The sequence below is a fragment of the Simochromis diagramma genome, unplaced genomic scaffold (genome assembly GCF_900408965.1).
Source record: "Simochromis diagramma unplaced genomic scaffold, fSimDia1.1 OVJJ01000776.1, whole genome shotgun sequence".
Taxonomy (NCBI): Eukaryota; Metazoa; Chordata; class Actinopteri; order Cichliformes; family Cichlidae; genus Simochromis; species Simochromis diagramma.
Window position 1 is genome coordinate 644,499 of NW_024387296.1, and position 72,089 is coordinate 716,587.

The 72,089-nt window shown below is 40.3% G+C and overlaps 5 long non-coding RNA genes across 8 annotated transcripts; 4 read left to right on the forward strand and 1 right to left on the reverse strand.

Annotated features, from left to right (window-relative positions):
- Positions 1-15,540: 15,540 nt before the first annotated feature.
- Positions 15,541-17,525, forward strand: LOC120716506. The gene is made up of 2 exons (XR_005691956.1): positions 15,541-16,624; positions 17,072-17,525. It is a non-coding gene; the product is annotated as an uncharacterized LOC120716506 (long non-coding RNA).
- Positions 17,526-19,393: 1,868 nt separating this feature from the next.
- LOC120716485 lies at positions 19,394-24,049 on the forward strand. 3 transcript variants are annotated; one of them, XR_005691934.1, is made up of 6 exons: positions 19,394-20,216; positions 22,527-22,765; positions 22,863-22,974; positions 23,290-23,378; positions 23,494-23,666; positions 23,821-24,049. It is a non-coding gene; the product is annotated as an uncharacterized LOC120716485 (long non-coding RNA). The 3 variants fall into 3 exon arrangements; XR_005691935.1 differs by lacking the exon at positions 19,394-20,216 and adding an exon at positions 21,079-21,712; XR_005691933.1 differs by lacking the exon at positions 19,394-20,216 and having other exon boundaries at positions 21,824-22,765; positions 23,821-24,040.
- Positions 24,050-27,210: 3,161 nt separating this feature from the next.
- Positions 27,211-32,335, forward strand: LOC120716487. The gene is made up of 3 exons (XR_005691937.1): positions 27,211-27,483; positions 31,791-31,882; positions 32,285-32,335. It is a non-coding gene; the product is annotated as an uncharacterized LOC120716487 (long non-coding RNA).
- Positions 32,336-55,058: 22,723 nt separating this feature from the next.
- Positions 55,059-56,924, reverse strand: LOC120716495. 2 transcript variants are annotated; one of them, XR_005691946.1, is made up of 5 exons: positions 56,657-56,924; positions 56,158-56,326; positions 55,589-55,821; positions 55,340-55,448; positions 55,059-55,220 (listed from the first exon to the last, which is right to left on the reverse strand). It is a non-coding gene; the product is annotated as an uncharacterized LOC120716495 (long non-coding RNA). The 2 variants fall into 2 exon arrangements; XR_005691945.1 differs by having other exon boundaries at positions 55,577-55,821; positions 56,657-56,923.
- Positions 56,925-57,027: 103 nt separating this feature from the next.
- On the forward strand, positions 57,028-60,327 carry LOC120716491. Its single transcript, XR_005691941.1, has 3 exons — positions 57,028-57,286; positions 59,787-59,878; positions 60,277-60,327. It is a non-coding gene; the product is annotated as an uncharacterized LOC120716491 (long non-coding RNA).
- Positions 60,328-72,089: the final 11,762 nt, after the last annotated feature.

Consider the following 72,089-nt stretch of genomic DNA (forward strand, 5'->3'; position numbering starts at 1 on the left):
AAAACAAAAGTGAAAAAATATCGGCCCACCGGGCAAATACCCGGTATGCCTGAAGGCCAGTCCAACTATGACAATGTCATATACACACTCACAAAAACACATGCACTCATTCAACCATTTTGGTGAGGACATTCAATGGAATAATGCTATCCCTAGCCCCTTACCCTAACAGTCAAAAATGAATGACTAACCCTGACCTTACCCTAAACCTAACCATAATCTAATTGTAACCCTGACACTAAAACCACATTTTGAGCCCCAAAAATGCCTTTAAATGTATTCAGAATTGTGAGGACCAGTGTGTGTGTGTCCTAACAAGTGACTGTTGGTCCTCGCAAGTATAGTAGAATGCAAATTTTGGCCCTTACAAAGATGTCTAAACAGGAACACACACACACACCTTCATGCATCAACCTCTTGCACAATGCTCGGTCTTTTTGCACAACCAACAGTCATTGTTGCACTGACTACTTGTAAATGAGTTTTTGCCTTAATTTGCTGAATGTTTGGTTTGCCGGCAACAGAATGTTTACACAAACAAACCCGGGATAGTCAATGCAGCAATGTTACTTTGACAAAGCAAGAAAATCATAGCAAATAAATAAACATGCAGAATAATGTGCAAAAAAATGTCAACACATCTGGGACAAGTGGAGAGTATCTCAACTGCTCATCCACTTTGTCACAGTCATATGTAACACCATAGTCTTGGAGGAACATTGTCACACTTCACTGCACATGGTTGAAATGACAATAAAGCCACTTGACTTCACTTGAATTATCTGTGTGACAGTAATAAAGGACAACCCGGCAGGCGGTGTAGTGGGTTGACTAAAAACTTTATCATAGCTCTTTATCACAAAACAAAAACGACATGTAAAATAATTAACACAATTACTATATCAAAATAAATTCAGTTTCTGCAGGTTCCACAGAACAAAAACATGTCCTGATAATAAGTGAGCATAACCTGTGAGAGAAAGCAGCCCTGTCATTATGAGACACTGTGAGTCTCTGCATGCTGCCTTTATGTAGCTACAGCTGTTTATATACACTGAATTCACTAGCTGGGCCGATGTCCTCATTTTAGGTTTGACAGCATTTTAGTAGGGAAAGGTGGATGGCTTGGACATGAATTGAGCTGCGGTTTGGGGAAGGCCTTAAAGGCGACTGGCGACAGCACCCGGGCCTGGCAGATCCCCATGCACTATAAAGAAGTGAAGAAGTTAAATAATTGAAAACAAGGAGGGTGGACCACGTAAACGAGAATGAACAGCTTGCAGAACTGGGGGAACCTATATAGATGACACCCGGAAGGAGCGCGTTTGGAGGCGTGGTCTCGCTCCTGATATTCCAATACATAATCTCCAACAAAAATCTTTGTAGCTGTATACTGAGTCCTGAAACTACAACACATCACACTGACACACACATTACACTTCTTTGTCTCTGTGGTGAAAACTGCACTGCTGACCAAGCGGGTAAATCCACACAGACACCACAAGATCTTGTGATGCCCTCACCCACACAGGCAAACTGAAACTAATTGTTTGGGAAGTAACATATAAACACTGTTTGGTTTATAAACCTCACCTGCAGAGACAAACACGAAGACACTGAGAAAGAGAAACGTGGAGCACTGCGACGCAGTTACAGCAGACATTTCCTTGTTCTCTGTTTCTGCTGATCTGACTCTGATTTTGTTCTAAAATGCTGAATCTGTTAGTAAGTTAATAACAGAACCTGAGTTAAAACTTGACTACATGAGGTTAAATTTGAGGTTTAAATAAAGCTGAAACATTAGTTTTTCAGCCACTCATTCAAAGCCACATGTCTCTTAAGGAGTCGCATTAGGGTGACGTTTGGTAGGTTGGACTTTAGGGTGACTGTAAACAAGTGCGTCATAACTACAGAAGTGAAATCTAATCTAAATCTAAAGCAGGTCTGGGTGTTTAACAGGTTCTTGAATGATCTTCACAGAACAACACAAACATAACCTCTCTCATCATCAGTATCAGCTACATACTAAAGACCATCATCAGCCAAAGGACTTCAAATGATAAAACGCATTGAATTCATTTATTATGATAAATCAGATGCTTTACTTTTTAAGCAGTTAATGGTTTTCTGAGTGAGCGTCTTTGAAACCGTCAAACACTGACCATTAGGATGTAAAATATATCCACAAAATATATGAGAGTGAGTGAGGCTTGTTTACTTCCATCTGCTTTTTCTGTTGGTCAAAATACATTTTATTCCAGGTTTTAGAATTCATAAAGGAAAAAGGAAAAGAATCAAAAAGTCACAAGATAAAAAATTACAAGTTAAAAATTTGTGTATAAAGTAAAGCTGTGTCAAATGGTCTGAAGACAAAACTAACTTCTATATCTGTCTGTCATCCTGTTTTATGCAACACACCCTTCATCTGACATAAGTTCCCATTGCAACACCTTTGCAACCACATACCTCTCTTCTCGGCCTCTTAGTACACATGATTCTGTTTTCGTCTGCATCTGACATTTTTTTCCCACAAGGAGATCCACATGAAATATTCAAAGCTTAAAAAAAATCTTGACCACAATATCACAGCTTCTTTGAGCAACAAAAACACGTGTTGGTTGCAAAAGTGCATTCTGAGTAAACTTTGAAGGCTCATATGAATAAACATGACATGTGGCTGCACAAAAAGCTACAACATGCAAACGTTTCATTATTGCCAGTACTTCCTGTTACTATTCTCTCTCAAATGTCTGGAGAAATGTTTAAAGTCAGCATTGTGGTTGTGGTAAGTGAGTCTCATAAAGAAGCCACATTATGCTTTCTAAAGTACTCGCCTTAGAATGGCCTAAAAATGAAGGAAGCCTCACTTTTTCTTTCCTTCTTTGATGTTATTTTGTTTTCATGAAATGTCAGATTATGAAGTGATTTCATATTAAAGCTTCTTAGTAGAGCTAATATAGACAACCAAATAGTTTAGAACATCCTAATATGGAAAAGTGTTACTGTGGTGGAGGTGTGGTCTCTGGCTCAGCTGCAGGGGAGGAGTGGTGCACTGAGCTCGAGGGGGTGGTACCGGGAGGCAGGTGAGCCACAGGTGGTGGCGATTGACTGATGTGAGTGTCTCTTTCCGTTTCCATTTATAGTGACGGCAGAGTCGAGCGGGAGGAGAGAGAGAGCTGGCTGTTTCCCTTGTCCAATAAAATACAAATACTCGTGAGCACAATCACCATGTGTGCCACATACACTGTGATTGTAGTTACATAGTTACATACCTCCAGCTTCTTCAAATGTGACCGTTTGACAGTTTTCCTTTTCAGTATTGTGCTACTGAGGCAATAACAGAGACGGAAATAAGACAGAAGTGGTGAAACAGCAGAAGACTAGAGAGGTGGAAAAAATGTGGCAAAGAGTAACCTTTTAACTTCCTTTGTCTGTGTTGGCAGTGAGTAAACACAATATTGATTTATTCTATTTTTTACCAGTGGCCATCAGTGAGTACACAACAAAATAGGGACAGTGCTGGATTCAGGGGATTTTAACAGGCTTGTATTCAAGACTATTGGAAGTAGAGACATAGAGGGAGCTGCAGCCCCTTTCTGGTGAATAGTAGAGGTAAAATATATAATGTTACAGAAAAGATTTGTTCAAGTATGGCTCAGGGTTTCCATGTACTAATCCATCCATTCATTTCTACTTATCGTCTTGATGCATGCTCAATCATCCAGGAAAGTAAATCTCCAAAAGTTGATTCTGTTCATCTGGACGTAGCGTTTTGTGGGAGAAACGTTTCGTCACTCATCCAAGTGACTTCTTCAGTCTCAGCTGACTGCAGGTTTCCCCAATCTTATAAACAATACATTTGCATAATGACTGAAACCAGCCCACTGAAGGAACAATGGGCTGGGAGGTCAGTTCCTTCATCATAATTATGCAAATTCTCATGACCATTGATCAACAACCACTGACCAAAACCCACTGATCAATGGCCATGAGTACCACTCACAGAGAGTTGGGGAATGGCTGCAATCACAGCATTGTAAGATGGTGACAGATGTACCCTTTGGCCCCCTCCTCGATTCAGAGATGGTCTTTCCCTTTTCACGTAAATGGCCTCCTTGACTCCGCGCTCAAACCAGCGTTCCTCCCTGTCCAAGATGTGAACATCCTCATCATTGATAGAGTGTCCACTGGCCTGTAGGTGTAAATCTTATGTACCTGTAGGGTACATCTTTCGCCAAACTAAACTAAACATCAGCCTGTTAACATTCTAATGTTAGCATTTAGCTTTTTTCGGTGTTTTATTTGTTCCGGAGTAAATCAGTTTGGCTGAGATCAAAGTTATTAGATTATTAGGTTAAATAAAACTTTATTAATCCATCGGGTGGGTTCCTCCAGGATTTTTACACAGCTGAATAAACGTTAAACAGAAAACTGATTAAACAGAAGTGTGAGGCGGTCGAGAATTTACGCCAGTGTCCTGTTATATTTTAGATAGCAAGGAGCAGACGGACGAGTTTATTAAACTCCACCAACACAGCGGTGACGCAAATCTGAAGGCTAGACCGTCCCATTTCACAGCCTCGCACTTCCGGCCTTCTCGGTCTTTGAAGGACCCGGCCCACGTAGACCGCAAAGGCCGGGTCCTCCGAAGGATGCAGCTGACGTTTTGGAACACAGCTTCAGTCTCTGTGTGTAGAACTGAAACATGATGGAGACAAAGATCTGATGTACCTTTTGTCTTTAACTTGTTTTTCTTCTGTTTGATGATGATTTGACCATAACTCACATCTTCAGCTCTCATTACTATGTTGTTTGCAGCTGGACAACTTACTGCGCAATAAAAGCACACAAAGAGGAATCATTGCAGGTAGTATCTATGACATCTGAAAATTAAACCTTTAAATATTTTTGTCGCATAAATATGAAAAAGTAAATTAGTTAAAAAGGAAAACGTCAAATAATGCTGGAGTGAATTAAGTTAATGCTAATTTGAATCTTATTTAAAAGCCTCTACATGTTACTTTCAGTTTTTAAAACAAATGCCCCTGTGTTACAGCATCTGCAGCTAAAGTGTGTTCTTTTTATCAGAAACAGGAAGCTGGACGACTGCAGAGGAGTTAACCACAGGTCATACTTAGTTCAACATTCAAAGAGCAATGCTCAGAAGGCACAATACACGACTTTAAAGACATTTGATTAAGATGCTCAATGTGTTACATTTAGGACAAGGAAAGGTAAGTCAAATAAAAAAGCACACTGTTAAAAGTACAATAACAAAAATTTGTGATTTATAGGTAAAATGTTGTCAATTAATAATTACATTTTTTTTACAACACGTTTAATGTCTGACCTTTCCTCACATGCTCAATAACGACTTCATTGTACTTAGAGTTTGAATGATTTCTAAAACTAGTATACTAAAAATAACTCCAAGTGGTCGTAGAGACAACTTCCTCCATAACTAGACTTGTGTATCTAAGGCCTCTGGACAATTATAATGAAGCTCCTGCCTAAATGAATTGAGAAGAGTGACATGAATTTAGATTCAATTGGAAATGAAAACTGCAGCTATAAAGTCAGTATCAAAAAAAAAGTTTCAAAGTTTTATTTGGTTGGCTGTTGTAGGACGAAAAGGGAGTCGGAAACAGGAGGTACAGGTCTAATAAACTGTGTGGAAGCAAGCAAAATCGGGCTGGTGAGAGACACTGGAGTAATTGATTGGTAGAAACTGTTCATGCACCGCTGACAAATGCTTTTCCCTCCTTGTCTTTTTTTATGTCGACTAAATATCAAATTATCCATGGACTATGTGAGCTGCTCAGTCCTCCAGAATGAACACTGGGAGGCTGTAAGCTGAGCACAGTGAGGTGAAGGCTTATTCCACACTTCTTTGCTTAACTGCTTGCCAATATCTCTGCAAGTGGTATGTGTGGTGCCACACTGGTTGCCCTTTGATAAGTGTCATGAGAATAGCTTAGTGATATTAGCAGAGTAGTTTGATGACCGGGATGATCTGTGAAGTTATAGTTTCTTCTTGTTCAGCTGAAATTTAACAAAAGTGTTCTATGTTTGAAAATTTTGCTATTTGAAACGGCAAAAAATGTTAATAAATGTCTAGATTATTTACCAAAAAAGCATTTAAAATTCTGATCTGTAAGTCTCACCTTCAGGTTTCCTGTGAACACATTGTCTAACCACCAGTAAAACCAGTAGAACCACAACACATACTGATCCAAAAGAGGACAACACAGAGAGAATGACAAGAGAGAGTGATATAGAGGTGGATGTAGGTGGAGGTGTGGATGTAGGTGGAGGTGTGGTGGTGTGTTCCCCTAAAATAAAGCAAACACAGTCATTAAGTTGTCGTCACATTGTGAATGTTGAAAGCTGCAGAAACACAGACAGGTGAGTGTGTCACCTGTGACAGTGATCCAGCTGGATGGAGACTCTCCATGACCGCTGATGTCACACTTGTAGAGGCCTTCATCAGACCTGGAAACATGCTGGATGGTCATGTGACCTGTAGGCTGCTTCCTGATGAGGGAGCCATCTTTATAGAAAGCAGCTGGGAGGTTGGAGGGAGTGGTCTTTGTTTTACAGAGCAGAGTGACGTCATCTCCCTCCATCACAGGGAGGACAGGACTCTGCAGGATCACTGATCCACCTCAACACAGAGACAAACTACAGCATTTCATCCATTTACACACAGCTTCATCAACACTAACTCCACACACTCAGCTTACCAGTGACTGTCAGGTTAACCATGTTACTGATGGGACCCTCTCTGGACTCACACCAGTAAACTCCACTGTTATGAGGTGCTGTTATACTGATCTTACAGGAAGAGTTAGCTGATCTTCCCCACTCAACTCCACACTGAGTCCTCTGTCCTTTGCTTTCTTGCTGCTGGGACTCACAGTCAGACGAGCTGTGAGGGTTAAAATGAAAAACTGATGATCTGTTAGACTTTAGATTCTGAAACATGAACCCAATCAGGTCATATCAGTGAGCATTTCTCAGGTTTAAACTGTGACAGAAGAAGGTTACTGACCTTAGTTTGTTGTGCAGCTCAGCAGTGAGATCAGAACTAAAGAGAAATGACACTCAGGTTGATTTGAGGTGAACATAAAGAACAACTCCACACAAACAGCTGACAAACACACAAACTCATCTCTCTTTGATATATCTGCTCACTTTCTGTTTGATGCCAGTACCATGCTTTAGTAAAGTTTGAGCAACATACAACTGGAGTGTGTATAAAGTTTAAAAACAACAAACAAGCAAAAACAATCTTTTGGGAGATCTCACAAGTATTGATAGAATTTAGATTCTTCGTGTTTGAACTCTGTCAGTACAGGGTTTTGGACCATGATCATCACTTTCTATCTTAAAACCAGCCCTGAGGGACGCTGGTTTAACTCAATGCATTAGCAGATGACAATGTGCCACATGGTTTGAAAGCAGCACTCATGTCTTCCCCTCTGTCCCCCCCTGATTTCCTGTCCATCTCTACTTACTATCCAATGAAGGCAAAAAGCCAAAAAAAACCAAAAAAAAAGCAGTGGGCGCTGACCTATATTAACTAAATATATGTAAAATATCCTCTACTTTTGAATAACACAGTAAAGTCATGTGTCCACTGTGCAGCTGTGTTGATATAATGAGTGAATGATTTGATCTTTTCACTGCCTGCTGTGTTTCCTCGACTCCTGAGCAAAGATAAAGAGTCAGTTCAGACCTGCAGTTGGTCCTCGTGGTGTTTGAACTTGAATTCAGCCTGATTTGTTTTTCATGTCTTCTCCTCCATCATCAGTTATCAGGAGAGCAGACAGTCAAAGTACAAGAATTCAAACAAACACAGAGATTCTACTTACAGAGCAGACACAGCACAGATGTTTCCTTCATCGTCCTTCTCACTCATTTGAGCTTTTTTTCATTTCTGTCACTGACACCAAGTAAAGCCCGCCCTCTTCCTCTGAAGAGGAAGAGGGCGGGCTTTATGTTCACCTCAAATCAACCTGAGTGTAATTTCTCTTTAGTTCTGTGCTCACTCTTAGTGCAAAGACAGTGGTGAACAAATACATTCTAAAAACTAATGCAAGTGATAAAACTATTTGTCCTCGAAAGAGGACAAAGGTCACTCTTTTGAGGATGCCAACATTCACATTTTGGACAGAGAGGACAGATGGTTTGAAAGAGGAGTGAAAGAAGCCATTTACGTCCACTGTGAGCGACCATCAGAGGCGGGGGTTTACGACACCAACTCTCTGCCATCTATAATCCAGTTTTGAGATCCCTTCCCAGACGCCTTAACGCCCACTCACATCCTGGGCCATCTGACCTCAGGAAATCACATGATAGGGTGGGGCCAGGTTTCACAATGAGCTCACCCGAAACCCTGGCTGATTGGGACCCGCACCCAGTTTCACACCTTGGCTCATGTGATTAGGTGGAGGATCATCAGGGGGTCCTTTGTCCCTCTTTGGGGGAAACTCCCACTGGGTTTGAATCTGGGACTCTCCACCATTTGACCTTAGAACTGAAGAAGCTTCTCGCATGTGAGGTGAAACGTCTTCAAGCAACTTAAAGAAGTCCAGACGCTTTTCTTTCCAAGCTGCTTTGACTACAATGACCTGGATGACTGAGAACCTTCACAGACAAAACTATTTAAACATATAATTTATAAACCAGTGAGGTGTCTGTGACGTTTCTAGGTTTATACAAAAAACAAAAACAAACTTGAATAATAAAATGTCTTCTGTTCTCAGTGATCTGTTGTTTGGTTGATGAACAAATCCATGTCCATGTAGTTACGTCCCCTCAGTGAGAGAGGCAGATATGAGCTGAAACACAGGAATCAAACCAGGGACGCTGCTGTTATGGAGCTGAACTGGAACCATTCAGACACTGAGGCCCTCTGAACACATTTTAATTACAGCTGTGCAGAGACACACTGATGACTGACTGGAACACTATGATTCACATTTGACATTAACGCCATCCTCACACATGGTTTATATATGACCACTAGAGGGAGATGTTGGACTTTAAGCAGATCATCAACAATACTGCACTCAGTCAAACCATTTTATGTCATTTTATGTTTTTCTGCCTGTATTTGATTGTTTACCTGTTTGAATTAAAACCAAGACTGATCTTTTTTTTTCTTCTTTCTTTTGTGGGCAGACGTGCTGTTTATACAGTCTGTTCAACACTATTGCAGCAACTGAGATTAAAGATGTGCTTATAGAGTCGTGAGTCTGTACAGTCCAGTATCACAGTCATATTTCAATCAGAAGATAACAAGTAAAGATGATGGAACAAGATGAAAAAAAAAACATCTAAAAATGTTTAAATTAAAAACCAGCACTGTTTACATTATTGCTATTTTCTCATCTCATATTCATTATAATACTGACTGTGTTATTGCTCTCTTCATGCAAAACTGTACTTTCAGTATTGATTTCAAATTAAAAGCCCTCACGTGTCTCTCAACATTTTTGTTTTTGTCAGGCTTCATCTTTTCCTCCTGCCTGTCAGCTACATTATCAACATTCGCTGTCCTGTATATCAGCGGTCCTCAACCTTTTTTGCGCCGCGGACCAGTTTATGCCCGACAATATTTTCACGGACCGGCCTTTAAGGTGTCGCGGATAAATACAACAAAATAAAACTAGTACCGGTACCGAAAAAAGAAGATTTATTCATAACACACGTGAAAAGACCCAGGAAAACCGAGTAAACGATAAAAACGATAACAAAATAACGCTGAAAACCGATAAAAACCCTGAAAACCATACATTTCACACTTGAGCCTCAACTCTCGCGGCCCGGTACCAAACGACTCACGGACCAGTACCGGTCCGAGGCCCGGGGGTTGGGGACCGCTGCTGTATATTCACTATCCCTCCTCAGCACTAAATCATCTACATCTTCTCAGTCTTATCTCTCTAACTTTTCCCTACTGTTCATCCTGCGTTGTCACCTTGATGTACTCTTCCACCTGCTCTCTACTCTCACATATACTATAGATCACAGTATTGCCTGCAAACACAGCAGTCCATGGAGACTCCTGCACATTAACACTGCAAACAAGAAATTCTCCACACATAATCACTTTGGGACTTCAACATGTTATGATGGAGTGCATACACATTAAATGCTTTGTCAGTATACCACATACCACATAGAAAATTTGAGTCATGGACCATATAGACCAATCCACTGGTACAGGTCATACAACAGATTTGAGAGCATTCAACATAGAAAGAGTGACTACCGGGAGAAGATCACTGGATTAGTGGCAGTATCTTCACATTTACTTAAATACCAAAAACAGTCACTAAATTGCTATCACCCCGGTGGCACAGTTATGACAACTAGGACATAAAAGTTTGAGAGCTTTTGATTCATAGGAGTTATGATGTCAGGAGGAAATCTCATTTTCCAGAGAAGTGTGTGATACACTGATTTTATCTTGACATTGATTATTTATAACACATCGTTAAGCAATAAAACAATCACATGGACAGAAGTGAATTGGTTCTTACAGTGGCTTGCAAAAGTATTCGGCCCCCTTGAACTTTTCTACATTTTGTCACATTACAGCCACAAACATGAATCAATGTTATTGGAATTCTACGTGAAAGACCAACACAAAGTGGTGTACACGAGAGAAGTGGAACGAAAATCATACATGATTCCAAACAGTTTTTACAAATAAATAACTGCAAATTGGGGTGTGTGTAATTATTCAGCCCCCTGAGTCAATACTTTGTAGAACCACCTTTTGCTGCAGTTACAGCTGCCAGTCTTTTAGGGTCTGTCTCTACCAGCTTTGCACATCTACAGACTGAAATTCTTGCCCATTCTTCTTTGCAAAACAGCTCCAGCTCAGTCAGATTAGATGGACAGCATTTGTGAACAGCAGTTTTCTGATCTTGCCACAGATTCTGGATTGGATTTAGGTCTGGACTTTGACTGGGCCGTTCTAACACATGGATATGTTTTGTTTTTGTCACGGTTCTGGGTCAGTTTCGACCCAGTATTTTGAGTTCTTTATGTTTTGGTTTATTTTGCATGTTGGAGTGCTTTGGGGTTGTCTGGTGTTTTGATTATTTGTGATATATTATATTACTGTGATTCTGGTTTAGGGTTTTTGTTCGCAGGTTTTGTGTTCTCATGTTTTGTGCGAGTTTAGTTCTGTGTCCTGTCTGCGTCCTCGTGTAGTGATCTCTTGTTTCCTGTTTTATTGTGAAGGTCTGCGTCTCATGTGAGTGTGTTCAGTTTTACCTCTGTCTCGTCTTGTTGATTACTCCCAGCTGTGTCCCCCACCTGTGTGTAATCTCCCTGTGTTTCTCTGTGTGTATTTAAGTCGCGTCTTCTGTCTTTGTAGTTGCTGGTCTGTCTGTGTATCCACTCTGCTTCATCTGTGTGTTTCCCTGCTGTCTACTGTCATCCGCCTCTGCTCGCCGGCGTTCATGTTCTGGTTCCTGCTCTGTAGTTTAGTTGTTTCCAGTATAGTTTAGTTTCTCTCCGTTTGCCATTTTTCCCCCTGTGCCGTGTATTTCAATAAACCACCTTCTCACCTTTACAAAGTGCCTGCATTTGGATCCAACTTCATTATCTCCACACGGCTCATCTCACTCGCCGTGACAGTTTTAAACCGTTCCATTGTTGCCCTGGCTTTATGTTTAGGGTTGTTGTCCTGCTGGAAGGTGAACCTCTGCCCCAGTCTCAAGTCTTTTGCAGACTCCAAGAGGTTTTCTTCCAAGATTGCCCTGTATTTGGCTCCATCCATCTTCCCATCAACTCTGACCAGCTTCCCTGTCCCTGCTGAAGAGAAGCACCCCCAGAGCATGATGCTGCCACCACCATATTTGACAGTGGGAATGGTGTGTTCAGAGTGATGTGCAGTGTTAGTTTTCCGCCACACATAGCGTTTTGCATTTTGGCCAAAAAGTTCCATTTTGGTCTCATCTGACCAGAGCACCTTCTTCCACATGTTTGCTGTGTCCCCCACATGGCTTGTGGCAAACTGCAAACGGGACTTCTTATGGTTTTCTGCTAACAATGGCTTTCTTCTTGCCACTCTTCCATAAAGGCCAACTTTGTGCAGTGCACGACTAATAGTTGTCCTATGGACAGATTCCCCCACCTGAGCTGTAGATCTCTGCAGCTCGTCCAGAGTCACCATGGGCCTCTTGGCTGCATTTCTGATCAGCGCTCTCCTTGTTCAGCCTGTGAGTTCGGCCTGTGAGTTTAGGCGGACGGCCTTGTCTTGGTAAGATTGCAGTTGTGCCATACTCCTTCCATTTCTGAATGATCGCTTGAACAGTGCTCCGTGGGATGTTCAAGGCTTGGGAAATCTTTTTGTAGCCTAAGCCTGCTTTAAATTTCTCAATAACTTTATCCCTGACCTGTCTGGTGTGTTCTTTGGACTTCATGGCGTTGTTGCTCCCAATATTCTCTTAGACAACCTCTGAAAATTTGATAACTTTATTTAGAAAAGTTGAGGTTTTTCAGCATACTGCCCTGAGAAGCAGCTAGCTAAGCTCTCATTTGGTGGGTAGTTCAGAAAGCCATGTGACCAAAATACATGCTAAACATACCGCATTCATTTTAACTGTACTTAGTTCATGACAATACACATAACGGGTACAAGGTCGCTTCTGTGTGTGGGGGTAACTTTTGCCATATTTTTATGATAGTTTTATGTTTCCTTATTCAAAGACCAATTTCATGAACATCAACTGTTAAAGTAAAAGACTGAAATGATAATATACTTATAATCATATATTTTACTGAACTAGAGGAAAGTGAAGAAGAACTATTTCAGAGAGACTGTACTGTGTATTAAGTCTTTTTTTATTATTTTATGTGTTTGTAGGGTGTAATGGTGGCAGTATGTGATCAAGGCATGGATAAGTGTCTGGGCATAGAGCGACTGATTTTACAAAGGAAGCTAAAACTACACTGTATCTGGAAAATTGTGCAAAATTGTGTTTGAGTGAGAGGGAAATCTGTGTGCAATAGTTTAGTTTAAAAGTGATGTATGAATGTGCTTTGGTTAGAAATATTGGAGAAGAACTACTATGAATAAAGTTTAGCCTTTTTGAAAATGTCCACTGTGTAAGTTAACAGACTTAACAATATGACAGCTTTATCAATAAGATACAGAAGAACCTGATATATTTATATATGTCATAAAATTTGCTTTTAAAAGAAAGTTTTAGGTTATATCTCAGATTTTTTTCTTTCTTTAATGATGCCCATCAGAGAAACATAAAGTACAGATGTCACAAAACTTTTGACCTTCCTACCGAACACAAAGGTCTGAAGGATCTTCCAGGAGAAGTAAATTATCCTCTATACCGTGAACCCAGGATTAATCCTGAAGTTACCTGGATAAAACAAAATCCTGTTTCTGGCCTCAGATCATCAGTGAGCTGTTTTTGGTTCTCATTTATCACTTTATATGAGATTTTAAATTATGTATCATACCTGAATGCAAACACGTTTAAAGGAATTGATTTGAAACTTGAGTTTTGGAGTTTCTACTAAGTTCCAGTCTAGTCTAGTTCTAGTCTTGGTTAGAATGTCGCTAAAATGCAAAAAGACTGACCCAAATTGGTTTAATGGTCATCTGGTAGATGTTAAGCAGTGAAACTGCTCTGATGTAATACCCAGAATAACCAATAGATGGTGGATTTGAAATATGAGCCATGGTAGGTGGAGGTTCATGAGATCTGGTCAGGATGGAAGTCCAACCTGACTCAAATGTTCATGAGAGTATAGTTTCAGACACACAAAAGGACAGAAAAAACGCATCTGTCCATTCGCTTCCACTTATCCTTTTCAGGGTAACAGGAGGCTCTGGAGCCTATCCCAGCTGTCATAGGGCAAGAGGCAGGGTACATGCCAGAGTGTCGCAGGGGTAATACTCAGAGAAAGCCAACCATTCGCTCTCATATTCACACCTATGGGCAACATAGGCTACGTTCACACTGCAGGCGAAAGCGCATCAAATCCGATTTTTTTGACCCTATGTGACCCATATCCGATCTTGGTATAACAGTGTGAACGGCACAAATCCGATATTTTCAAATCCGATCTGGGTCACTTTCGTATGTGGTCCTGAATCCGATACATATCTGATGTTTTAGAAAGCGACTGCTGTTTGAACCGTCATGTCGCATTAAATCCGTCTTTTACGTCACTGACACAAGACAGACGCCAATTATCAGCGCCGGAGAAGACATCGTGAACGCTTCCTGGCCATCCGCTGAAACTGCTGGGAAGACAACGTTGGAGAAACGTGAACATTTTATTTGTTCTGCATAATCTGCAGATTCTCACAGAAATCTGCAGCTATCCTTTGAAGCACCGCTCGTCTCAAACAGCAATAAGGATCATTATTAGGTTATCTACATAATTATGTAAATAACAAAATAACTTAAAGCAAAAATTGGGAAACGTGAAGTCCGAAGTCTTTATATTAAGTGCCATCAGTCAAACAATACTGTTTGCTCTGGGTCTAAACAGAGCGTGTTGTGTGTGACATTTTCTTTTGCGCATGCGGGCCGCTTTGAGCGTTCACACTAGAGAGCGTTTGCTGTCGCATTTTATTTGTAGTGTGAACGAGCAGACAAAAAAATCGGATTTGATCAAGAAATCGGAATTGAGCATTAAGACCTGCAGTGTGAACGTAGCCTTAGATTGAGCAATTAATCTATCCCCACTAACTGCATGTCTTTGGACTGTGGGAGAAAGCTGGAGTATCCGAGCAGAAGCAACACAGAAAGACCCCAGCCTGATGGTGGAATTGAACTTAGGACCTTTTTGCTGTGTGGTAACAGTGATAACCACTGTGCCACCTTTTATTTCAAAACTTCTAATTAAAAATCATTAGACACAAAAAAAAATTTCATGTTTAAATACTGGACATTTTCGTATTTAAACTTTATGAAGCATAAAATTTTTTACCATGTCAGCTGATATGTTTTGGTTTCTGAGTGTCCAAGGACATAACATGTTTCAGACACCACATCCTGTATTGAAGTTGTATTGAACAATGTCACTGCTGTTGTTAGCCTGCAGTTTGCTGTTTCTTTCCTGACTATCGCATGTCCGCCATTACCTGCCAAAACCAGAAGTGACATCGTATTCTGTGGGAAACGTATTTTTTTTTCCCCTAAAGGCATTTATAAAGATATGCTGTTGTTGTTTTTTTTAGATTAATCTCCAAACATTGATTCTGTTCATCTGGATGTAGCCAAATGTGGTTATCCCAGCTGGACTTTTGTCAAAGCTGGGACGGCGCCTAAAGAAAGCTCCAGCCGATCCAGGAGAGAAGGACAACAACTGCCTAAGCAAAAACCCGTAGTGATCCCATATGTGTCAGGAGTATCGGAAAGCTGAGATGCATTTTTTCTAAACACCGGGTCTCTGTGGCTTTTAAACCCCAAAACACGCTGGTCCACCCCAAGGATCGGGTCCCCCAACACAAACAGAGTAACATAGTGTACACCAGTGGCGTGCACAGACATTTTGGGGGGCAAGTGCTCCAGGGGGAAAAAAGGGCACTTTTTGCATATGTGGAAAACCAGCCACACATTAGCAGAAAACCACTGTTTCTGGAATGATCTCCCCTCAGTTTTTGGGTAAGGTATATCAGGCTGACATGGGCCCACATTGCAGCACATTGAAACGTATCTGTCATTGCGCTTTATTTTAAATGTATGGATGTGTGTTGGATCTGTTGGGTATTGTAAAGCTGCTAACTTTGACATTATGTGATCGATCTGTTCTTCCTCATTGTGGTCTTCAGAGAGCACTACATCAGTGTCTGTAGGCCTAACTGAACCTGTTGCTGCATTGGTCGCGGCTTCATCTGTTTCTATATCTCCCTCTTCTGCTATGCTGGTAGATGGCATAGAGCTGCTTCCCTGCTGTGACTGACTACAATGGAACAATAATAATAATAGTAGTATTATTATTTATCATAATAATAAGCTTAAACAGATAGTTTTAATAATAACCCATACTGCAAGTCTTGTAACATAGAAATAACTTTCGTAGGTACAAAATAATAGTTAGCTCAATGCCTGCTGATTAAGTTCATTAAAAACTAAGTGTGAACAGCTTTTAAGATTTTCCAATAGAATTAACTGCAAGGAGCAGGTTACATTAAAACATTAAAATAGAACCTGACTCTGCCCTTGACTCTGACCTTTCATCTTCATTTTCCTTTGCTTTCATCCAGGAGAGCAGAGAACTGCTTCCCTGGGCTGCCTGTTGTAGATCCCTTTCTTTCTCCTTTCTCAGCCTCTCTTTCCTAGGCATTATGCTTGCTGAAATTAGTAAATAAATAGACCAAAATGTATGAGAACGAATAAGACTGACTGTGGTCATTACAAGAACAGGGCAGAATGGTCGTTTTCACAGGCAATTGGGAACTGCCTATTTTTCCTTTAGCAAATTAATGTGTTAATGTTGCCAATATGTTACACCAAAAAAAATTAACATGTCTAACCAGTGCTTCTCAAAACTTTTAACATGCACCACCCCCAACACCGTACCCTTCAAACTACCAATAACAACGTCACTGTTCTGTCACAATCAGGTCACAACACAGTGCGTAAATGTCTGCGAGCATCGCTGAGTCACAACCAGTTAGGCTAAAGACTGCATCTTTAGACAGTAGGACGGTGTTCTAACTTTCTCACAGGAGACACCTACTAAAGACAGTCAAAGACATTAATTTCAATCTTACCAAAGTAGGACAGTAGTTGACGTTAGTTATGGAAAGGCTAATCCACAAAAACGGAGAAACGTCCATAATTCTATTATTCATAATCATGTCAAGGTTTTAGGTTTTTCTGCAGTTCCATCTCTAAAAAGTGTGATGTCTTCCCGTCACTGACTTCAGTTTGAAAACTTTGTATTTATTCACAGATTTCCGTGAGATCATCCTAAAATTTGTAACGAAAAATGGGCTCAAAAGAGCCCTCTGCCTAACGGCATGTAGCCTATAGCATAACGTGATATTTTCAATAGTGTATGCAAAAAGGTCGGAATTGATGGAGAGTGGGGTTGCCTAAATGGTTTAGGTTACATTTTAAATGTGTCGTTTTTTTGTTTATCCATATGGATGGATGGAGGGGGCAAGCTGGCAAAGTTTGTCATGTGCAGTTTCTGACAGGCTACTTCACAACAAAACAATTGCAGGTTGGTCTTAGAGGGCAAACAGAATAATTTCACTCGATTCATGGGTTACCTGACTGGTTGGGAAGGGAAAGAGCTGCCGTGTTGTCTGCCGTGGCTTCCAGTCGCTATAGTTAGCCTACTATGCCTACTCCAAGTAGTCCTATGTCATGCCGCTGCTACACGCCTCACAACAAATGAATTGCAAGCGTGTTCACGTGACACGGTGACAGTGAAAAAGCGACAGGGTTCGAGTGTCTTTGAAGAAGGGGCACAAATCAAGCCATTATTTTCACACCTTTTTAAATCGCGCAGCTTTTAAAAAAATCACGTCTTTCAAAAGGGCACTTTTTTGGACTGAGGGCAAAAGGACAAGTGCTTCAGCACCACCTCGTCTCTATCTGTGCACGCCAGTGGTGTACACTGTTAAGTGCCAAGAGGATTGCCAGGATTTATACATCGGGGAAACCAAACAACCTCTGGCGAAGCGGATGGCACAACACAGAAGAGCTACCTCGTCAGGCCAGGACTCTGCAGTCTGTTTACACCTACAGGCCAGTGGACACTCTTTCAATGATGAGGATGTACACATCCTGGACAGGGAGGAACGCTGGTTTGAGCGCGGAGTCAAAGAGGCCATTTACGTGAAAAGGGAAAGACCATCTCGGAATCGAGGAGGGGACCTAAGGATACATCTTCTGCCATCTTACATTGCTGTGATTGCACCCACTCCCCAACTCTCTGTGAATGGTACTCATGGCCATTGATCAGTGGTTGTTGATCAATCGTCCAGAATTAACTTTTGGAGTAAAGTTTATTAATACTGCAAAGATAACAGACGACAGGCTTGGGAATATTAGTCAACAAGCACAAATAACATACTAATGGCACTGAGGTTACTACACATAAAATATACAAACATGTTTATAAAACCTTTTTTTGATCTGGCAAGAAAAAATACACTCTTAAAATGGCAGTTAAAATATGTGTTTTTCTAAATAGTTTGTCTAATTTGGTGTGAAAAAGACAAAACTGACAGGTTTGTAGCATAAACCTATCAGTTTTGTTTTATTTGTTTGTCATTATTTGTTTGTTTTTCAGTTTATTTTATTCGCTGGAACGTTAAGGACAATTTACTACACAGCAAAAGCAAAACACAAGTAGGCAAAGTTCTTTGTAATACTCATGAATGAGGGAGGCCTGCCTGGAGCCAAGTGTCGTTCCACCCACTTAACCTCCGTCAGACTCTCCTCCGCTCCCCTGTAACACTGCTCTTTTATTGTGGTTACATGAATATGCATAGGTTCATTAACATATGACGTTTCATATAGGTACAAATGTGGACAAAGAATACTGTGTAAGTGTGTGTGTGTGTGTGTGTGGGGGGGGGGGGGGGGTTCAGAGTGTGACCCCATAAAGACTACGTTTATCCTACCACAAAACAATAAGAGAAGGTACGACCTCTCCCATGCTCCCAGGATGTGGGTGTGAGTGCCAGAACACTCTGGAATGCACACGAAGTCTTTGCAGACTCCTAAGGATCACACATCCTATCACTACACAATCGATTATACACCTCTAAGCATATATGGTGAAATATTTCTAAGCATAAATGACAATCTACAGAGCCCTGCAGGGGACATGGGAGAAAAAAAATTAAGACGGACTTTTGCGAGATCTCGCAAAACTAACTCGGGATCTCTTAGTTGTAATATTACTCTTTCTGGGTCACAAAATACACTTTTAAGATATTTTGAGACGTGAATGTAGTTGTGTAAACGTCAGATACCTGCTCGGTTTACAAGACGTCACATATTTGCAAAAGTGCTCCGACGTTTTCGGAGATCTGACACCCACTAGCTTGTGCCTCGACCTCCCGGTTGGCTTCGAGCTGGCGGCCTCCGAAGAATGCGGCTAAAACTTTTGCTAGATCTCGCAAAAGTCCGTCTTAATTTTTTTTTCTCCCATGTCCCCTGCGGGGCTCTGCAACAATCAACAATATAAACCTGACAAAAACATAAACAAATTCTTTCAGGATGTGGATGTCCTCTGGTGTGAGGTGCTGGGGGGACCAGTTAGAGACCAGTAGCTGGACATTAGTGGTTGGACCAGAAGAGCTTGTACCAGTGACCCCCCAAAAACCCAGCACGCAGGAAAAAGGTGGCATAGCTAAAAATCTCATTCTGACCGGTTGGTCAATTGTTGCCTGTTTGGCTAGTCAAATGGATAGAATGTTTTATTTTTTTCTCCCCTCTTGCTAATTTTGACCTGTTGGTCCAATTTTGGCTAATTTCTGATTTACATAAAGCTACTCCCCTCTGGCATGTTTATGTTGTTGGCCCATTGGCCCTTGTCTGCTTGTGGCCCGTTGGCCCTTGTCTGCTTGTGGCCCGTTGGCCATTGACCGTGATTTTCAAATGGCAACTGTTATTACTAAAGAAACTTATCATATTTTGTTTTTTAGTGAAGTGGCTTTGGGCTGCAAAAGACACCGGGCGTGTGGAGGCAGTCGTTGGGCCATACAAATTGTATGACTCTTCTTTTCGCACACTGGAGGATAGTGGGTGGCTTTCTGATGAGGTAAGTGAAATCCCAGATAGCAAGGAGACATTGAACAGATGTTGATTTTCCATCTGAACCATCAGAATCGTCAGGATTGAAATGTCAACACAAAACCAATGTTGAAACAACATTGAAATACTGATGAAACCTTACACTGACATTGAAATAACATTGATTCACTGTTGTTCTGTCATCGTTGATTGTTGATCTATTTATAGTTGACAAGGTGACAACAATCACGTTGAAAAACCATCGATTTATGGTTGAGCGGGAAATTAAAGCTGCTACCACTTGGACTATTCCGCAGCACCCCTACCACATTGGTACATCCCTCCAGGTAACCATTGTCTTGTACAGTAGAGCGGGACATTAGATTTACTCTCAGCGGAATTGACCGGAGAAGGCATCAGTTCATGCAGTGCACTGGCCTGCACCACGATTAGTATAAGGTAAGAATTAGTGATGGCCAAATGAAGCTTTCCGAAGCACTGAAGCTTGTATTGAAAAACGGTTCATTACTCGAAGCTTTTCAACACAGTCCTCTCCGGTGACATCTGGTGGCGAATATTTTGAAGAGCAGCTTGAATCTGCAGAATAAAACGGACTGCTCAATCAAGAGTGGAGTTCTCTCCGATATTGGGCCACCGTTCCGTTGCTTTGAACATGTAATTGGTTTTGTTTTCTCGATTGGGGGGCTGAAAAAATGTAATGCGTATTTGCGTAATACATTTTGATCAATAAACTTTCCCTATTTAAACATGCACTATGGTGTGGCCTTTCTTTGCTCATAACTCCTTGATGTTGGTAAATACAATAAGTGAGCAATATATACATTATACATATGATAACGCACAGCACATTATGGAGTATGCCCCTGCTGTGGAGTCCTGCCTCCATCTACTTGTCATTTAATCACAGGACAGTCAGCGAAAAAAAAGAGGCAAACACAGCGCGGACCCGACGACGCACCAAAATCTGATTCTGACGTTTGTATGCAGAATCCGTAAACCTGCTCCCAGGTACTGTTTTAGCTGTATGGTGTTTGACGACATGTTGTGAGGTTCAACCTGAGATGCTGGCGTTTCAGGCATAATACATTAATTTACAAATCGACACAGGATTGTAATGAATCAATATCACTTTATTCAATTTAGCATGGATTGTAATCAGAAAGGCGATAATCAAAACCCACCCCTAATCAAGAGCTTGCAAAGTAAAAACATGATCTATGTAAGGTAGCCCTTTTGTTATTTACAGTTAAAAAGAGGATTAGTGTTACTGTGCGCTGGCTGAGTCTGTTTCTTTTCTTAGAAATAGTTCCTCCTGCCCTGGAGAAAATCCACTTGCATGGAACAGAAGAGGCTGTGGAGTGCAGGAACCACACTGCAAGCTGGTAGATATGCAGGTATTCCTGGGTCCTGCAGACTATCACCTAAAAACAATAAACAAAATGATTTTCTAAAGTGTAGCAATGTAATGTACGTATAGTGTCAAATACATTTTTGTAGTCTTCATCAGCTTTAATTCACATGGAAGTGTTCCTAAAGTCATATGCTGTAATGATATTTACATTATGAAAACATGATTTTGGACATTTCAGGTTTTTCACTTCGGCAGATAAGATGAATTGAGCAAAATCAACTCAAAATATACCCACACGCCAGAACGTCCTCTTTTCCTCGCTGGCTCCATATCTGTCAGTGGAATGATCACCTCTTCGCTATCTGTCACCATCAACACACTCCACGAATCCCGTGGATGATTCACTTCCTTATATCCGTTTGAATCAGGTACCGAAGCAGTTACGTGCGTAATGAAGCTTCGGGCGTCACTGGTCACGTGACTTTTGCCAAACGAAGCAAGCCTCGACACAGTGCTTCTGAACCAGTGTGTTGTTTTTTTCGACACACGCTCCGGAGCGTCAGCTTCAAGCGGGCCATCACTAGTAAGAATGAATGACTTGTGTTCTATTCGTTATTTCCGCGGTTGCATTTGAATAACAGTAAAAAAAAAAAAACAAACTTGTTAATGTAAAGTTTCGGATAAAATGTGGGAGCCCGAAATTGTGTCTACTTTCATCTTACAATCCGGCAACAAATAAATTGCACTTCAAACAAAGTCTATCAACAAAGAAAACATTTTCGTTTCATACTTTTCCGTTATATTCCCTTACAAAGCTAGCTTTAACGCTTCGAGGGTTCCTTTGTTCTTGCCGTCACCTCGGCGCTTGACCCAGACTTTCGCTCTGTAGTTGCTTTTTAGCATAGTACTACAAAAAATTGTAAATCTGTGATATATGATTGATAAACGTAAAGGTAACTGTATAAATGTGTTCAATGACTTTGTTCCTTTTAATGATTGGAGAGCACCCGCTTCGATTCGCACTCAATTCAAACTTTACGCTGCACGCTCACCTAACTTGCGTTTGCACCTTTTGTCCACACGTAAACTGCGTTTAGCATTTACGTGTGGACGAGGAAGACGGAGAAAACGCAGCGTCAAAGGTGTGCGCCTATTTTGACGCCACACTGTGCGCCAAGTTTTTGTCTCGGTGCCATGAATTCCTACAATGGCAGACTTAGACAAAATACTGTTAATTTTATTATCTTCAGTGTTTAAATGCTTACATATACGGGTTTGCTTGTAATTGTTGCCTATATACATTTTAAGCTATTATTTATTATTTAGTTCAATCAATAGATCAAGTTTTGTAGTGACTATGAAATATATTGTAATTATCTGTTTCCTGTTTATCCTAGACAGGGCAAAAAAGGACTCCAAATTAAAAAAAAGATAATAATGAAAGACTGGTGCATTGTGCAGTTTAGCACTGGTGGTACAGAAATAGTCCCTAGATCATGGATAAATGGGGAGAAATTGTCATGGCCTCCATATCCTCCGTGAGACACATTCAGGATCCACGCCGCAGTAAAGAGAAGAGTTCATCCTGGTGCAACATGGCTCACCTATGCACCAGTCCGACTTCTAATAAGCCATGGTGGGTATCATCTGGATTGGTGTTGTATAAATGTAACAATAACAAGTTGTTCGTGTCCTAATTTATGTCTGGCCATACATTGTGTTTGTACTTCCAGACACATTTCACGAAGCAGAACGCAGTCTTCAGAAATATCTAAGTGAACACTGTGATACGTCTGACCTTCAGTCCGAAGCTGAAACTCAGACCAGTCATAAAAGAAAGCACAAGTAAAACTTTTTTTATTTCACAAACATATCTTTGATTGCTAAGAATTTATGATCTTGTCTTTTATACATATCTGTGGTGCTTGCATACTGCAATATCACCACATAATATAGTCCAAAAAGTGGAAGCTTGTAAACTTTTTATAAATGCAAAGCCGTGTACACTTGTGCACTTCAAAAATTCCTTGTATACAGTACTTTCTTGCACATCTCCGTTTCATGTGTGTGTTGTTAGAAATCAAACTGTAACTTTAGGAAAAAATATTCCAAAAGCACATTTGTAATTACTTATGACCGTTTTCAACTTTTTTTCTTTAGACCAAATCCCCTGTACACATATAGTGACTCAGAGGATGAGCAGCCCACAAAAAAATGGTTTCCCCAGGCCCCTCGAGTGAAAATACCAGGTAATAAAATACTGTCTAGTGTCTTTGTACATATCTGTGTGTGACACAAGGAAACTTTTGACAAGTTGTCTGTATTCTTAAATACTTAAAAAAAAAAATTATCTTTTTCTGTCAGACCTGACGAGAGCTGTTAACGAACTCCGTGAGGAGGTCAGAGCCATCCGCAATACCGGCTGCAATGAATCGGTAGATGCTGGGGTACTGCCTCTGGATTTGCCCTTGCACAACATTGAGGAGCTAAACAATGCAGAGCCAGCTCTTCAATCACAAGAGGCAAATAAGGCAATGGTAAGTATATAAAGGTTATGTAACTATAAAGTGTAATAGCTGTCAGATGTGATTTAAATACATAACAACGGCCTGTTGATTAAACACACAAGCACTTGCATACACATTTAAGACATGAGACACGCTAATTCCATCTCTTAAAATGTGTCTATAGGTGAGACGCTTTGCCTTGATTGGAGCCTGACGCAGCATTTAGGGGCAAACCCTATGTCCGAGTTTGTCTTTGCACAAGCAGTGCAGAAATGGCTCCGATACGCCCCAGATCGTTTGGGTGGTGCAGGACGCACATCATGCAAAAAATTACAAACTTCTGTGAATCATATAAACGTAAATAGGAAACTGAATTCCACGTGAAAGACCAATACAAAGTGGTGCACACGTGAGAAGTGGAACAACAATCATACATGATTCCAAACAATTTTTACAAATGAATAACTGAAAAGTGGGGTGTGCCTAATTATTCAGCCCCCTGAGTCAATACTTTGTAGAACCACCTTTATCTGCAATTACAGCTGCCAGTCTTTTAGGGTCTGTCTCTACCAGCTAGAGACTGGTAGAGACATTGGTCTTTCACGTGGAATTCCAATAAAATAGATTCATGTTTGTGAATGCAATCTGACAAAATGTGGAAAAGTTCACGGGGCCCAATACTTTTGCAAGCCACTGTAGTAATTATTTTCTCATCAAATTCATAATGTTGGTTAACACACTTACACCCCCCCCCCCCCTTCTCCCTCTTCAGGTGCAGTGCGAGTTTTGTTCCAGATGGGCACATTTTGGATGTGCTCAATATGAGAGCAGCCTGGTCAAGTACCTGTGCGACAAATGTGCATAATTTGTACACGTTTCTTTTTCAGTTCTTTCTCCCTGTGTTCTGTTGGATCTATAAATGTCAAATATATGTATCTGTAAATATATTCAGTAAATATATACTGTAACTATAATGGAGTGAGTTCATTGTCAAAGTTTATATAGTCAGGTGTTCCAATCACTTCAGTGGTGACAGCTGTATAAATTAAGCACCTTGGCATGCAGACTGCTTCTACAAACAAGTGCCAAACCATGCTACTGTTGTTATTATAAAGTAGAAGCATAATTCTGATGGGAAGAATTACGTGCCAAAACATGCTACCGTTGTTATTATAAACTAGAAGCATAATTCTGATGGGAAGAATTACGTGCCAAAACATGCTACCTTTGTTATTATAAAGTAGAAGCATACTCTGACAGGAAGAATTGCGTGCCAAAACATGCTACCTTTGTTAATAAGAACAAGAAGCATAATTCTGATGGGAAGAATTACGTGCCAAAACATGCTACCTTTGTTATTATAAAGTAGAAGCATACTCTGACAGGAAGAATTGCGTGCCAAAACATGCTACCTTTGTGAATGTGACCTACAAGCACACTTTAATGGGTAAAAAAAAGTGTCAAACCGAACTGGCTTTATGAATATCAGCTACAAACATACTCTGATGGGCAAAGTTAAGTGGCAAACCGTCATACCTACTTAAATTTGTGCTGGAATTATTGTTTGGCAGCAGAAATGTGCATAAATTACATACAGTAGGACATTTTGCCAAAGTAGGGCAGTTTGTCATATGGCAGCGTAAAATTCTCCTACTGGTAGGTCGTTTTGCCAAAGTAGGATGGTTTGTCAGAACACCGGAGTCGACCAGGAAACGTCTCCCAGAGCGCGAGTCTTCTATGAAGAGCAGTTTTTCTTTGTCGCCAGCGATCGTGGCCGCTACAGCGCGCTGGCGGGGTCCATATCCCAGGGTCGGAAAAGCGCACGGCGGCAGACAGCGGCGCGCTTCGGCGCCAAAACGCTGATGGTAGAAACAGAGGTCCCGTCCGTGGTGTCGCTGTGCCGCGATCTTTGCCGTCAGCGAAGGATCGGGTACGTCGTGGCAGGTCAGCGGGGAAGTGGAAGGCGCCGCCGGCGAGGCTGGAATTGGGTCGTGATCGTGGGAAGTGCGGGTAGCCAGGAGAATACGATCCGCGTCCTCAGCCAGGGAGCGATAATCCTTCGTGCCCAGAAGCGGAGAGTTGGCGAGGCCGGCTCTCACGGCCGCCGGCAGCTGTCAGAGGAAAATGTGGGCGAAGAGGAATCCCCCGTCGTCCGGTCCGAGAAAGGATAGCATGTGCTCCATCAGTTCGAGAGCCGTACCACCACCCAGGCCTGAGAGGGAGAGGAGCTTCTCGGCTCCCTCTGCGTCGGTGAGGGCATAGCGCCGAAGAAGCAGCTCCTTAAGGGCGGCGTACTTCTCTCGGGTGGGTGGGTCCCGGAGGAGAGTCAACGACGGGTGGCTAGCGGGTCGAGAGAAGCCTCCACATGGTGATATTTCGTGTCGTCAGCCGAGATGCCACGAAGGGCGAACTGGGCCTCCACGTGCACGAACCACGACGGGGGATCGTGAAGCCAAAAGTCCGGCAGCTCGAGCGCCACAGCAAACGTAGCTGTGGCCGGAGGCAGAGGGCTGGCGGCTGCTGATGCATCCAGAGCGGAGTCGGCGCCACCATCGGACTGCAGCATGTTCGAGTCAGGGGTCACCAATGTGGAGGTAAACACAGACGACACGAGAGCTCTCGATAAACACTGCTCGTTTATTACTCATCACCACAGAACTGAACACTTTCCCTCCAAAACACAGCAACAATACTTCCTGAGAACTGGGTGTGAGTGGAGCCCTCCACTGGTCCACCACAATGTCACAATTACAGGATAATCTACTAACAGTGTGCTTTAATCTCTCTATGAAGAAGCTACTTCAGTTCAGTAAAAATCAGCTGGAGAGCAGCTGTGAAATGCTGACTCTTCGATGTGCTAAAGAACAGAAAACATTATTTCCCATCAGACCATGAGCAACAGTCAGGCATGTAACACAGTAACACTTTTATTTTTTACATATTCAGCAGAGAGTTAGCTGTGTGCACTATTAAAAAATAGGAAGCGTAATTCATTTCAGCTTCATATAAACTGTATTATGGAGGAAAAATAAGTGGGGCTCACCTCAAAACACAGCTTGAGGACTGACTGGAGAGTTTTAGGACAGTCTCTTTAGTAAATCTAGCAGCTCTTTAACATCAAAAGACGTGTTTGACCTGCTGCAGATGTTAGTAAATCTGACCCTAACTGTTCGTTCTTCTTTAAAATTCAAACTTAATAATGAAGCAATATTTTTAACAAGCTGTTCCTGTTTATATAACCTCCATAAAACAACAGGGTTAGAACACATTGTGACAAAGTAAGATGTTTGTTTTGTAGTCCATCTTCTGCACAATGTAGTTTCAACAGGCGGACATCCGGTGTCACGTTGTTACAGAGAAGCGAGTGTAAGGCTGTTCCAATTCTCAGCACCGCTCCTCTCTTTCCCTGACTTCTCAGCAGTTGTCCTCCCCACGATGACGTTTTCATCGAGGCCAAGGAAAAGAGTTTAGGAAAAGGAGATTGGCGCTACTTTTGAAATAACACTCCACGGGGTTATGTTGTGCAGCTGAGTCACGTGACCGCACAGCAACAAATCACAGCGGAGCCAGAAAAAGGGGGCGGAGCAAAGTGTGTGTGCAGAAGAGGACTCGAGCAGAGAGAGCTGCTTTTTCATGAAACGGTTGTAAAGTAGTAAACTTACTGGAACATATACCACTACCAACGTTCGGATCGATATCTGCATCGATCTGAACACCCTTGTCTCCTGGATCCTAGCTGAGATCAGCGTGAACCACGTGGGTCTCTGCTCCCTGATCTGTTTCCTGTTTTTGGAAAGAGTTCCAGCTTCATCACGGAGTTTCTCTCGGTTTGTGGGCTCGTCTAAAGGTAAGAGCTAACTTTAATGTGGGTTCAGTTTATGCTGAGTTTAGCTCTGTTGAGAATAATAGATTGCTTGGTAGACATTGGAGTTAGACAGACTGTAGAGTTTGTGATTGCTTGCAACATCATAATATGGCGGTTGTTGGGGTGAAAGAATACATAAAGAAAAATAGTCTTGGAATATGAACAAAAGGATGGGGTGCAGGGCAGGAGAACAACCAACCCCCACCCCAGGACATGAAGCCACAGGTACAAGCCTGGGGGAGCACAACCCCAGGGTGAGAGTAGTGGAAGCTTGCTGAGAAGGGGGCCAAAAGGCTTTCGATGCGCTCTGAGGTCATAGTTTTAAACACTTGATGTACTCAGCTGCATGAAGAGCACGCTTGAGTTTCTCTAACACAATTAAATAAAACCTGATGAAGGTCAAAGGTCGTCACTTGTATGTTGAACTACAAACAGTTTTTTGCAGTTTTTTGCACATAGTGTGTTATTTACCATAAAGTGATGCAGAGTTATTCATACCAGAGTAACCAGAGAGGATCATATATTTTTAAATATATAACTTTCTACAGGACTGAATATAATATCTTTATGTAAAGGTCCAGAGCCTCTGGGGAGTATCTGAGTATTTATAACATTACACAAACCAGAGGTCTCATCACAGTGTTCATGAAACGCTGGGTTTATCCATCTTCTGGGGCGGGCCTACAGAGGAGTGCTGAAGATTTCCCTGTGAGGGAGCTGCTGGTGAAGATCATGAGTCCTGCTTGATCAATGTGATGAGCTTCAGTGTTCCTGGTGTTTCTTAAATGAAGCCTCTTTCAGTGGGTCAACAGAACTTCTGGCACAGGACAGCTGTGATGAAAGAAAGGGAAGAAGTTTCTCCAAACCTCTGGACCCAGAAACCCAGCTCGGTCCTGATGGTCTCCCTCACTAGTTTCTCTCCAGGGTGAATGTAGCTGTTATACATAATACAGATTATTATTAAATGAAAAGAACACATTAGACTACACTACTGAAACCTTCTGCTGCTGTTTTTAAAGTTTCCATGTTACCAGGCTGTAGACTAGAGATTTAAACCGTTTTAGATCGATTACACTCAGTCTTAAATGTTAAAATCTCAAAGGACAGCATTATATTTTTGATATTAACAGTAACTCTGGGCCTCTGTGGAGTGTGCAGCTGATCTCATCGCTCTCTAAAAATGGATAAAAAAAAACTAAGGAGTGCTGAATCCTTCAATAACACAGACTATTAGAGTAACAGGTGAGTAGCATCGCTAACTAGCTAGCAACAAGCCTCCAACACAGTGCGTATGCTAGCGGCTAATCTAGCAAACGAATTAACAACAGAGCGACTTTAGAACTATAAGATGATAAGCTGTGTGTCTTTTCTAATAATAATAATAAGATAACCTTTATTAGTCCCACACGTGGGAAATTTGTTTTGTCACAGCAGGAAGTGGACAGTGCAAAAGTTATGAGGCAAAAATTAGAATACAATAAGAATAAATACAGTACACAACTGTACAGAATAGAATAAAATGCTATATACAGTAGAATAAAATAAAATAAATATACAATAAGATAAAAATAGAATACAAATACAAATACTATATACAACTGAGTAAAAATACAACGATGACAGAAAGGATTATTGCACTTAGTATTATTGCATATGTATGGATGTGTGTGCTTGATCAGTTAAAGTCTTTATTATGGAGTCTGACAGCAGTGGGGAGGAAAGACCTGCGGAATCTCTCCGTCCCACACCGTGGGTGCCGCAGTCTCCCACTGAAGGAGCTGCTCAGTGCTGTCACAGTGACATGGTTGTATTTACCTTAATTAAACGAGTTGTCAGTCGTGGTAAACCAGCAAAAAACTTGAGCCACAGGTGCTACGTAAAAAGTGTAGGGGGCGTGTTTGCGGTCATGTCCAGCGGGTGTGTGGGCGGGAGTGTTACACAGTCGCTCCACCTCAAGTCATTCCCGCGCAGACTCTGGCTCCAAATTTGCAAGATGGCAGCCTCCACAAACGGGATATTTTGGCTTCATTTTTGCATAATGGGAGGAGGCGGTGTCGCGTCGTCCATCTTTTATACAGTCATTGATTGCAACATGGCAAATTGAACCTCCCCCACCCTCATTCAGATCTGGACTTTGGAACTATTTTGGTCTTCATGTGACATATGACTCTGAAGGTATGCGCGTCATGGACAAAAGTAAAACAGTATGTCGGATGTGCCACGCAATGCTCAATTACATGGGTGGAAACTACTGCGTTAGCGCAGTTTGCTCGTTAACGTGTTGACGCCGTCCAGCCCCACGCACGGGGTGATCCGCGGTAGCTCGTTAACGGAGATTTGCCGTGTTGTGGCGTTAACGTCATTTCAGATTAACGCTGACAGCACTAGGGGGAACACAACGAATATGCCTGCACATTTACGCCGACATCATCCTAGTGCAAAGACAAGTGGAAGCAGACAAAAACAACAAGCACACATGCTACAAACTTTACCCGAGTCATTTAGACAGCCGTTAGCACATGATTCTCCTTATGGGGACCTGACATGTTTAATATGCTGCTGAGAGTATAGCCCAGAAGAAGCGTATAGTATAGCTTTTATTTTGGAAAGAGCCATTTCTCTGTAATGAACTCTCTTTTCCAAAGATGAGTGATTTCTCGATCAGATTTATTTTTTATTACTTTATTGTTTCAGCAACATTAAATTTAAAAACTGTACTTTTGATTTAAAATATATATTTATAATTTTAATAAACGACAAATTAAAAATGCATGAACATTTTTTTGTATCGAAAAAATATCGAACCGTGACACCAAAGTATCAAACCGAACTATGAATTTTCTGTATCGTTGCACCCCTAATATATGTGTTGTATGTATGTGTATATATGTGTATGTGTATATATACATATGTATGTGTGTGTGTGTGTGTATATATACACTCAACAAAAATATAAACGCAACACCTTTGTTACTGCTCCCATTCCCCATGGGATGGACGTAGAGACCTAAAATTCATTCCAGATACACAATATAACCATCCCTCCCAAACAGTGGTCACAAATCAGTCCAAATGTGTGGTAGTGGGCACATCTGCTATATTGAGATAATCCATCCCACCTCACAGGTGTGCCACATCAGGATGCTGATCTGACATCATGAGTAGTGCACAGGTGTACCTCAGACTGCCCACAACAAAAGGCCACCCTGGAATGTGCAGTTTTTTGCGCTATTGGGGGTCTGCGGACCCAGAACCGGTCAGTATCTGGTGTGACCACCATTTGCCTCATGCAGTGCAACACATCGTCGCATGTCGTCTATCAGATTGTCAATTGTGGCCTGTGGAATGTTGGTCCACTCCACTTCAATGGCTGTGCGAGGTTGTTGGATATTCGTGGGAACTGGTACACGCTGTCGTATACGCCGGTCAAGCACATCCCGAACATGCTCAATGGGTGACATGTCCGGTGAGTATGCTGGCCATGCAAGAACTGGGACATTCTCAGCTGCCATCTGCCCTGAACAATGTGAACCATGATTCATCCGTGAAGCGCACACCTCTCCAACGTGCCAGACGCCATCGAATGTGAGCATTTGCCCACACAAGTCTGTTACGGCGACGAGCTGAAGTCAGGTCAAGACCCCGATGAGGATGACAGGCATGCAGTTGAGCGTCCCTGAGACGGTTTCTGACAGTTTGTGCAGAAATTGTTTGGTTGTGCAAACCAATTGTTCCAGCAGCTGTCTGGGTGGCTGGTCTCAGACGATCTTGGAGGTGAACCTGCTGGATGTGGAGGTCTGCGGTTGTGAGGCCGGTTGGATGTGCTGCCATATTCTCTGAAACGCCTGTGGAGACGGCTTATGGTTGAGAAATGAACATTCAATGCACGGGCGACAGATCTGGTTGACATTCCTGCTGTCAGCATGCCAATTGCACGCTCCCTCATTGCTTGTGGCATCTTTGGCATTTTGCTGTGAGACAAAACTGCACATTCCAGGGTGGCCTTTTGTTGTGGGCAGTCTGAGGTACACCTGTGCACTACTCATGATGTCAGATCAGCATCCTGATGTGGCACACCTGTGAGGTGGGATGGATTATCTCAATATAGCAGATGTGCCCACTACCACACATTTGGACTGATTTGTGACCACTGTTTGGGAGGGATGGTTATATTGTGTATCTGGAATGAATTTTAGGTCTCTACGTCCATCCCATGGGGAATGGGAGCAGTAACAAAGGTGTTGCGTTTGTATTTTTGTTGAGTGTACTTCTTTTTTGCTGAGTAACAGGAGACGAGTCTGGTGGTGCAGCAGAGGAACAATTTCAGCCATTTGGACTCAGCTCAGCCACTACAGTGGAAACAATGTCTTCAACACAAAAGGTGAGAAAAGTATTAGAGTTTTCTGTTAAGAGCAGCTTCCATCCTGGGCTCCTCCACATATACAGAATCTACATTCAAAATCAGAAACCACAGAAGTCACAAGAAAATACAAAGATCATATTTTATCTACACACATTGAAACAACAATATCATCAGTTCAAATCACTTTGAATTTTTTATGAAATAAAAGATTTTCTCTGCTGATCAATATTTCCTAATGTCATTTTAATTATACCTCTCATTGTGTCACATTATTGTAATGTGACACCATCACCAGAAGGTGGTGGTAACACACCAACAAGGTGTTTGTTGACATGTTTGATTCCACCAATGGAGGGAGTTTCAGTTTGTTCCAGGACTGCATTTCACTCACTGCCTCTGTTTCTATCTCTGTCACTGCAGGACCAACATGGAGCAAGAAGTCAGTGCTCTCAGGAGGCCGACAAACCTCACAGAAGAAAGGGAGAGAAATCCTACAGCTGTGATGAGTGTGGAAAGTCTTTTACCCAGGCTGGAAGCTTAAAAAGACACCAAGTCATCCACAGTGGAGTTAAACCTTACAGCTGTGACTTGTGTGGAAAATCTTTTGTGCAGGCTGGAAACTTAAAAAAACACCATGTCGTCCACAGTGGAGTTAAATCTTACAGCTGTGAGTTGTGTGGAAAGTCTTTTACCCGGGCTGAAGGCTTAAAAAAACACCAAGTCATCCACAGTGGAGTTAAACCTTACAGCTGTGACTTGTGTGGAAAATCTTTTGTGCAGGCTGGAAACTTAAAACTCCACAGAATCATCCACAGTGGATTTAAACCTTACAGCTGTGACTTGTGTGGAAAGTCTTTTGCCCGGGCTCGAGGCTTAAAAACACACCAACTCATCCACAGTGGAGTTAAACCTTACAGCTGTGACTTGTGTGGAAAATCTTTTCTGCAGGCTGGAAACTTACAACTCCACAGAATCATCCACAGTGGATTTAAACCTTACAGCTGTGAGTTGTGTGGAAAGTCTTTTGCGCGGGCTCGAGGCTTAAAAATACACCAACTCATCCACAGTGGAGTTAAAGCGTACAGCTGTGAGTTTTGTGGAAAGTCTTTTACCCAGGCTGGAGACTTAAAAAACCACAGAATCATCCACAGTGGGGTTAAATCTTACAGCTGTGAGTTGTGTGGAAAGTCTTTTACCCAGGCTGGAGGCTTAAAGAGACACCAACTCATCCACAGTGGATTTAAACCTTACAGCTGTGACATGTGTGGAAAATCTTTTACCTGGGCTGAAGGCTTAAAAAAAACACCATGTCATCCACAGTGGATTTAAATCTTACAGCTGTGAGTTGTGTGGAAAGTCTTTTACCCGGGCTGAAGGCTTAAAAAAAACACCAAGTCATCCACAGTGGATTTAAACCTTACAGCTGTGACATGTGTGGAAAATCTTTTACCCGGGCTGAAGGCTTAAAAAAAACACCATGTCATCCACAGTGGATTTAAACCTTACAGCTGTGAGTTGTGTGGAAAGTCTTTTGCCTGGGCTGAAGGCTTAAAAAAACACCAACTCATCCACGGTGGAGTTAAACCTTACAGCTGTGACTTGTGTGGTAAAGCTTTTGGTCAAAGTCGAAACTTACAGAAGCATCTAGTTACCCACTCTGGAATTAAGGCGTATAGCTGCGACTTTTGTGGAAAAACTTTCAGTGAAAAAAAGTACCGAAATATTCACCTACGCATTCACACTGGAAATGATCTTTCCTACTGTGATCAGTGTGGGAAACTGTTTACAACAGATGCACAACTACAGATACACATGTTTACCCACACTGAGGAGAGACCTTATAAATGTGACCTGTGTGAGAAGACTTTTAAATCTCCACATTACCTGAAAAAAACACCAACAGATCCACACCAGAAAGTAACTCTATAAGTGCAGTTACTGTGAGGAAGTATTGATTTTTTATCTTGTAATTTTAACCTGATTGTTTGGAACAAGTCTGATCAGTAAACCTATGGAGTTATACTGAATGAACTGTTTTGGAAAATGAAGAATCATTTTCGCTCGGTAAGCTGAGTGTTATAATGTAAACAGTAAAACGTAATTGGACATTGGCAGAGATCACTTACGCTGTCATTGTTTAGAAGCAGAGCAACACAGATGGATCCAGTTCTCAACCCTGTCGTCACTGTGGTGGTGGGAAAACGTTTCTCTGTGACCTTTGTGGAAAAACTTCCAATCATCAACGGGACCTAAAACCACATCAACGTATCCACACTGGAGACAAAATGAACTACTGCAAAGAACGTGGGAGGGGCTTCCACACACCAAGTACATTAAAAATACATGAACTCTTCCACAGTGGGGTCAAAAAGCACATCTGTGACCAGTGTGGGTCATCCGTCACCACTGCATGTGAGCTTAAAGAACAAGAATAAGCAAATCCACACAGTAGAGACACCATACAAGTGCAGACACTGTGACAAAAGCTTCTCACAATCAGGTCATCGTAACAAACATGAACGTACACACATGGAAGTGAACTTCAGCTGTGACCAGTGTGACAAGAGCTTCAGGAATCTCAGTTCATACTCCGAACACAAACGATCCCACACTGTAAATAAACTGTTTCACTGTTACCAATGTGCAAAAACATTCACTTCATTATCTGCTCTGTGCAAACATCAGCCTGATCATGCAGGACTGAAATCACTGGATCACAATGAATCTGAAGAGAGAGAAAGATCCTCTTCTGGTTTCAGGGTCAGACTTAAAAGCCTTGAGATCAGGCTCCACAGAGTTCAGATGGAATCTCCTGTAAAGAGTGTCAGCTGATGTCACACTTGGATCTGATGAGGTAGCTCTGATTTCTGGGGCTGCAGTGAATAATCCTGAATGTTACATTTAGGAAGCTGCATGTATAGATATGTATATCAAGTTTATGTTTTTTCCTTTGAGGGATTTTAATTGTCTAAAATGTTATCCCTGTTACATTTTAACATTTGTTCCCTTAGGACACAGTAGTGTTTAGTAGTTGTACTATTAAAGTTATAGGAATGTCTTTTTTTTTCTTTCTTTTTTCTTTCTTTCCTTGAAGTCCACGTTGTTTTTTTTAATGAATTCATTTTGATCCACATGTTCTGCAGCTGTTTGCCTTTTGATTTGAAGTTTGTATTATGAAATCCTGATACTGTTAAAGCATCAGTTATAATTGATGAACTCTGTGTAAAGTTTATTAAACAGTTTGGTGTGAAAAATAAAGAAATGGTCTCACAGCAAGTAGTTTGAGCCATGATTTCCAATTCAAACTAATTTAAATGTTTTTAGTGGTACATGTGGAGGTTTATCAGAGGAGGAGACTTGGCTGCTCTCGGCACGGTTCCTGCAGCTCATTAAAAACTCTGAAATGATCTTCAAGGAAAAGATGATTAATTTTTCTTAAAAACAAGATGTGGGCATGACGTTTTAACATGAGTGTGTTTAAGATGCATTGTGATTAGCATCTCACACGTTCCAATAAAGCAGATGTTCCTGCATTGCAACAGTAGTTTGCAGATGTGTTCATCCCCCGACCATCTGCAAGACTCTCATGAAGCACCAATTTGAAACGCAGCCTGGAAAGTGCGTTCATGGCCCTACAGGTTGCCTAAGCACAAGAGACAAATTGTGCAAAAGGAATTGGCTGAAATGGTGAAAATGCTGTTATCATAGGATGAAATGAGGATTTGTTCCTCAGTGTTTGGTCTCCTATGCTTACCTTTTCTCCAGATGATTTGTCGCAGTTGAGAGGGGCCGGTTGTCTTTAAGGTGCTTTCAGGTAATTAAGAAGTGAGTGCAGGGTTTGTACCATTCATCACACTTCTGTTAGGTTTGTTTAAAGACTCGGGCATTTTTCAGCACCTGCTGTAGCGATAGCTGCGTCCTCACACTGCATATGCTGTTTGCCACCTGGATGATGTTGTCATTCATAGTGATACCACGGTGGAGCATGTGCAGTGGGTGGTCACAGTCCCTAAAGTGTGTGGTTGGATGGAGGGACGTACAGTATTTGGGTACAATTTGGGAGCTGGGTATGTGCATCCACACATGGATAAAACAGCAGCCATCGTATCCTGCCTGTGTCCCAACGCAAAAAAGAACATCCTGATAATAATGAATTACAATATTCCTGACAAGAAGAAATGAATGCATGAACGAGTTTTTCAGCATCACTCTGGGACAGGATATTTCTGATTTTCAAGATATTGCAACAATGGAAGAAAGCAGTCATAAATATTTGCTTAATATTTCCATTAAAGGAGAAATCCTGGTCAAAATGACTCTAAGATTCCATATAGTGTTACTGGAGGCCAAGGTATTGCATCCAGAAAAGGATAAAATCCGTAGCTGTTGATAAAATTGGCACAGAGCTTCCCCCATGCATTACCAAAGATTCACATCAAACTCATTCTTGATTGCTTTAATGAACATTTTTTTATTGTCACAGTTTGATACTGATGATTTCTTGTGAACACTCCTTTAGTTTAAACCCAGTGACAGTATGAAGTTATTATGTTTGTTTTCATGTAAGTATCTACACTTATATTATCTATCTATACTTCATCTGCATCCTTTGAGGCCCCATTTGAAGGCTGATTATGTCCCAACATAGGCCAGAATTAATAGCGCAGTGGTGGTACAAACCCCAGCAGATGGCTGAAGCGTGGTGGCCAAAGAATAAACTTTTAAAAGCAAGTATAAATTTTTAGATCACTTATATATCTGCAAAGAACGTTATAACATTACACATGGGTTTTTAATTATCGATTTATCGATTAAAATCGGTTCTGGCTTGTGATATCGATTCATTAAAATCCTGAATTGATTTTTTAATACAAATTTATTTTGACCAAAATGCCAGAATTTCAGGATAAACCTCACAAAATTTCAACAAATAACAACAACCAAACAGCTGAAATAGTAAATGAGAGCAGGAACACGATTCTGCACAAAGGCGTAAACACAAAGCGTGGATCCACCGACGGATCAGAATCAGCGACATGTCGCCTTTCTCTCCCGACAGCACAGACACGGTCGGGGCTGAAAGCCGACAGCTCGCTGATGTTTCGGTGGGTCCGTGCTTTGTGTTCACGCCCTTTGTCCACTAGATTCTGAAGCTGCAGGTTTTTTCTCTCTCAAAACAATATTGACTAAACCAGCAGCAAAAGCAGATCCAACCCTTCACATAAACATCGTGATAATTTCCTCTGACTTTTGCTGTTTTACTTCCACAACAATAAAATCACACTTCATGCACAGCTCTCTCCCTCTCTCTCTCTCTGTCTTTCTGTCTATGTGTACTTCAAGAACAGTTTCCCGTCAAAAAATCTATTTTCTGCATTATTCGCTTGTTTATTACGCACAAGTCTACCGTTGTTTGCAGCGCTGTCGGCCGCTGTTTTTTCCCTTTTACATAATTCTGAAAAGAAAGTCTCATTTTTGCTGTTCAATAGGCTACTGAACAAATTCTTTTTAAAATTTAACTTTTTAAAATTATGCGAAATTTCAAAACGCTTAGCTGTGTCTCTAATAAAACCTCTGTAACTTTGCTCTGCTTCACTTCAGCAGCATCAGCTGAGGTTCATATGTTGATTAATGGTTTTCTTTCGTTTTTGATGTACTGCAGAATATTTTTATAAAATCCCAGGCCAGGAAAATCAAATTCGTGTTTTTCTCTGTTTTATCCTCAGCTACTTTGACACAAAGGCATCTTCTGTGATGCTCACACCTTTGATAGAGTCTAGCAAGTGTCAGTTTTTTTTATAGATATAAAAATATGGAAATGTATTGATGCAGGACCTGAATGATGATTTATGGAATGTGGAATATCTGTCCATGCAGACAATATTGATTTGTAACTTAAAATTTGTTATTTTAACTAATAATCTTGTCAGCATAAAGTTCTTTATTTGGAGCACAGATCTACAAGAAAGATAAGTTACTGAAACGTGCTTGTGCTTAAATTCCATATCACTCTTTGGCAATATTGTGAGTAATGTTAAACTTAAAGATCATCTCTGCCTCCGGATCTGTTTCCTGCTGCCTGCCACTGAAGGCAGTGGGGAGAGGTAACAATTAGGCAGTGCATTTACCATGGCATATAATGTCATCTTTTCTCATTACAGTCCACTTTGACCAGCAGGTTTGTGACAGTTGGCTGAACATACTGAGCCAAGGAATCTAAATATACATTTGGCATCTCAGTGGGGCTACCAAAAGTCATCACCTCAGTCTTTTTATCATTGAATTTTAAAAAGTTAAGAGACATCCAAGCCTTAATGTCATCAAGACACTGAAGTCATGGTTGTAAGGAATATGTGCCTTTTTTCTGTGGAGGGACATATCTGACAGTCATCAGCATAGAAGTGAAATGCAATGCTGTGTTTTCTCAGTATAGATCCAAGAGAGAGCAGATACAAAGAAAAGAGAAGGGGGCCTAGAGCTGAGCTCTGTGGGACAACCACACAAGAGAGAAGCGGAGGACGAAACATGGTCACAGAGACTGACACAAACACAAATCAATTTTAATTGGAATTCCACGTGAAAGACCAATACAAAGTGGTGCACACGTGAGAAGTGGAACAACAATCATACATGATTCCAAACAATTTTTACAAATGAATAACTGAAAAGTGGGGTGTGCGTAATTATTCAGCCCACCTTTATCTGCAATTACAGCTGCCAGTCTTTTAGGGTCTGTCTCTACCAGCTAGAGACTGGTAGAGACATTGGTCTTTCACGTGGAATTCCAATAAAATTGATTCATGTTTGTGAATGCAATCTGACAAAATGTGGAAAAGTTCATGGGGCCCAATACTTTTGCAAGTCACTGCAGTAATTATTTTCTCATCAAATTCATAATGTTGGTTAACACACTTACACCCCCCCCTTCTCCCTCTTCAGGTGCAGTGCGAGTTTTGTTCCAGATGGGCACATTTTGGATGTGCTCAATATGAGAGCAGCCTGGTCAAGTACCTGTGCGACAAATGTGCATAATTTGTACACGTTTCTTTTTCAGTTCTTTCTCCCTGTGTTCTGTTGGATCTATAAATGTCAAATATATGTATCTGTAAATATATTCAGTAAATATATACTGTAACTATAATGGAGTGAGTTCATTGTCAAAGTTTATATAGTCAGGTGTTCCAATCACTTCAGTGGTGACAGCTGTATAAATTAAGCACCTTGGCATGCAGACTGCTTCTACAAACAAGTGCCAAACCATGCTACTGTTGTTATTATAAACTAGAAGCATAATTCTGACGGGAAGAATTACGTGCCAAAACATGCTACCGTTGTTATTATAAAGTAGAAGCATACTCTGACAGGAAGAATTACGTGCCAAAACAGAAATACAGCAAGCTGTCCATACCTGAGGCCTTGGAAACTGCCAAGCAAAGACTCACAGCCTTGGCCAACCGCTTGAGGAGGTACACCAGAGAGATAGAAGGCAGAAGAATCAACCAGCTGTTCTCCACAGAACCAGCAAAGGTGTACTCTCAGTGGCAAGGGAACAATAATAATAAGAGAACAGCACCACCAAGGCTGGAGACGGAGCAATACTGGAAGAGCATATGGGAGAAGGACGCAACCCATAACGGCAATGCTCAGTGGCTAGTGGATCTGAGGGCAGACCACAGCGACCTCCCTGAACAGGGTCCAGTAACCATCACAGTGGCAGATATTCCAAGAAAGGGTCTCCAGTATGAAGAGTTGGACAGCACCAGGGCCCGACATGGTTCACGCCTACTGGCTAAAGAAGCTGACTGCACTCCACGAGCGTCTGGCAGCACAAATGAACCAGCTGCTAGTTAACGAGAGACACCCGGAATGGCTAACCAAAGGTCGGACGGTCCTGATCCCCAAGGACCCCAAGAAGGGACCGGTCCCCTCCAACTACCGACCAATAACCTGCCTCAGTACTACATGGAAGCTCCTGTCAGGCATCATATCGGCTAAGATGAACAGGCACATGGGTCAATACATGAGCGGGACACAGAAAGGAATTGGCAAAAATACCAGAGGCGCAAAACACCAGCTACTGGTAGACAGAACAGTAAGCCGAGACTGCAAGACCAAGCAACTGAAAAAACAACCTAATTCGTGATAGACCTTTGACTCTGTTTTGTTTGAATCCAACTGTTTTTTGCAGATGTGCATAAAACATGTTACTTTTAGTATTGTTATCATTATCATCATTATTGCACTAAATATATTTTAAATAAAGGATACTTTGATATACATTCTACTGTAAGGTTGGAAATGTATTTTCTTCACCCTAAAATATGTTTTGAAATGTATTTTGGTTTGAAAGAAATATATTTTCAATTTCAAAAATATATTTTTTTGGAGCATCACAAATATATGGTAAATATATTTACCATATATTTGAAATATATTTTGGCCAGGAAAAATGTATTTTTTTTACCGTATGGGGCTGCTGATGCATCCAGAGCGGAGTCGGCGCCACCATCGGACTGCAGCATGTTCGAGTCAGGGGTCACCAATGTGGAGGTAAACACAGACAACACGAGAGCTCTCGATAAACACTGCTCGTTTATTACTCATCACCACAGAACTGAACACTTTCCCTCCAAAACACAGCAACAATACTTCCTGAGAACTGGGTGTGAGTGGAGCCCTCCACTGGTCCACCACAATGTCACAATTACAGGATGATCTACTAACAGTGTGCTTTAATCTCTCTATGAAGAAGCCACTTCAGTTCAGTAAAAATCAGCTGGAGAGCAGCTGTGAACAGCTGACTCTTCGATGTGCTAAAGAACAGAAAACATGATTTCCCATCAGACCATGAGCAACAGTCAGGCATGTAACACAGTAAAACTTTTATTTTTTACATATTCAGCAGAGAGTTAGCTGTGTGCACCATTAAAAAATAAGAAGCGTAATTCATTTCAGCTTCATATAAACTGTATTATGGAGGAAAAATAAGTGGGGCTCACCCCAAAACACAGCTTGAGGACTGACTGGAGTTTTAGGACAGTCTCTTTAGTAAATCTAGCAGCTCTTTAACATCAAAAGACGTGTTTGACCTGCTGCAGATGTTAGTAAATCTGACCCTAACTGTTCGTTCTTCTTTAAAATTCAAACTTAATAATGAAGCAATATTTTTAACAGGCTGTTCCTGTTTATATAACCTCCATAAAACAACAGGGTTAGAACACATTGTGACAAAGTAAGATGTTTGTTTTGTAGTCCATCTCCTGCACAATGTAGTTTCAACAGGCGGACATCCGGTGTCACGTTGTTACAGAGAGGCGAGTGTAAGGCTTGTCACTGTCACTACCCGATCCGTACCGGAAACCCCATCGGTACCCCGCATGCGCAAAAGGTGTCTACTTCCGGTCGAAGCATTTTACGATAGTTACAGGTCAGAGTATCTGTTAAGATGTTAAGAATAACAAGTATCTCTTAACATGTTTCCGATAATGAAACATTTAATATAATGTAGACAAAAATAAATAAATTAAAAGATAGTGACGGATCGGGACTCCCGATCCTTACTGCGCATGTGCAAAGTCAGACCGTACAAATCGGGTCTACCCGTTTCGTACCGCGCATGTGCAGGGGTTTTCTTCTTCTTCTGTTCGTTTAATGGCAGTGTACTCCCCAGTGTACGAGGATACCGCCACCTGCTGCCTGAGCGAATGAACCCTATTGTAAACTGAATTAGCGTCATTACAAACGTGTGTTAAATTTGATTTAGTGATAGTCGAGTGTTTTTATGCTCGTCTGTGTGGAGAGGATTGTTGGAAAAGTGATGATAATGTCCGCTGTCACTGTCAATTGCCAGTAAACACTTCATCTGGCTGCTGAATCTTCACGTGACATATTATAAAGTCTGTATTATTAACTCTGTCATTAGGCGCCATTCTTCTTATTTTACGGCGCTGTTGTTCAATCGGGGGACACTCTCTGTTGAGGAGAAAAGCATGAATTTCTTTGTATACGGATTATCCATTGTTTAAATGTCCCGGGCAGTCGAAAAGGAGGCAGAGCTGTTGAGAAATGCTAGGAGCTAACTGGGCGCTAACTGTATCATTCAAATATATTGAATGTCGCAATGTTGGCAAAGAGAGGAAGTGACCTGATATATGATATCAAAGCTTGAAGAATCTGTGGATGTGGTGCATAGAGTTGGGAAGAAGATTGAGAACAAGGTCCGACATATCATCATTCTGTTTGCTCTGAGACACATGAAAGAGGAGATTTGGCGTCGCACCAAAGATTCGGCTGTCTGTAAGAACGGGGGTTTCCACTTCGCTGAGGTACTGCCGCGGGAGGACTGGGAAGAGAGGAGGCGGCTGTGGCCGCAAATTGAACAAGCCAGACGGGCTGGGAAACGGGCCTTTTTCCAGGGTCCTCATGGATACATCGAAGGACGGAGGATCGTTGATGTTGAATGAAAGACTGTATACAGTGGAATATTATTAATGGGACAAAAGAGTTCTACTTAAAGTTAAAGATTATTAGTCACTGAGTTAGTGACAAGTGTTACAATTTAAACGCATATTTATATATTTTTCTTTTTTTTAAAAAGAAGTTATTTTCTTAGCATATTCTTGTTATGGTTCACTCAAAAATTTCTTTTGGTTCATTAAACGTTCGGGGTTTGAAGGAAATTGTTAAGAGAAAGGCACTTTTTTTATTTTGCAAGGGGCAAAAATGCCATTGTCTTTTTTTACAAGAAACTCACTCTGTGGATGCCGATGCTACCTTTTGGGCTAATCGGTGGGGAGACAAGATTCTTTTCAGTCATGGATCTAACAGATCTGGAGGTGTGGCGATTTGTTTTAATAAGTTCCCAGGGGAGATTATAACATATAAAGCTGATAGTGAGGGTCATTGGTTAACTGCAGTCTTGAAGAGCGAAGATATATTTCTAATTGTTACAAATCTTTATGGACATAATAATGAGGGTCAAAATAAAAGTCTATTGGAAAATCTAACAAATGTTATTTCAGAGTTTAAAGTTATGTACCCCACAGATTACATCCTAGTAGGAGGAGACTGGAACATGACACCAGATGAATGGATGGACAGATGGCCTCCTCGCTTAGGAAGGAGGCAACAGAATAACATTGTTGAGAACTTTTCTAGTGATAATAATTTTACAGACATTTGGCGAAGTTTGAATCCTGGAGTTAAGAATTATTCTTGGTTTAAACCTAATGGAGAAAGCAGGTCAAGACTTGGTTATTGGTTAGTGAGCGATGACATTTTGAGGTGTACTTCACAATCTAAAATCTCCAAAGCACCCCTTTCTGATCACTGTTTCATTGATCTTGTCATAGAACCAACAAGGATGAAACGTAGTAGCAGAGGATATTGGAAATTTAATGCCAGCCTTTTAAATAAGGACAAGTATTGTGATAAAATTAGACATATAATTACAGATATAAAAAATTATGACTCAGTAGTGGGTAATATACAGAAATGGGAATTTGTTAAATTCAAAATCAGAGAATTCACTATAAAATTCTGCAAAGAACTGAACAGGGAAAAACGGCAATATGAAAGTAATTTACTTCGTGAAATAACTCAGTGCTGTAGTAAAGAAAAACTAAACGTGCAAGAGAAGAATAAATTGATGGAGTTACAAACTAAATTGGACGATCTTTACCTAGAGAAAGCCCACGGTGCCTTTATAAGATCGAGAGCCAAGTGGATTGAGGCAGGTGAAAAGAACTCATCATATTTTAGTAAGCTGGAAAAGTGTAGACAGCAGAGAAATCTAATCTCAAGCTTGTTGATAAATGGGACTGAATGTAAAGATTTCAGAAAGATTGAAAAGGAAGTCTTCACTTTTTATTCCAAATTGTACTCCTCAGAATATTCAGCAGCTGATTCTGATAGTTTCTTTGATAAGATTCATAATCTCATCCCATGTATTGACAAGCCGTTCAAAGATCTGTGTGATTAAGAGTTTAAAATTGAGGAACTGGATTTGGTGGTCATGAAAATGGCATTAAAGAAGTCCCCAGGAACAGATGGACTTACTACTAATTTTTTATCAATTCTTCTGGAAGGACCTAAGAACTTTATTGTTTGATGCATTAAAGGAATCAATAGAGGAAAAAAGAACTGATGCTGAGCATGAAACAAGGGTTGATAACCCTGATCCCTAAATCGGGTAAGGATAAAAGAATTTTAGACAATTTAAGACCCATCACCTTACTAAACACTGACTATAAGATCCTGTCTGGAGCTGTAGCTGAGAGGCTAAAGAAAGGCATCTCAAACATTATCAGTGAAACACAATCAGGTTTTTTGAAAGGAAGACTAGTTCATAACAATATTAGGCTGGTTTTGGATCTCCTTGAATACAGTGAATTAATCCAAGAGAGAGGATACATCCTGTTCTTGGATTTTTACAAAGCATTTGACTCAGTTGAACATACGTTCATATTAAAAACTCTGCAGTCTTTTGGTTTTGGAGAGGAATTTATCAATGTTATAGAGATGCTATATAATGACATTAACAGCTCTGTTTTGCTAGAACATGGTACATGTTCAAGGTTTGAGGTTAATAGAGGGATAAGGCAGGGATGTAGCAGCTCACCACTTCTGTTCATCATGGTTGCTGAGCTGTTGTCTATTTTGATTAAAAACAGTCACATTGAGGGGTTAACTGTGATGGGTGAACAGATAATAATCAGTCAGCTCGCAGATGATACCACCCTGTTTCTAAAAAATGAGGACCAGATTTCTTTAGCATTACAGGCGATCAACCATTTCTCCAAAGCTTCTGGCCTACAGCTGAATATTAATAAATGCGAAATTCTAGCTCTGCATGAGTGTCCCCTGCAAGCAATAGATAATATACAGATTAAAAAAGAGGTGAAGTATCTGGGCATTGTAATTTGCAAGGATAAGACATCAACTGAAAATAAGAATATCTGTACCAATATAGAAAAGTGTAAGTCTATTTTAAACAGGTGGCTGCAAAGGGACATAACTCTGTTTGGGAGAATTTTGCTAACCAAAATGGACAGTTTATCCAGACTAATCTATCCAGCCTTTTCTCTGCCCATATCTCCAAAACTAATTAAATCTATAAATAATCTTAATTTTAGGTTCATATGGAGGAACAAATGTCATTATATAAAGAAAAATGATATGATTAAGAATTATGAAGAGGGTGGGGCTAATGCCATTGACTTTGATGTTATGAATGGTGTACTAAAACTGAAATGGTTAAGATCTTTCATTAGGAACAAAAATTCTTTTTGGAACATTATTCCCAGTGTGATTTTTGGCAAAATGGGTGGAATAGACTTTTTGTTACGTTGTGACTTTGATTGTAGTTCGTTACCTGTTAAACTCTCAGCTTTCCATCAGCAGGTCCTTCTCTACTGGAAATTAATCTACAAACATAACTTTACTCCTCACGATACCCCTATATGGAACAACAGGTATATCCGTTTGTGTAGGAAATCTGTGTACATGGATGAATGGAGATCTAAAGGGATTTGGGCTGTAGCTCATTTTATGGATGATAATGGGGTCTTATTAAAACATGAGACGTTTTGTGAGAAATTTGATGTAAGATGTACTGCTAAGAGATATAAATCCCTAGTGAAAGCCATTCCAGTCCCTTTGAGATCAATGATAAAAGAAGATATTGTGCGCTCTAAAATTTCTCCTGGACTGAGGCAGCTCTGCATAGCTGGAGCTGAATTTGGTGACAGCAGGTTTACAAACAAAGTGATCAGGAATATTTTGATAAACGAAATTTGCCCTAATCCGGTTAAAAGAAATTATATCCTTAAAGAATTTGAGACCATGGAGGTTAAGGCAATAAGAAAAAAGTATATTTCACTTCCTCTTTCCCCTAAAGTAAAAGAGGTTCACTTTAAAATCATTAATGAGGTTTATCCAACCAATGAATACTTAAGACGGAAATTTAATTTAGATGTGAACGCCTGCACATTTTGTGAAAATGATATTGAAAGTCTGGATCACTTGTTTTTCAACTGTGAATCAGTGCACTCCTTCTGGACTGACATGTGGAGCTGGCTACAGTCCAGGAGAATTCAGTTACCACATTTGACGGTGACAGTAATAAAATTTGGAATACTTGCTGAGAATGCAGATTTTGACCTGTTGATTAGGACGATTTTGTTAATGGGAAAAATTTTTATTCACAAATGCAGATACTTTAAAGCTAAACCATGTATAAACAGATGGCTGAATGACTTTAGACTCTGGGCTAAATCGCTGAAACTTGTGAATAAGAAGAAAGCCCATAAACTTGTTGTTTTATTTAAAGAGTTTAACCTATGTTAAAAAAAAAAAAAAAAACTCCCTATTTTATAATCACGACTGCCCTTTTTTTGCACGTTATTTTTTGCCTTTGGTTCAAATCCTTCAATGACTGTTCTTTCTTTTTGTGCTAACTCTTTTAGCTTTGTGCTTATTGTTGTTGTTTTTTTTGGGGGGGGGGGGGGGTTGTTCGTCTGTTTTGCTATAATGCTCAACCGAGGATGTAACATAATCGGATTAATGATGGTGCCTTGTATGTTATACTGTTGTTTGTAAATAAAGTTTGATTAAAAAAAAAAAAAAAAAAAATCCCGATCCGTACCGGAAACCCGATCGGTACCCCGCATGCGCGAAACGTGTCTACTTCCGGTCGAAGCATTTTACGATAGTTACAGGTCAGAGTATCTGTTAAGATGTTAAGAATAACAAGTATCTCTTAACATGTTTCCGATAATGAAACATTTAATATAATGTAGACAAAAATAAAAAAATTAAAAGATAGTGACAGATCGGGACTCCCGATCCTTACTGCGCATGTGCATAGTCAGACCGTACAAATCGGGTCTACCCGATCCGTACCGCGCATGTGCAAGGGTTTTCTTCTTCTTCTGTTCGTTTAATGGCAGTGTACTCCCCAGTGTACGAGGATACCGCCACCTGCTGCCTGAGCGAATGAACCCTATTGTAAACTGAATTAGCGTCATTACAAACGTGTGTTAAATTTGATTTAGTGATAATCGAGTGTGTTTATGCTTGTCTGCGTGGAGAGGATTGTTGGAAAAGTGATGATAATGTCCGCTGTCACTGTCAATTGCCAGTAAACACTTCATCTGGCTGCTGAATCTTCACGTGACATATTATAAAGTCTGTATTATTAACTCTGTCATTAGGCACTATTCTCCTTTTTTTTACGGCGCTGTTGTTCAATCGGGGGACACTCTCTGTTGAGGAGAAAAGCATGAATTTCTTTGTATACGGATTATCCATTGTTTAAATGTCCCGGGCAGTCGAAAAGGAGGCAGAGCTGTTGAGAAATGCTAGGAGCTAACTGGGCGCTAACTGTATCATTCAGGGGCCGAGCAAGATGGCGGCGTGATGAGGAGTGTTTTTTCGAGCTCTCAGCACTAGAAAGATATAAAGCATTTTTACAACACCTATTTGACGTCTTTCTAACTTTCAAGACTTTTTTGAAGATCAGCGCACTAAATCTGAAACCAAACTCTGTAACAACAACATGTCGAAATCTGCTCAGAAAAGGCTGAGTAACTCGGGCAAACCACATGCAACTAGCATGCTAGCTAGCGACCTGAAAGAAATGGAGTGTCAGCAGATGGTTGAAGAAGAATTTCCACCCCTACCAGTTACGCCTTCCAAGCCTCCAGTGGCTAAAAAACCAACACTGTCTACCAGTCACTCTGATGGCGACTCCCTGAAAGCTGATGCGTTCAACACTTTGATTAATCTGATCAACACCAGAAGTGACGCCATTGAAGAAATGGTAGGGACAGTTCGTACGCATTTAAAGGACATAAGTGATAAGATTATGGTCATTGAGAAGAGGGTTGAGAGGAACGAAACGCTTACACAGAAATGTGACGAACGCATCTCTGAAGTTGAACGCTACAACCGCCGTTGGAATCTGAGACTGTATGGGGTACCGGAGTTGGAGAAAGAAGATGTGCGCGCAAAGGCGATTGGGATATGCCAAACGGTTCTACCTGCGGAAAAGGAAAAGTTTCAGAGGTCTTAGACATCGCTCATCGAGTGGGGAAACCAAAACAAAATGACCCGAGACCCAGAGGGATCATCATCCGGTTCATCTCAAGGAGAATTCGTGATGCGGTGTGGAAAGCTGCCAAGAACAATACTTTCCTTCAAAATAATCATCTGCGGTTCACTGAAGACCTGACGAGAGAGGACAAAGAAAACAGACTGAAGCTGTGGCCCATTATAAAGAAAGCACGTGAAGAAGGGAAATCTGCTTGCTTTGTTGGAGGTCGAGGCTTTGTAAATGGTGCTGAAATTCACACATAAACTCTTCAATATTCCATGACCCTTAGTTCTTCTCAGGTTTGTTTACAAGGTGTTCTTTATATTGATGTGCCTGATATTTGTAGATATTAATGTTTGGCTGTCTAAATTGCTCTTTGATGTTAGCAAAAAGCAAAATTACTGTTAAATAGGTAAAACTTTTTTGTTGTGCTTTTATTAGGCGTTTAAAGTTTATTTATATATATACTCTATACTGTGAACATTTTCATATTCTAGTGCTGATCTCAGTGTTAGGTTAAAAAGTTTAACTTCGATTTACATTTTAATACATATCTTTTCTTTGTCAATTTGTGTTCTTTGTTTTTTGTTTCTATTAATGCTAGGGGTCTTCGTAACAACTTAAAACGTAAAGCCACTTTTCTTTATGCAAAGCAACTTAAATCCGACTTTGTGTTTTTACAAGAATCTCACTCTACTATCAACGATGTTAGTTTTTGGCGATCTCAATGGGGAAATTCTATATGGTTATCTCATGGAACTGAACGATCAGCTGGGGTATCAATCCTAAAAAACAGATATAATGGGGATGTTTTACATACAGAATGTGATTCCGCAGGTCATTACATATGTCAAGTCATAAAATATAATGATTTAGTCTTAATTGTAACTAACATATATGGGTTTAACACGAAGCTAGAAAAAGATCATTTATTTTTGACGATTGAAAAAAAAAAAATCTAGCTCGTTAAATAAATTTCCAAATGCAAAATTATTACTAGGTGGAGACTTTAACTGTATTATGGATGCTGAATTAGATAAATTTCCTCCAGGACATTCGAAAAGAATTAATACCACATTGAAGGCTGTTATGGTACGCCTGAAACTTACAGACATTTGGAGATTCAAATTTCCTCAGTCCAAAATGTTTACTTGGTGCAACAATTCTAACTCGCGACATTCAAGGATAGACTTTTGGTTAGTTTCAGAGAGCTTTGACAGCAATAGCATAGATGTAGGTGCTTGGCCTTCTCCAGCAACAGATCATAAAGCCATATATATTAAAATAAATCTAACTTGTCTATCTAATTCTTCTGTTGTTAAATTTACATACTGGAAACTCAACAGCTCATTATTACAAAAAGACGATGTGAAAAAGGAGCTTAAAGAACTGATCTCAAACTTTTGGTCTATAGCTCAAGAAGATTTAAAATATGGAAATAACTGGGAATTATTAAAATTTGAAATTGGCAAATATTTAAGGAAGGTTGGTAGCCTTAATGCAAAGTCCAAAAGACTAGAGGAAGAAAATATAATCTCTCAAATCACACAGTTATCTAATAAACAAATTGACAATTTAACTGAAGAGGATAAAATGAACCTTGCTAAATTACAAGATAAATTAGATCGTTTATACACAGACAAAGCAAAAGGCGCTTTTATCAGATCAAGATCAAAATGGCTTGAAGAAGGTGAGCGTAATTCCCATTATTTCTTCAGTTTAGAAAAGAAACACTCAAGTATAAATAATATTAGCAAATTAATGATAAAATGGGGTTATAACAGAGGATTACAGATTAATCTCTAAATATTGTAGTCATTTCTATAAGGAACTTTATAGCTCTACATTTTCTCAGGAAGCTGCAAATCATCTCTTAAAATTGCTGAATGTTAAATCTATCAGCCAAGAAGAATCTATATTATGTGATCAACCCATCTCATTAGAAGAAGTCAAAGATGCAATTGGGCTATTGAAAAATAATAAATCTCCAGGTACAGATGGTCTTACTGCTGAATTATATAAAACCTTTTCTGAAGAGTTGTCTCCCTTTCTTCTTGAGGTATTTGCAGAAAGCATAGGAAACCAACAGCTTCCCACTACGATGAATCAAGGTTTGACTACGTTGATTCCAAAGCCTAATAAGGACCTATTAATGATTGATAATTGGAGACCAATTAGCTTGCTAAATAATGATTATAAAGTATTTGCTCTAATTATAGCTAACAGACTTAAGATGGTTCTTGACTCTGTTATTGATGAAACACAATCTGGCTTCATGCCCAAAAGACACATAACTAACAATATCAGATTGGTTTTAGATATTCTGGATTATTCTGACCTCATAAATTGCAATGGTTTCATATTATTTTTAGACTTCTACAAGGCCTTCGATACGGTGGAGCATGAATTTATATTTCAAGCTCTGGATAAGTATGGTTTTGGCTCTTACTTCTCTACAGCGATTAAAACATTATACCATAACAGTAACAGCAGTATTAAATTAACAAACGGTACTTCACCCAGATTTAACATACAAAGAGGGATAAGACAAGGCTGTCCCATTTCTCCATACCTGTTTTTGTTAATTGCCCAACTATTGTCTAACCATATGAAATCAAGCAATGTAAAAGGTATATCGCTAATTGGCAAAGATTTACTCATAACACAGTTAGCGGATGACACTACATTATTCCTAAAAGATGAATATCAAATTTCTATTGCTATTGAAACAATCTCCATATTTTCCAAAGCTTCTGGATTGTACTTGAATATTCCTAAATGTGAACTTATGGCGATAAAAGACTGTTCGAAAACAGCTTTGTGTAACATTCCAATAAAACAAGAAGTTAGTTATTTAGGTATCATAATAACCAAAAATCAGGAAAGTAGAATGACTCAAAATTTTTATCCTATTCTAGAGAAACTCAAACACAGATTTAATCAGTGGTTCTTAAGAGATTTGTCGTTAAAAGGCAGAGTATTAATAACTAAAGCAGAAGGCATCTCTCGTCTTACATACGCTGCATTGGCATTGCACCTTGATAAAAAACATATAAAAGAGGTTGATAAGTTACTTTTCAACTTTATCTGGAAAAATAGGACACACTACATTAAAAAAACAGTTCTTATGAACTCCTATGTCAATGGAGGACTTAATGTCTTAGATTTTAATACTTTAAATAACACATTCAAAATAAATTGGTTGAAGAATCTAATTACTAATCCTACTTCCATTTGGAATACTATACCTGTGTTCATGTTTTCTAAGTTAGGTGGCACTGAATTTTTCCTTACTTGTAATTTTGATATTGATAAAAGATCTCTGCTTTTCATCGTCAAGCTTTTTTAGCATGGACTCTTATTTACAAGCATAACTTTAGTCCACACAGTTATTATATCTGGAATAACAAGGATGTTTTATTTAAAAGAAAATCTCTCTTCTTAGATAGTTGGTTTAGGAATGACATTGTTTTAGTCAACCAATTATTTGACTCAAATGGTACGCTTTTCTCCTATGAAGAATTTTGTTTACATTTCAATTTAGCTATAAATCGTCATGATTATACCAAAGTATTTGGCTCAATACCATCAGGGGTTTGTATGCTGTTTAAGAATCAACCTAATATCACTTCATTCCACAGGCCGTTGGTATCTCCCATACAAACTTTTGTTGGCAAACTTTGCTTTTCTAAGCAATCTAAAAACAACAATAAATCGATTAGAGCTTTATTTCAGAGTACCATAACCACGCTACCATATGTGATTTTTTTCTGGAACCGGCTGTCAGATGGTATTATGTGGAACGAAGTTTGGAAACTCCCTAATCAGTTTTTAATTACCAACAAAGTTAAAGATATTTCTTATAAATTAATACACAGAATTTATCCTTCTAAAGATTATCTTCGAAGCAAATTCAAATTAGACATTGATACAAGCTGTAGCTTTTGTAAAACCTCCAAGGAATCTACTATACATCTTTTTTGGTTTTGTAACCTTGTACAAGATTTTTGGCAGAGTTTATGTGTTTTTATTTCAGAAAATATATTTAAAGGATTTGTACTGTTTTGGAAATATGTTTTGTTTGGTCTGCACAAAAACCAAAAACAATTCAACTTTGATAACAGATATATGATTAACTTGTTACTTTTAATGGCTAAATTTCATATTCACAAGTCCAAATGTTTAGGAAGACATCCCTCTTTTTATGTATTCTCCTTTGAACTTCTACAGTATCTTAACTCAATTAAGAACTCCACTAACCCAAAAGCTATAAAAACTATTGGTGTTTGTGAAAAAATCAAGATCTGTCAATCACTTTATTCTTTGGCTTGATCAGTTACTTTCCCCCTAGCATATTTATATTGTTGTTTCTGAATACTGTTCTTGTATTTGTTTATCTATGCATACAATTCTTTCGTAAGTACAACACCATTATTGTAGTACTGTTTAATTCCATTTTGTATTGTACTGATGTTTAAATAAAGGTTTGAAAAAAAAAACCTGTATCATTCAAATATATTGAATGTCGCAATGTTGGCAAAGAGAGGAAGTGACGTAAGATTTGCGCATGCGGGGGTACCGATCGGGTTTCCGGTACGGATCAGGTAGTGACAAGAGCACCTGGCTGCAGCCACTGTGGAGCTCCACAGTAACCGGAAACACGTGACCTCCACAGTAACCGGAAACACGTGACCTCCACAGTAGCCGTAAACACGTAACTTCGGTTAAATCGACTTTGACAGCGAAAACTAAATTGCGTTTTTGTTACTATAAAATGGTTTTAAGTGGGGTGGGTTTTTTTTTAACACTCTGGGTTTGTTCAAAAAAAATTCACCATCCCCTAAATTGTTCGTGGCCAAAAGTGACACTTGCTGTTTCGCTGATTTATTATTATTTTTACAGTACATCGTGTTGTGCGTTCTGATTGCTGTAGACCATTGTCAATCAATCTAGTCCAGTGTCTCCTGTACAGGAGCGGTCCCTAATAGGCCCACGGACCGGTCCCGGTCCGTGAGTCCTTTGGTACCGTTCCGCGAGAGTTGATCCTCCGGTGTGAAATGTATGGTTGTAGTTGTGTGTCTTATTTTGAAAGAACTATTTACACGTTACCATAGCGACCAGAGAGCGTTAAGAAGCAGAGAGGAGGATGTCACTGTCATTGTTGTTGGCGCACAGCTCAAGTCACGTTTATTATTATATTTACAAAATACCACAGTTTCTTCTTTTTTATTCTTTTGTTGTATTTATCCACGACACCTTAAAGGTCGTTCCCTGAAAATATTGTCTGACATTAAAGTGGTCTGTGGCGCAAAAAGGTTGGGGACTCCTGCTGTACAGTACATAATGCGTTTAGCTAGCAGTGTAACTCTGAAGTGCTGTACTGTATGTTTGTAAGTTTTCTCCCAAACAAACACAACAATGCCGACGAAACGTTTTGTACCCTCAAATGCACCTTTAGGTTTCATTCCATAATACTGGACTTATGTTTCTACAAAGGTTTGAACTCTAACAGTGTTTAAACAAAAGAGAAAAGTGTGAAAATGTTCATGCCTGTCTGAGAAAAGTGTATAAAGCATGTAGTGAGGGGTTTTACAGTCTTAACATCTGTAATAATTGTAAAAAATAAAGTTGGCTATGGATTTCACCTACCGCGGGTTATTTTTTGAACGTAACACCAGCGATAAACGAGGGACTGCTGTATTATGAATACCGGTAGTAGAGTCTGGGACATCTAATTGATTAACATCAACATTGATTATTATGCACTATTATTTTTGTTCAAGGAGAGCCAAAAATATACAACTCTCTCTCAGCTTGTTTGTTGCCAAAAATGGCCACTTTTTGTGTATGTTCACAAAATGCTATAAAATGTATATTTCTTAAAACATTTATCTACTTTTACCGACGTGATTCTTTAAAATAGCACCAGTCCTTTTCATCAAAATCAAAATTGTATCTAAATTTTTTACTCTTTATAGCCAGTTAGGTTATATATTACCATTAACTTTTCTGTTAAAACGGTGATAAAGTCCTAATGTTTTCATGAAACTTCCTTTTTTTCCCCATCTGAGCATCGGGGAAAAGGCTGTCTTGCAATTGTTGAGGTCACTAGTGTGTGCCCCATTTCTTCCAGGATCACTCTCTTTATAGGTTTTAGTGGACTCCTAGTACTGCGAAGTGGTTTCATGGTACAAAGGGATTGTATTCCAAGATCTGGGAGACTGTAGAAATGAGCAGTGATGCGCTTCCTACCATCTTTCCAGAAAAATAAGTGATCTGTAAGCTGTTAGGCTTACTTACAGCAGCAGCACTTTCTGCACCTGCATAAACTCCAGGACACATTTACTAACGGTGTTTGTTGCTGTATGTGCAGCTTTGAATTTTTAATAATATATATTTTGTTAATATTTTGGCTATGGTGTCTTGTTATGAAATGTAAAAGAGTAAAAGTGTTTTTAGCAGGTGCTTCAAAGCTAAGTTTGACTGGGAAACTCAAGGCTCAATAGGCTGCATCAACAGAAATTCACTGCAGCCTATGTAATATTTCATGCGTCATAATTTATTCTACTCTATCCTGCAAATACATATTTGTGTGGCAATGTCATGCACAACACACACAACTATTAGATCCTTAAGATCAAACCCGTGTCATTGTTTTGGTCCACTGCAGTGCAGTAGTCAAAAAAAAAGAATAAGTGAAGTGTCCACAAATGGCCAGGATAGAGCCCAGAGTGTTAATGTTTAAAATGTATAAAAATATTATTGATTACAATTCTTTACTGTTAATATCAACAATAAGCTTTTTATTTTGAAATTACAAGTTTAAAAAAATGCTGTTACATGTAATGCTATTTCACTGTAATCCTTTATTATAAGTATGGACACAGAATCAAGTGAACAACATTTTGAAATAAGTTTAATTGGAATTTTGTACTATGCAAAAACAAAACAACAACAACAACAACATATTAAACAAACACAGCCAGTGCCTTCATTTGTCCATTACATGTCAAACATAGCACTGACCCTTAGCCCCTGCTCATCAGCACATGCTTTCAAAAAGAGCTCCATGTCCTTTGCAAACTGAAAAAGAGAGTCCCTTGCTCCAGTGTCTTCTTCCTCTGACATGTCTCTTAAGACCCTCTGCTGGTCCCCTTGATTTAAGGACAGATATTTGGGCATTGTTACGTGTCCACGGAAAAGTGCCTTATTTTGGACAACCCAGTGCACAGCAGGACGCAGATCTTCAACAACTGCTGGCTCCTGTGTCAGGCAAATGGGGATGAAAACATAGTTATTTCTCTGTTGCAGAACAGTTTTTTAACAGTTATTCAAATTTCACTAACCATGTAATTACACTACTGGTTAAAGTGAATACTGACCTGACTGACTTCCTGGAACTTGCGCTTTTTCAGTCTGAAAATGGGCACGTATTGTCCTTCAAGCACAGCTTTGGCTTCCTCTCTCCAGTGTGCAAATAGCTTGCCAGAGCTACGAAGAGTAAGGCCACAGTGAGAGCATGTCATTTTCATGGACTTTCCATCAGCTGCAGTTTTATTGAACACAGAGGGTAGAGCCAATGAATGTTCTAACAAAGACTCAGAAAATGGTTCAGATACCGAAGACAAAACCTTGGGGGGGAGACGGGGCTCCTCGAAGAGTACTGCCGGAGGAATGCGGGTCTCCTCGGAGAGTTCAGCGGGGAGCAGTCCTGATAATGGTGGCTGACTTGGCATTGAAGAATGCTGACAAGACAATAAATGCCTTGCCATATCCCCACGCCGTATGATTGTAATCTTACAGACAGGGCGGTGAAAGTGTCCTGTTGTCCTACAAGGCTGCCTGCACCGGCATCTCATTTTATCTATAAGAGAAAAAAACAAACAAACAAACAGATGTAATTTAAATGTAGTTGTATAGAATGCAATCAATTTGTCTAACAATCAGATTGTACATGTTAACAAAAACATCCAAGCCAACCTCAATAATGAAAGTTAAATGGTATGGATCACAAAAGTTATGTCAAGAAAAGTGGTGAAAAGTAAATAAAAATATATTTTATAAAAACACTATTTTTGTTGCAGATGAATACACTGAACTGTACAATATCAACAGCAACTTTTAAGTCAACAAAGATACTGCAGAAGTGCTTAAAAAAGTGCATATTTATAACTATAAAGTATATTTAATACAAACATACCTTTGAAAGGCAAAGCATTTTTTATATGCACACTTAGATGCTCCTCAATCTTTGCCCTGACAGTAGGGCTGAAAGTGGGGCACAGAGGACAGTGAAAGAGTCCTCTGCAACACGTGTTGCATTCCTGCAGTTCTGGCTTTAAGCCCGAATTCCAGATTGATGTGTGCATCTAAAACACAGAGAGAAACAGATAAACACCATATACACATTTAAGTTAAGGTTTTAGCAGAAATAACAATTTACAGTTGGCATGTAATAGATTTGGGAAGAAAATTCTTGAAAAAAAAAGCCAAATTTTTAAAAGACACTTTAATCTGTGAGACATGTTTCTATTGACATATAACAGTCATATAACAGCACGATGAAAAAACATTAAAATAAGGAGGAATGTTGTTGTAACGCAAAAAAAGTGGCAACATGATCATTGTAAGAAAACTAGACGATTCCTAGAATTATGAAATCACTAACGGCAAATTTATATAAGAAAGACTTAACCAACCTTTGCGATCAACTTGCAAGACTTCCACGGTATCCATGCGTGTTTATGGCTACTGTGGAGGTCACGTGCTTCCGGCTACTGTGGAGGTCACGTGTATCCGGTTACTGTGGAGCTCCACAGTGGCTGCAGCCAGACCCTTCTCGGTAGTGACAAGGCTGTTCCAATTCTCAGCACCGCTCCTCTCTTTCCCTGACTTCTCAGCAGTTGTCCTCCCCACGATGACGTTTTCATCGAGGCCAAGGAAAAGAGTTTAGGAAAAGGAGATTGGCGCTACTTTTGAAATAACACTCCACGGGGTTGCATTATGCAGCTGAGTCACGTGACCGCACAGCAACAAATCACAGCGGAGCCAGATAAAGGGGGCGGAGCAAAGTGTGTGTTCAGGAGAGGAGTCGAGCAGAGAGAGCTGCTTTTTCATGAAACGGTTGTAAAGTAGTAAACTTACTGGAACATATACCACTACCAACGTTCGGATCGATATCTGCATCGATCTGCACACCCTTGTCTCCTGGATCCTAGCTGAGATCAGCGTGAACCACGTGGGTCTCTGCTCCCTGATCTGTTTCCTGTTTTTGGAAAGAGTTCCAGCTTCATCACGGAGTTTCTCTCGGTTTGTGGGCTCGTCTAAAGGTAAGAGCTAACTTTAATGTGGGTTCAGTTTATGCTGAGTTTAGCTCTGTTGAGAATAATAGATTGCTTGGTAGACATTGGAGTTAGACAGACTGTAGAGTTTGTGATTGCTTGCAACATCATAATATGGCGGTTGCTGGGGGGAAAGAATACATAAAGAAAAATAGTCTTGGAATATGAACAAAAGGATGGGGTGCAGGGCAGGAGAACAACCAACCCCCACCCCAGGACATGAAGCCACAGGCCTGGGGGAGCGCAACTCCAGGGTGAGAGTAGTGGAAGCTTGCTGAGAAGGGGGCCAAAAGGCTTTCGATGCGCTCTGAGGTCATAGTTTTAAACACTTGATGTACTCAGCTGCATGAAGAGCACGCTTGAGTTTCTCTAACACAATTAAATAAAACCTTATGAAGGTCAAAGGTCGTCACTTGTATGTTGAACTACAAACAGTTTTTTGCAGTTTTTTGCACATAGTGTGTTATTTACCATAAAGTGATGCAGAGTTATTCATACCAGAGTAACCAGAGAGGATCATATATTTTTAAATATATAACTTTATACAGGACTGAATATAATATCTTTATGTAAAGGTCCGGAGCTTCTGGGGAGTATCTGAGTATTTATAACATTACACAAACCAGAGGTCTCATCACAGTGTTCATGAAACGCTGGGTTTATCCATCTTCTGGGGCGGGCCTACAGAGGAGTGCTGAAGATTTCCCTGTGAGGGAGCTGCTGGTGAAGATCATGAGTCCTGCTTGATCAATGCGATGAGCTTCAGTGTTCCTGGTGTTTCTTAAATGAAGCCTCTTTCAGTGGGTCAACAGAACTTCTGGCACAGGACAGCTGTGATGAAAGAAAGGGAAGAAGTTTCTCCAAACCTCTGGACCCAGAAACCCAGCTCGGTCCTGATGGTCTCCCTCACTAGTTTCTCTCCAGGGTGAATGTAGCTGTTATACATAATACGGATTATTATTAAATGAAAAGAACACATTAGACTACACTACTGACACCTTCTGCTGCTGTTTTTAAAGTTTCCATGTTACCAGGCTGTAGACTAGAGATTTAAACCGTTTTAGATCCATTACACTCAGTCTTAAATGTTAAAATCTCAAAGGACAGCATTATATTTTTGATATTAACAGTAACTCTGGGCCTCTGTGGAGTGTAGCTGATCTCATCGCTGTCTAAAAATGGATAAAAAAACCATAAGGAGTGCTGATCCTTCAATAACAGAGACTATTAGAGTAACAGGTGAGTAGCATCGCTAACTAGCTAGCAACAAGCCTCCAACACAGTGCGTATGCTAGCGGCTAATCTAGCAAACGAATTAACAACAGAGCGATTTTAGAACTATAAGATGATAAGCTGTGTGTCTTTTCTTATAACAGTGACATGGTTGTATTTACCTTAATTAAACGAGTTGTCAGTCGTGGTAAACCAGCAAAAAAACTCAAGCCGCAGGTGCTACGTAAAAAGTGTAGGGGGCGTGTTTGCGGTCACGTCCAGCGGGCGTGTGGGCGGGAGTGTTACACAGTCGCTCCACCTCAAGTCATTACTGCGCAGACTCTGGCTCCAAATTTGCAAGATGGCAGCCTCCACAAACTGGATATTTTGGCTTCATTTTTGCATAATGGGAGGAGGTGGTGTCGCGTCGTCCATCTTTTATACAGTCATTGATTGCAACATGGCAAATTGAACCTCCCCCACCCTCATTCAGATCTGGCCTTTGGAACTATTTTGGTCTTCATGTGACATATGACTCTGAAGGTATGCGCGTCATGGACAAAAGTAAAACAGTATGTCGGATGTGCCACACAATGCTCAATTACATGGGTGGAAACTACTGCGTTAGTGCAGTTTGCTCGTTAACGTGTTGACGGCGTCCAACCCCACGCACGGGGCGATCCGCGGTAGCTCGTTAACGGAGATTTGCCGTGTTGTGGCGTTAACGTCATTTCAGATTAACGCTGACAGCACTAGTGGGAACACAACGAATATGACTGCACATTTACGCCGACATCATCCTAGTGCAAAGACAAGTGGAAGCAGACAAAAACAACAAGCATGCATGCTACAAACTTTACCCGAGTCATTTAGACAGCTGTTAGCACATGATTCTCCTTATGGGGACCTGACATGTTTAATATGCTGATGAGAATATAGCCCAGAAGAAGCGTATAGTATAGCTTTTATTTTGGAAAGAGCCATTTCTCTGTAATGAACTCTCTTTTCCAAAGATGAGTGATTTCTCGATCAGATTTTTTTTTTTATTACTTTATTGTTTCAGCAACATTAAATTTAAAAACTGTACTTTTGAGTTAAATTATATATTTATAACTTTAATAAATGACAAATTAAAAAAGCATGAACACTTTTTTGTATCGAAAAAATATCGAACCGTGACACCAAAGTATCAAACCGAACTATGAATTTTCTGTATCGTTGCACCCCTAATGTGTGTGTGTGTGTGTGTGTGTACTTCTTTTTTGCTGAGTAACAGGAGACAAGTCTGGTGGTGCAGCAGAGGAACAATTTCAGCCATTTGGACTCAGCTCAGCCACTACAGTGGAAACAATGTCTTCAACACAAAAGGTGAGAAAAGTATTAGAGTTTTCTGTTAAGAGCAGCTTCCATCCTGGGCTCCTCCATATATACAGAATCTACATTCAAAATCAGAAACCACAGAAGTCACAAGAAAATACAAAGATCATATTTTATCTACACACATTGAAACAACAATATCATCAGTTGAACTTTGAATTTTTTATGAAATAAAAGATTTTCTCTGCTGATCAATATTTCCTAATGTCATTTTAATTATACCTCTCATTGTGTCACATTATTGTAATGTGACACCATCACCAGAAGGTGGTGGTAACACACCAACAAGGTGTTTGTTGACATGTTTGATTCCACCAATGGAGGGAGTTTCAGTTTGTTCCAGGACTGCATTTCACTCACTGCCTCTGTTTGTATCTCTGTCACTGCAGGACCAACATGGAGCAAGAAGTCAGTGCTCTCAGGAGGCCGACAAACCTCACAGAAGAAAGGGAGAGAAAACCTACAGCTGTGATGAGTGTGGAAAGTCTTTTACCCAGGCTGGAAACTTAAAAACACACCAACTCATCCACAGTGGAGTTAAAGCGTACAGCTGTGACTTGTGTGGAAAGTCTTTTACCCAGGCTGGAGGCTTAAAGAGACACCAACTCATCCACAGTGGAGTTAAACCTTACAGCTGTGACTTGTGTGAAAAATCTTTTGTACAGGCTGGATACTTAAAAATCCACAGAATCATCCACGGTGGATTTAAACCTTACAGCTGTGACTTGTGTGGAAAGTCTTTTGCCCGGGCTCAAACCTTAAAAACACACCAACGCATCCACAGTGGAGTTAAACCTTACAGCTGTGAGTTGTGTGGAAAGTCTTTTACTCAGGCTGGAGACTTAAAAATCCACAGAATCATCCACAGTGGAGTTAAACCTTACAGCTGTGACTTGTGTGGAAAGTCTTTTGCGCGGGCTGGAAACTTAAAAACACACCAACTCATCCACAGTAGAGTTAAAGCATACAGCTGTGAGTTTTGTGGAAAGTCTTTTACTCAGGCTGGAGACTTAAAAAACCACAGAATCATCCACAGTGGGGTTAAATCTTACAGCTGTGAGTTGTGTGGAAAGTCTTTTACCCAGGCTGGATCCTTAAAAAGTCACCAACTCATCCACAGTGGAGTTAAACCTCACAGCTGCGACTTGTGTGGAAAGTCTTTTACCCAGGCTGGAGACTTAAAAAAACACCAACTCGTCCACAGTGGAGTTAAATCTTACAGCTGTGAGTTGTGTGGAAAGTCTTTTGCCCGGGCTGAAGGCTTAAAAAGTCACCAACTCATCCACAGTGGAGTTAAACCTTACAGCTGCGACTTGTGTGGAAAGTCTTTTACCCGGGCTGAAGTCTTAAAAAAACACCAACTCGTCCACAGTGGAGTTAAACCTTACAGCTGTGACATGTGTGGAAAATCTTTTGCCCGGGCTGGAGACTTAAAAAAACACCAACTCGTCCACAGTGGATTTAAACCTTACAGCTGTGAGTTGTGTGGAAAGTCTTTTGCCTGGGCTGGAGACTTAAAAAAACACCAACTCATCCACAGTGGATTTAAACCTTACAGCTGTGAGTTGTGTGGAAAGTCTTTTGCCTGGGCTGGATACTTAAAAAGTCACCAACTCATCCACAGTGGAGTTAAACCTTACAGCTGTGACTTGTGTGGTAAAGCTTTTGGTCAAAGTCGAAACTTACAGAAGCATCTAGTTACCCACTCTGGAATTAAGGCGTATAGCTGCGACTTTTGTGGAAAAACTTTCAGTGAAAAAAAGTACCGAAATAGTCACCTACGCATTCACACTGGAAATGATCTTTCCTACTGTGATCAGTGTGGGAAACTGTTTATAACAGATGCACAACTACAAATACACATGTTTACCCACACTGAGGAGAGACCTTATAAATGTGACCTGTGTGAGAAGACTTTTAAATCTCCACATTACCTGAAAAAACACCAAAAGATCCACACCAGAAAGTAACTCTGCAAGTGCAGTTACTGTGAGGAAGTATTGAGTTTTTTTATCTTGTAATCTTAACCTGATTGTTACAAGTAACGCGTTGGCCATCTCTGCTCTGTAATCTACAGAGCAACATGTACACTCAGATCATCACATATTTGTGTTGTCATTTGAATCAATAAATGGCTGATCTGATATCTACATGAGCATCAGTGTGTGTGGTTTAAACCTCACAGAACAAGAATGATCTTAGGAAACAGAACCTGAAGATTAAACAAACACTCAATGACTCAATCATTCAGCTGCATACACTGAACTTATGTAGAATATTTTTTTTCCGAATTGTCAAAATATTCCACCACAACACTGAAAATGTAAAGCACAGCAATTCATGGAGTCACTGACAGATAGCACAGAGAGACACACTAACCCCGTTCTGGCTCCAGTAAATAAATAGTCTCCACAAATAAATCTCCACATTACCTGAAAAAACACCAACAGATCCACACCAGAAAGTAACTCCACAAGTGCAGTTACTGTGAGGAAGTATTGATTTTTTATCTTGTAATTTTAACCTGATTGTTTGGAACAAGTCTGATCAGTAAACCTATGGAGTTATTCTGAATGAACTGTTTTGGAAAATGAAGAATCATTTTCGCTCGGTAAGCTGAGTGTTATAATGTAAACAGTAAAACGTAATTGGACATTGGCAGAGATCACTTACGCTGTCATTGTTTAGAAGCAGAGCAACACAGATGGATCCAGTTCTCAACCCTGTCGTCACTGTGGTGGTGGGAAAACGTTTCTCTGTGACCTTTGTGGAAAAACTTCCAATCATCAACGGGACCTAAAACTACATCAACGTATCCACACTGGAGACAAAATGAACTACTGCAAAGAATGTGGGAGAGGCTTCCACACCAAGTGCATTAAAAATACATGAACTATTCCACAGTGTGTTCAAAAAGCACATCTGTGACCAGTGTGGGTCATCCGTCACCACTGCACATGAGCTTAAAGAACAAGAATAAGCAAATCCACACAGTAGAGACACCATGCAAGTGCAGACACTGTGACAAAAGCTTCTCACAATCAGGTCACTGTAACAAACATGAACGTACACACATGGAAGTGAACTTCAGCTGTGACCAGTGTGACAAGAGCTTCAGGAATCTCAGTTCATACTCCGAACACAAACGATCCCACACTGTAAATAAACTGTTTCACTGTTACCAATGTGCAAAAACATTCACTTCATTATCTGCTCTGTGCAAACATCAGCCTGATCATGCAGGACTGAAATCACTGGATCACAATGAATCTGAAGAGAGAGAAAGATCCTCTTCTGGTTTCAGGGTCAGACTTAAAAGCCTTGAGATCAGGCTCCACAGAGTTCAGATGGAATCTCCTGTAAAGAGTGTCAGCTGATGCCACATTTGGATCTGATGAGGTAGCTCTGATTTCTGGACCTGCAGTGAATAATCCTGAATGTTACATTTAGGAAGCTGCATGTATAGATATGCATATCAAGTTTGTTTTTTTCCTTTGAGGGATTTTAATTCTCTAAAATGTTGTCCCTGTTACATTTTAACATTTGTTCCCTTAGGACACAGTAGTGTTTAGTAGTTGTACTATTAAAGTTATAGGAATGTCTTTTCTTTCTTCTTTTTTTAACCAAACTGGTATTCTATCAAAAATCAAATATGGATATGTAAATCATTTCTTTTATTTGAACTTTTTTAGCTTTTCCAAAATTAACTTCTTTTTTATGTATTCATTGCATGTTTCACCTCAGTTAAATTTCAATCCTTCATTCATATTTAAACTTTTGCTGTGATAAAATCTTCTCTTAAATCCTTTTCTCCCAAAACAAGCAAATATTTTCACAGCAGTTGCTCTTAAAACTTCCAAAATGAACTAAATCTGTCCACCAGCTTTGAAACAACACTTGCTGTGACTTTATGTCCAGATAAAAGAAACTCAAACTAAACTGGTTTTGGGCTGTATTTCCATGTAATACCTTTTTTTTTTTTTTTTTTTACCAGAAGATGGCGCAGTGATGCTGTGTAACCTTTATTTAATTAGGGAAAGAACACAATATTCACAGTGGCAGCAAAGAACTGTTAAAAGTTAAAAACAGCAGCACACATCAGAACCATTTTAAAGATTACAGGTGACAAATTTTAGTTAATTCAAATCCTATTAAACATCTATTTTTGGATCCTCCTTTCACTTTAGTGTATTTACTGTATCCTTGAAGTCCACGTTGTTTTTTTTAATGAATTCATTTTGATCCACATGTTCTGCAGCTGTTTGCCTTTTGATTTGAAGTTTGCATTATGAAATCCTGATAATGTTAAAGCATCAGTTATAATTTATGAACTCTGTGTAAAGTTTGTCTTATTAAACAGTTTGGTGTGAAAAATAAAGAAATGGTCTCACAGCAAGTAGTTGGAGCCATGATTTCCGATTCAAACTAATTTAAATGTTTTTAGTGGTACATGTGGAGGTTTATCAGAGGAGGAGACTTGGCTGCTCTCGGCACAGTTCCTGCAGCTCATTAAAAACTCTGAAATGATCTTCAAGGAAAAGATGATTAATTTTTCTTAAAAACAAGATGTGGGCATGACGTTTTAACATGAGTGTGTTTAAGATGCATTGTGATTAGCATCTCACACGTTCCAATAAAGCAGATGTTCCTGCATTGCAACAGTAGTTTGCAGATGTGGTCATCCCCCGACCATCTGCAAGACTCTCATGCAGCACCAATTTGAAACGCAGCCTGGAAAGTGCGTTCATGGCCCTACAGGTTGCCTAAGCACAAGAGACAAATTGTGCAAAAGGAATTGGCTGAAATGGTGAAAATGCTGTTATCATAGGATGAAATGAGGATTTGTTCCTCAGTGTTTGGTCTCCTATGCTTACCTTTTCTCCAGATGATTTGTCGCAGTTGAGAGGGGCCGGTTGTCTTTAAGGTGCTTTCAGGTAATTAAGAAGTGAGTGCAGGGTTTGTACCATTCATCACACTTCTGTTAGGTTTGTTTAAAGACTCGGGCATTTTTCAGCACCTGCTGTAGCGATAGCTGCGTCCTCACACTGCATATGCTGTTTGCCACCTGGATGATGTTGTCATTCATAGTGATACCACGGTGGAGCATGTGCAGTGGGTGGTCACAGTCCCTAAAGTGTGTGGTTGGATGGAGGGACGTACAGTATTTGGGTACAATTTGGGAGCTGGGTATGTGCATCCACACATGGATAAAACAGCAGCCATCGCATCCTGCCTGTGTCCCAACGCAAAAAAGAACATCCTGATAATAATGAATTACAATATTCCTGACAAGAAGAAATGAATGCATGAACGAGTTTTTCAGCATCACTCTGGGACAGGATATTTCTGATTTTCAAGATATTGCAGCAATGGAAGAAAGCAGTCATAAATATTGGCTTAATATTTCCATTAAAGGAGAAATCCTGGTCAAAATGACTCTAAGATTCCATATAGTGTTACTGGAGGCCAAGGTATTGCATCCAGAAAAGGATAAAATCCGTAGCTGTTGATAAAATTGGCACAGAGCTTCCCCCAAGCATTACCAAAGATTCACATCAAACTCATTCTTGATTGCTTTAATGAACATTTTTTTATTGTCACAGTTTGATACTGATGATTTCTTGTGAACACTCCTTTAGTTTAAACCCAGTGACAGTATGAAGTTATTATGTTTGTTTTCATGTAAGTATCTACACTTATATTATCTATCTATACTTCATCTGCATCCTTCGAGGCCCCATTTGAAGGCTGATTATGTCCCAACATAGGCCAGAATTAATAGCGCAGTGGTGGTACAAACCCCAGCAGATGGCTGAAGCGTGGTGGCCAAAGAATAAACTTTTAAAAGCAAGTATAAATTTTTAGATCACTTATATATCTGCAAAGAACGTTATAACATTACACATGGGTTTTTAATTATCGATTTATCGATTAAAATCGGTTCTGGCTTGGATAATGTGATATCGATTCATTAAAATCCTGAATTGATTTTTAATACAAATTTATTTTGACCAAAATGCCAGAATTTCAGGATAAACCTCACAAAATTTCAACAAATAACAACAACCAAACAGCTGAAATAGTAAATGAGAGCAGGAACACGATTCTGCACAAAGGCATAAACACAAAGCGTGGATCCACCGACGGATCAGAATCAGCGAGATGTCGCCTTTCTCTCCCGACAGCACGGACACGGTCGGGGCTGAAAGCCGACAGCTCGCTGATGTTTCGGTGGGTCCGTGCTTTGTGTTCACGCCCTTTGTCCACTAGATTCTGAAGCTGCAGGTTTTTTCTCTCTCAAAACAATATTGACTAAACCAGCAGCAAAAGCAGATCCAACCCTTCACATAAACATCGTGATAATTTCCTCTGACTTTTGCTGTTTTACTTCCACAACAATAAAATCACACTTCATGCACAGCTCTCTCCCTCTCTCTCTCTCTGTCTTTCTGTCTATGTGTACTTCAAGAACAGTTTCCCGTCAAAAAAATCTGTTTTCTGCATTATTCGCTTGTTTATTACGCACAAGTCTACCGTTGTTTGCAGCGCTGTCGGCCGCTGTTTTTTCCCTTTTACATAATTCTGAAAAGAAAGTCTCATTTTTGCTGTTCAATAGGCTACTGAACAAATTCTTTTTAAAATTTAACTTTTTAAAATTATGCGAAATTTCAAAACGCTTAGCTGTGTCTCTAATAAAACCTCTGTAACTTTGCTCTGCTTCACTTCAGCAGCATCAGCTGAGGTTCATATGTTGATTAATGGTTTTCTTTCATGTTTGATGTACTGCTGAATATTTTTATAAAATCCCAGGCCAGGAAAATCAACTTCGTGTTTTTCTCTGTTTTATCCTCAGCTACTTTGACACAAAGGCATCTGCTGTGATGCTCACACCTTTGATAGAGTCTAGCAAGTGTCAGCTTTTTTTATAGATATAAAAATATGGAAATGTATTGATGCAGGACCTGAATGATGATATATGGAATGTGGAATATCTGTCCATGTAGACAATATTGATTTGTAACTTAAAATTTGTTATTTTAACTAATAATCTTGGCAGCATAAAGTTCTTTATTTGGAGCACAGATCTACAAGAAAGATAAGTTACTGAAATGTGCTTGTGCTTAAATTCCATATCACTCTTTGGCAATATTGTGAGTAATGTTAAACTTAAAGATCATCTCTGCCTCCTGATCTGTTTCCTGCTGCCTGCCACTGAAGGCAGTGGGGAGAGGTAACAATTAGGCAGTGCATTTACCATGGCATATAATGTCATCTTTTCTCATTACAGTCCACTTTGACCAGCAGGTTTGTGACAGTTGGCTGAACATACCGAGCCAAGGAATCTAAATATACATTTGGCATCTCAGTGGGGCTACCAAAAATCATCACCTCAGTCTTTTTATCATTGAATTTTAAAAAGTTAAGAGACATCCAAGCCTTAATGTCATCAAGACACTGAAGTCATGGTTGTAAGGAATATGTGCCTTTTTTCTGTAGAGGGACATATCTGACAGTCATCAGCATAGAAGTGAAATGCAATGCTGTGTTTTCTCAGTATAGATCCAAGAGAGAGCAGATACAAAGAAAAGAGAAGGGGGCCTAGAACTGAGCTCTGTGGGACACCACACAAGAGAGGAGCGGAGGACGAAACATGGTCACAGAGACTGACACAAACACAAATCAATTTTAATTGGAATTCCACGTGAAAGACCAATACAAAGTGGTGCACACGTGAGAAGTGGAACAACAATCATACATGATTCCAAACAATTTTTACAAATGAATAACTGAAAAGTGGGGTGTGCGTAATTATTCAGCCCCCTGAGTCAATACTTTGTAGAACCACCTTTATCTGCAATTACAGCTGCCAGTCTTTTAGGGTCTGTCTCTACCAGCTAGAGACTGGTAGAGACATTGGTCTTTCACGTGGAATTCCAATAAAATTGATTCATGTTTGTGAATGCAATCTGACAAAATGTGGAAAAGTTCATGGGGGCCGAATACTTTTGCAAGCCACTGCAGTAATTATTTTCTCATCAAATTCATAATGTTGGTTAACACACTTACACCCCCCCGCCCCTTCTCCCTCTTCAGGTGCAGTGCGAGTTTTGTTCCAGATGGGCACATTTTGGATGTGCTCAATATGAGAGCAGCCTGGTCAAGTACCTGTGCGACAAATGTGCATAATTTGTACACGTTTCTTTTTCAGTTCTTTCTCCCTGTGTTCTGTTGGATCTATAAATGTCAAATATATGTATCTGTAAATATATTCAGTAAATATATACTGTAACTATAATGGAGTGAGTTCATTGTCAAAGTTTATATAGTCAGGTGTTCCAATCACTTCAGTGGTGACAGCTGTATAAATTAAGCACCTTGGCATGCAGACTGCTTCTACAAACAAGTGCCAAACCATGCTACTGTTGTTTTATTAAACTAGAAGCATAATTCTGACGGGAAGAATTGCGTGCCAAAACATGCTACCGTTGTTATTATAAAGTAGAAGCATACTCTGACAGGAAGAATTACGTGCCAAAACAGAAATACAGCAAGCTGTCCATACCTGAGGCCTTGGAAACTGCCAAGCAAAGACTCACAGCCTTGGCCAGCCGCTTGAGGAGGTACACCAGAGAGATAGAAGGCAGAAGAATCAACCAGCTGTTCTCCACAGAACCAGCAAAGGTGTACTCTCAGTGGCAAGGGAACAATAATAATAAGAGAACAGCACCACCAAGGCTGGAGACGGAGCAATACTGGAAGAGCATATGGGAGAAGGACGCAACCCATAACGGCAATGCTCAGTGGCTAGTGGATCTGAGGGCAGACCACAGCGACCTCCCTGAACAGGGTCCAGTAACCATCACAGTGGCAGATATCCAAGAAAGGGTCTCCAGTATGAAGAGTTGGACAGCACCAGGGCCCGACATGGTTCACGCCTACTGGCTAAAGAAGCTGACTGCACTCCACGAGCGTCTGGCAGCACAAATGAACCAGCTGCTAGTTAACGAGAGACACCCGGAATGGCTAACCAAAGGTCGGACGGTCCTGATCCCCAAGGACCCCAAGAAGGGACCGGTCCCCTCCAACTACCGACCAATAACCTGCCTCAGTACTACATGGAAGCTCCTGTCAGGCATCATATCGGCTAAGATGAACAGGCACATGGGTCAATACATGAGCGGGACACAGAAAGGAATTGGCAAAAATACCAGAGGCGCAAAACACCAGCTACTGGTAGACAGAACAGTAAGCCGAGACTGCAAGACCAAGCAACTGAAAAAACAACCTAATTCGTGATAGACCTTTGACTCTGTTTTGTTTGAATCCAACTGTTTTTTGCAGATGTGCATAAAACATGTTACTTTTAGTATTGTTATCATTATCATCATTATTGCACTAAATATATTTTAAATAAAGGATACTTTGATATACATTCTACTGTAAGGTTGGAAATGTATTTTCTTCACCCTAAAATATGTTTTGAAATGTATTTTGGTTTGAAAGAAATATATTTTCAATTTCAAAAATATATTTTTTTGGAGCATCACAAATATATGGTAAATATATTTACCATATATTTGAAATATATTTTGGCCAGGAAAAATGTATTTTTTTTACCGTATGGGGCTGCTGATGCATCCAGAGCGGAGTCGGCGCCACCATCGGACTGCAGCATGTTCGAGTCAGGGGTCACCAATGTGGAGGTAAACACAGACAACACGAGAGCTCTCGATAAACACTGCTCGTTTATTACTCATCACCACAGAACTGAACACTTTCCCTCCAAAACACAGCAACAATACTTCCTGAGAACTGGGTGTGAGTGGAGCCCTCCACTGGTCCACCACAATGTCACAATTACAGGATGATCTACTAACAGTGTGCTTTAATCTCTCTATGAAGAAGCCACTTCAGTTCAGTAAAAATCAGCTGGAGAGCAGCTGTGAACAGCTGACTCTTCGATGTGCTAAAGAACAGAAAACATGATTTCCCATCAGACCATGAGCAACAGTCAGGCATGTAACACAGTAACACTTTTATTTTTTACATATTCAGCAGAGAGTTAGCTGTGTGCACCATTAAAAAATAAGAAGCGTAATTCATTTCAGCTTCATATAAACTGTATTATGGAGGAAAAATAAGTGGGGCTCACCTCAAAACACAGCTTGAGGACTGACTGGAGTTTTAGGACAGTCTCTTTAGTAAATCTAGCAGCTCTTTAACATCAAAAGACGTGTTTGACCTGCTGCAGATGTTAGTAAATCTGACCCTAACTGTTCGTTCTTCTTTAAAATTCAAACTTAATAATGAAGCAATATTTTTAACAGGCTGTTCCTGTTTATATAACCTCCATAAAACAACAGGGTTAGAACACATTGTGACAAAGTAAGATGTTTGTTTTGTAGTCCATCTTCTGCACAATGTAGTTTCAACAGGCGGACATCCGGTGTCACGTTGTTACAGAGAGGCGAGTGTAAGGCTTGTCACTGTCACTACCCAATCCGTACCGGAAACCCGATCGGTACCCCGCATGCGCGAAAGTTGTCTACTTCCGGTCGAAGCATTTTACGATAGTTACAGGTCAGAGTATCTGCTAAGATGTTAAGAATAACAAGTATCTCTTAACATGTTTCCGATAATGAAACATTTAATATAATGTAGACAAAAATAAAAAAATAAAAAGATAGTGACGGATCGGGACTCCCGATCCTTACTGCGCATGTGCAAAGTCAGACCGTACAAATCGGGTCTACCCGATCCGTACTGCGCATGTGCAGGGGTTTTCTTCTTCTTCTGTTCGTTTAATGGCAGTGTACTCCCCAGTGTACGAGGATACCGCCACCTGCTGCCTGAGCGAATGAACCCTATTGTAAACTGAATTAGCGTCATTACAAACGTGTGTTAAATTTGATTTAGTGATAGTCGAGTGTTTTTATGCTCGTCTGTGTGGAGAGGATTGTTGGAAAAGTGATGATAATGTCCGCTGTCACTGTCAATTGCCAGTAAACACTTCATCTGGCTGCTGAATCTTCACGTGACATATTATAAAGTCTGTATTATTAACTCTGTCATTAGGCACCATTCTTCTTATTTTACGGCGCTGTTGTTCAATCGGGGGACACTCTCTGTTGAGGAGAAAAGCATGAATTTCTTTGTATACGGATTATCCATTGTTTAAATGTCCCGGGCAGTCGAAAAGGAGGCAGAGCTGTTGAGAAATGCTAGGAGCTAACTGGGCGCTAACTGTATCATTCAAATATATTGAATGTCGCAATGTTGGCAAAGAGAGGAAGTGACGTAAGATTTGCGCATGCGGGGTACCGATCGGGTTTCCGGTACGGATCGGGTAGTGACAGTCACTACCCGATCCGTACCGGGGGGGGTGGCGCAAGATGGCGTGTTGAGCATCGTACCAATTAAGAGCTCGTTGAACTTGTCCTAGAATTTACTTTGTGTTCGTTATTGTTTCCACTCGAAAGTAGTAAAATGACTGCCCCAAGTATAGTTAAACCTGCTAAATTCAAACTCGACCTCAAAAAACAAGAAACAACATCGCCATGTGATGGAAAGGAAGACAGCAGAGAAGGAACGGATCATGACTACGTAGCAATGGACGTAGCAGTGATGAGCAAAAGGGAAAGGGGCAACGATTCGGTTCCATCTACACCTTGTAAGAAGCCTGCAGAAAAGAAAGCTAAGTCAGCAGAGATAAGTGAAAGTGACGAAGTCTCCAATGCTACTATATTGAAAGCGATTCTAAACCTTGAAAAAAGAGTGGACGAGCAGCTAGCTGACCTGAGTGTGCAATGCAAGCAAGCTAGTACGATGCTAGCCAGCCTAGCCAAAGCGGTTCAGTTCAACTCGGAGGAGGTGAAAGAATGTAAACAAAAGGTTAAAGAGTTGGAGAGACGAAACGAGCAGTTGACCAAAGATAACTACGATCTCAAGGAGAGAGTGTGAGAGCAAGAAAGGTACAAAATGAGGTGGTGCCTCCGGATTAAAGGATTAGAAGAGAAAAGAGATGAAGATGTCAGATCGCTGGTTATTGGAATTCTTGGCAAGATCGCACCTGATATATGATATCAAAGCTTGAAGAATCTGTGGATGTGGTGCATAGAGTTGGGAAGAAGATTGAGAACAAGGTCCGACATATCATCATTCTGTTTGCTCTGAGACACATGAAAGAGGAGATTTGGCGTCG